Consider the following 72,089-nt stretch of genomic DNA (forward strand, 5'->3'; position numbering starts at 1 on the left):
GAAAAATAACTAATTCCTAGATATTATTATTATTATTTTGGTTCCCATTGTTTTTCCTTTTGGAATATGTAACATTTTTACTGTTTTCTTTTTCTTCCTAATGTACTGAAAATTACATTGCATATTGCAAACCTACATGATTATTTTTTTTTTGAAAGAGTGAGAAAGAGAGGGAGAGAGAGAGAATTTTTTAATTTTTTTTTTTTTTAGTACTTGGTGGACACAACATCTTTGTTTGTATGTGGTGCTGAGGATCGAACCCGGGCTGCACGCACGCCAGGCGAGCGCGCTACCACTTGAGCCACATCCCCAGCCCCTACATGATTATTTAGTAGGGGTCATGGTTGTAGGGCACTTCTGTATAAAGAATCAAATATAATGTGGTATCATCATTTGCAAATAACTGTAGAATGTTTTATTATTATTTATTCAGCTTGACCCTGGGGGATTCTACTTTCTGATTTATCATACTTGTTTTAACAGCACTAGAGATAATACCAAGCAACAAATAATTTTTATTTATAAGTCTTATTGATATAGTCATGTCAATGCTAAATGAACTTTCAATATTTTCCTGTGCTATTTCAAAAGTTCGGTAATTTCCTTTCTTAAAGACATTTAAAAACACTAAATCAATTATCTTAAATATGTAACTACTAAAGCCCAAGATCCAACTAGTGTCTGAATTTGCAGAACTTGTCTACTGGAGAGAATTTTCTCATTTACTGGTTTCAGGGAGCTGTCATCCACTGAGTCAAGGACTAAATAGTTGTTCATCTTTGTGGTCTAGTTTTAGCTCAACCTGCCATACATTTAGTGAACACCTACAACATGCAAAGCCCTGAGCCAGGTGCTGAAGAAACAGTGATGAGCCCTCTATGTGTCCTTCCTTGTTTCTTTAGCTAGTGAATCACTTTCTTTAGAGTGTGTGATTTTGCACTTAAATTTTCTAGAGTCAATAGGTGGTGAGTATGGTGTGTGAAAAGAATAGTACAATATTGTTTTGAATAGAAAGTATACTTTAGACAGAACCCAGTGATTGAAACCAATGGATAAATATAATTTTGGTATGTGGTTGACAGAATCACTATAATGCAATGTGAATTAAACCTTGGACATCAATAGTTATTTTGGTACTTTAAATATAACTGATGTTTAATTCCTTATGACTGTATCATTTAGATTTACATTTTGAAAATGGATTACAAAGATACTTTTCTGTGTATATATGTAAATATATATTTTACTATTGGAGTTAGTAATTCTTTTCCCTTTGTAGAATTTCCTTTGGAGCACTTCATTCTTCTTCCTCTACCACAATAGTACCATGACATTGTATTATTAACTGAGCTGTGGCAGGTCATAATGATCATTTAAAAGTATTATTAAATAAACAAGGTAAAGATGTGGTTTTCTTCTCTCATTATTTGGGGTTTGAATAACATTGTAAGAGAAATACAAACACTTCCAACTTAATGCTCTGTCTGATTCCAGTGATTCACGCATGGTTGTCTACATTGCAGTTTTTGCATGGATACATTTCACTTTTGGCTTTTTTTGGACTTTCTTATCTAGTCAGCTTTTTAAAGTAGCTTGAATTTGACATTACTATCTCTGCTTACTTTAAATATTACATATATGCTAAATCCTGGCAGGGCCTGAAAGAGATGGAGTTTTGAATCTAAGCTCTTGAATTTTCTCTAGCTTTCCTAGAGAAGAGCAGGTTCAAAGAAGAAGGAGGAGAGAAGAATGTACACTTTTCCATATGTTGGTATTGGACATGAAAGTGTGGTTGGTCTCCACATGCAGTAGAAAATTGGAAGTACTTGAGAAGGGAGCACTTTCTTTGTAGAAAAGAAGACAAATGCCCCATTTTCTGGATTGTTAAGGGTATGGTATTTTATGAGTGGTGGAATGAAATTGTTGATCATGTGTGGTCATTTCCAATTATGACAGTGTAAGTAATAATTTTTATAATAAAATTATTTTTAAAACAGCAACAACAACAAAAATTGGGAGAACTCATATGGGAAATAGGAGAGGGAAATAAACATAATTTTCATGTTTTAATTTTGTAGCTTTTTTTTTCACTTTTTAGCAAAAATGTTCCCAAAACAATAAAACAAATTATAAGAAGTAGAGAAACACATTGTAAAGCTAAACAGATTTTTTTTTTTTTAAATCATTTATTATTTGGAATTCATTAGCATTACTCTTGTTCCCTCCAAGCACTTTTAGGCTAGATAACCAAAATGGATAGTACATGTGTATGGGCCTGTGTGTCTCCTTTTTTATTAACTGACTTTGTTAAACACCAAGAAAGGGGTTCGATGCTTTAAGAAGAATGTATACATCATTGCACTCACTACATTTTCTTGAGTTTGGAGTTCTGTTTACTGAGCTCTACCTAACTAATAACCAAGTAACTTCAAGTTGTGAAGAGATGAAGGGACGTAATACGTAATACATTGGCAGATAACATCCAAGTAAGTGATATGAGCATGTCTAATTTTTAGCATTATAATCAAAAGCTGAAGTTATGTGGAAATATGTAGATATTATATATAATAATTATTATATTAATGTTATATATTATATAATACATATATATTTCCGTGTGTGTGTGTGTATATATATATATTCTACATTAACAATATTGTGTTGTTGCTTCTTAGTAACAAATGGTGAGTAGTTATATATTTTACACAATTAATTCAGAAAAATGACTCAGACTGCCATGAGGATCCCTAAATCCATAGAGGGGGTAAGATCTCTTCTGTCTGATTCAGAGATCTGTTATTCATGTATGAGTTAACTGCTGGGTGACAGATGACTCTGAGAAAGTTATTTGGAACCAGGACTAAGGCCCCAAATTCCACTGGAGAAGGAGGAGTTTTTCTCTCCCACACTGAATATTGCTACCTTTTACTGAAAAACAAATATTAAGCAAAATAAAGCTCAGGCTAATTTCATTTCCTCTGGGTCTGTTCCCAGGAGTGAGATTGCTGGATCATAGGGTAGTTATGTTTCTAATTTTTTGAGGAACCTCGATAATTTGAAGAGGGATGTACATTTGCATATTTATTGCGGCTCTATTCACAATACCCAAGATAAAGAACCAACCTAAGTGTTCATCAGTGGATAAATGAATGAGAAAATGTGCTATATAGATACAAGGTAATACTATTCAGCCACAAAAAGATAAAAGTCTGTCCTGTGTGACAACTTGGTAGGACATGGATGATATATGTTAAATGAAATAGCCAGCTGTAGAGCTGAAATCATACACCATGATTTCACTCATGTGCATAATATGTGCAAGTCAATCTCATAGAAATAGAGAATAGAATAATAGTTCTTAGAGGCTGGAGCGGGGAGGTTGGGGGGAAGTTGGTCAACGCGTAGTGCAGAGTTACAGTTAGGAGGAATAAGTTCTGGTGTACTCTTGCACAGTAGGGTGACTACAGTCAGTGTGTTAGTCAGCTTTTGGTAGCCATGACAAATGCCTGAGAAGAATAATTTAGAGAAAGGATTTATTTTGGCTCATGGTTTCAGAGGTTTCAGTCTACAGTCTGTGGGCTCCATTGCCTTGGGCCTGAAGTGAAGCAGAACATGATGGTGGAAGGGCATGATAGAGCAAAGCTGCTTAGCTCATGGCAGTCAGGGAGCAGAAAGAGAATGCAAGGGGCTGAAGACAAGAAATACCTTTCCTGGGCATGCCCCAGTGACCCAATTCCTCCAACCATGGATGGATGCTATGAATGGATTAATCCATTGATGATCCACTTGTGAAAGCCCACCTCTGAACCCTACTCCACTGGGGATCAAGGCCTCAACACATGAGTTTTTGGAGGAAACTTCATATTCAAACCATAATAGTCAATAATAATACATCATATATTTAAAAAACACTAGGAAGAGAGGATTTTTAATGTTTTACTATCAAAAAATTATGTTTGCGGTGATATGCTAATTACCTTGGGTCATCATTTAGTATATACATGTATTGAAACATTGCATTGAACCTCTACAAGTGTGTACAATTATTGCCTGTTAATACAAAATGAAATTTAAGAAAAGGTAAAAAAAAAAAAAAATTTATACCAGGCTGCCAGAAAAGAGCTGGGTGGCCTGGAGGAGAACTGCCCAGCAGGTGAGGCTCATTCTTGATTGGCTCTTCTGGGAGAGAGCTTTAGGGGGTGAGGTAAAGGAAGGCTCCCTGCCCAAGCATCTCTGCGGGTACTCCATACATTAGAAATGTGATCTCTGAACCAGAAAATATCCTTAAAGGAGTAGAGAAGGAGAAATATCAATTATTTACATCTAAGTGTGAACAAATCAATTTATGTGAGTTTCGGGACTCCTACCTACCTGAAGTAGAGAATGAGTACTTGTAGAAGATGTGATAGAGTCTGCTTTGAAGGGTTTTGGGCAACCAGCTGGACAATGAGAGTCTTGGCCTCCAGAAGATGGCAAGGAGGAACCAGCGGGATCAGAAAGATGGGAGAAGGTAGTAAAGGAAGGTCGGTGGTAGAAAGACAAGAGGAAGGGTGGACATGTACTTTGGGGCCTTGATTTATGGACTTCCAGTCAAAGTGTGTGCAGGGCATTTATGATGGGCGTGGCCTGCAGACAGGTGCACTGTTTGGTGGGGGTTTCGAATCATTGGCAAAGGAACTCACATCAGTCAGACTTACAGGAGACAGATTAGTGTTTCAGATATTGTTTCTTCATTTTTACACAGTGAGAGCTATACATCTCTGACCGGTAAGCCACCAGCAAGGCACAGTTAGGGGACATTGTGTGTGGTGCCACTGACTCACCTGACAATATGTTCTTCTTCCAAGCCACTTTGCTTTTTGGCATTAGGTGGTCTGTTTTTTGTCAATAGCTTATTCCTATTTTCTTTAAAATGCAAGGATTCTGACTTGATCACCAACTGTCCATTTTACTCATCTATTCTGATAACCCTAGACTTATTTCTCAGAGAGACCATGTCTACCTTAATTTAGACAGTCACTGATCAAATAAAATTTTTGGCTTTTTGCAGGGGAGGGGACTGGATTAATTTTCTGACATCCTGGGCTTTAAAACAGAGTTGAAACTATGTATTTAAAAAAAAAAAACCACACACGTAATCTATGGACCTCATCCTCTTTTATTGACAGTAACACATTTACACTCAGTGCCATATCTTTTTACAGTGCCTTTACATGCCCTTGTAATAAAGGAAATGAATATAACACTTCACTCTTTAATGTCATATGGTATAAAATGAATTTTGTTTTATGTGCCCCAACCTATATTATACCCTAGCTATCTCTCTTATTAAATAATACACATGGTTTATAACTAAGAAAAATTACACAGAAAAACCATTATGTTTTATGATCTACATAATTTAAGGAAAAAAAATCAGTGCCAAAAATTATATTTCAAAGATAACAGAAGATTCAGAATGGAATTGGCTACTAAATTTCCAAAATGACCTCACTGTAAAGTTGCCTCACTAGAATATGGTTCATGGTATACTTAATTGACACTGTATTGTATTTCAACTGGGTTATGGTGGTAAAGATTACAAATAAATGCCATCATCCATTAACAAAGGATGGCATTATGGCTTTTCCTGAAAATCTAGTTCCGAATGAGCCAGCACAACTAAAGCAATCCCTGGAATACAGAACCCAACTTAAAGAAAAGCACAGAAGTCCTTTGGTCCACACCCTCAGTAAGCTCTGCGGCATTCATATGACCCCCAGGCCACACTCCCGTCTTCTTTGGTCCAAGTTGAATGGTCATGAAGGGAAGAGGGGTCTGTCCCCTCATCTGGGGAGAGAGGTACCACCTTTGGTGGTAGGTCATTTGACATTGTCATGAAAGGGGTAAAAGGGTAAGGAGGTGGGGTGGGGTACCCAGATGTGTTGTGCAGATCCTCCAGCGTGTGCAGAGAATAGGACTGAGTGCCAGCAAGGGAGGTCCCCCAGGTGGAGCTCCTGTGCTGTGTGGCACTTCCTGACTCGAGCTGGGAGAGGCAGCTGGTGCTGGGCGGCAAGGTCTGTAGAGTATCGGTGGGCATGGGGTCCGTCTGGCTGAGGCCATCAGGCACTGTCTGCTCCCAAGAGTCCCTCTGAAGAGAATGGGGTTATGTATTAGTTGATGCTTTTCTGCTGCAAGGGTTGCTACTGGAGCGAGCTTCCAGAGCAGCCTCAGGACCCTCCCTCTGCTGTTAAAGCCCACCCAGGCAGCTTTATCCTGACACCAGGAGGGAATGTTTTGGTTCTTTTTTACTCTTGAATGAGATTTCCTATATGTAGTGAGGTTACTTTTCCCAGAAAACAACATTAAATGAATGAAATGTGAGAAGAATAAAATGGCCATGTACCCAGAATTCTATTGTTTACAATAAAGCACTGCTTGCATTCTTTTTGAGGCTCAGGTTTCTCTGGGTCCCAGAATACCCTTTACAGTAGTGGGTAAGTCAGCCCTTGGCCGGCTTTTTGAAGCAGTAGACTTCCAGCTACACAGTGAGCTCTGGAGTGGGTGGAGGAGGCTGCTCTGACCTCAGTGAGAGAGGAAGTAGGTTTGATGCTACCTCCTCAAGCCTACCTCTCTTGGAGTGGGCTGAACTCTTTCATAGCTGTGCTACCTACTCCCTTCCTAACTCTGGGCACCTCACTTTGTTCATCTGTGAAATGGTACTTTTATAAATATTCCCTCAGTTAGTGCATATTAAATGAACAAAAGCCCATAAAGATTCCTGGTATAGAATAGGACTCAATAATGTTAATTCCCTCTCCCACCTTTGGAGATTCACCTTTATGGCAAGAAGCCTTTACAGTTTTAGTTTTCATGAAGAGTTTTAGCCTCCTTCAGATCTCTATGAACTCATCTAGTTGGCAGGATCCAGAGAACAATGTTTTATGGTAGAAATATTCTTGGGAAAGTGGGAGGCAGAGCACTGGGTGGGAAGAAGCCACCTGGACTTGCACGGAAAGATAACTAGCCATGTCTAGATGTCACTACATGCTTCTCTCTTATGAGCAGGAGGAATGATAATGACTTGTGCTACTGGCATTGGGGAACATGTGGCAAAATCTGTAGGCTATTAGCAAAATGAACGTAAATTTTACCTTATAGTTTTTTGTTTGTTTGTTTGTTTTGTTTTGTTTTTTTAAGTTCAAATCCCTAGATGAACGCTTGCTGTCAAGGTTAACATTCATCTTTGAGCAAGTCTCCCTCAGGTGTCCTGGCTCAGCCCGCCTGACCTGGCCCCTTTGGGCAACAGCAGAGCAGCCTCAGGGGTCTCGGAGTCAGACCTCCTTCAATCTGGTTGCCCAGTGCGTGGCGGGGCTGATGCAAGAGAGCCCTTACTCCTCCTGTTGCTCCCTGTTCCTGAAATAACGCGTACTCACAAATACGAAGTGCGCCGGGTCGCTGGGAAAGGGCGGCGGCAGGAGCGGCGGCAGCGGGGAGGCGCTGAGCAGGGAGCCCGGGCTTGGGGTCAGGGCAGGCGGGCGGTAGTCCCCGTAGGGCTCGGCCAGGTAGGACTCGAGCAGCGCCGCGTGGCTCTGCCCTGCCGACGACTCGCAGGGAAAGGGCTTCGCCACGCCGGAGGTGTAGACGTCGTTTGAAAACGGTTTACTGTTGTGGAAGTCTGAGTCAGACAAAAAAGATCTTCTGACTCCATAGTAACCTGACATGACCGGCGAACCTGTTGCCAAACGAAAGACAAGTGGGCAAAAATGCCCACCCCAGCCATGGCAGGGCATCTCGGTTGCCGCTGAGTGGCTCTAGGGTGAAAGGACGTTCCCGACACCTGCCTGACCCCAGTGTTAACGCAGAACTAGAACAGTGTCTTGCAAAGCTCCAGATATGCCTGCATTACTTTTAGAAACTGTGCTGGCCCGTGTAACCATGTTTAACGTCCACTCTGTTTTCAAGGATGAGTTCATTTTAGACGATACTGTAACTGCTCAACCATTCACCTAGGCATCATACTTACCTTCTATCTTCCAGAGCTTGGCACTATGCTAGGAAGGGCTGGGCTTAAAAATCTAAGTCAAAGAATCTCTTGGCATTTACATTTGATTGAATGGAGTGTCTGAGCTCTGTCCCTGTAATACAAGAGGCTGCTTCTGGACTTATTACTTGAGATCCTGGATCTCCGGATAAGATAACCCCACCGCAGATCAGATGAACGTGGTACTCTGTATTCTAATTCTTTTGTGTACTGACCTTTAACACTGGGAAGGCATCAATAAAGGGCTTGCTTTGGGATAATATGGTTGCACAGAAGCCAATTTCAGAGGAACTCAGGACCTTTCTGCTTTGGTGAGTTTGATGTTATTTGCTGCCCTCTTGTGGCCATCACTCAGTTCTCCGGGGCACTACCTTTAGGAAGAGTGCCTGGTACCGAAGCTTGGGTGGAAATCGGAAAAGCTGAAACTGAGGAGTCTTTTAGTGCCAGAGAGATGTTCCAGAAGAGAAGAAATGTGTTTTAAAACTACTTTCTGACCCCGTATCTTAGTTGTAGCGGGAAATACACGATCTTCATGTTTGGGGGTAGAGATGAGTGTGTAAAACCGATAGTTTAAGTATTCTAGCTGGAGGTGAGGTCAGCGTGGTCTAATTGGCTAAGACCAACCCCTGAGTCACAGAGGGGTAGAAGTAGGGAAAAGACACAAGTGATGTTTCCCTTTACTTCCCTCAACCAGAGCAGAGGACTTTTGAACTGTGTCCCACCCACTCTTGAGGGAAAGAAGACCATCTCATGGAAACCCTTCCTCTTTGTTATCATGACTCAGTCCTTCATGATGACACATACAGAACTTAGGCCACCTGCACACGATGTTATGTATACTATGCTTATTACTCTTTCATCTCTCACAATGTCTCTCCAGCCAATCTGCAAGCTCTATGGAGGCAGAGCTGAGGGCTTATACATTTTCCATAAAATGAATAACATAATATTGTGTTCAACAATTGCATGTAAATTTATTCATTCAGAATAAGGAATCAAAATTCCCCCATCAAAACCTTTAGCATGATACTACTCACTTCACTTTCATCTTAAATTCTATAACCCCAAACTTCAAATATACTCATGCATTTTTTCTACTACTCATGCATTTTGAAGGCTGCAGTTAGAGTTTTAATTATAAGCAAACTTCTTTGGGGAAAAAACTGTGTAAATTCAAATTAGTATCCATAAATAGATTTCTGTTTCATGCCATAAATTTATAACCATAGGAATGAGTGGTTAAATCTGAGAACAGAATGAAGAATATGTAAATAAAGCTTCCAGGTTGTCATATCTTTATTTCCAACTTCTAAATAAAAACAACCATGAAAGAAAAACCTCTGCTCTCTTAAAGCCTTCCTTTTTTCTCCTTAAAGGGAGGAAGAAGAATTCTAGATGAAAAGAGAAGCTGCAGAAATTTCTCTGTGTAGAAGAGAGCAGATGAAAGCACAGTGCAATGGCATAAAATATGATTAGAAAACTTGACACAGAGACATTTGTTTATTTGAAATCCTCTAAGGCCCTTATTTATTTTTCTTATCCAGTACTGTGGGCTCTAAAACTATTGAGAAGGCCTATGGCACTTCTGAGTTTGAACGCTCGGAGCGCATGTGTGGATGAGAATGTCCCAGACTACTACTAAGAATTCCCCTTGTTTGGTGCTGTATATCTGTAACCCCAGCTACTCTGGAGGTTGAGCAGGAGGACTGTGACAGGCTGGGCAACTTAGACTCTATTAAAAAAAAAAAAAAAAGAAAAAGAAAAAGAAAAAAGAAAAGGAATGCTCCTTTTCCATCCTCACAGGAATATTTAATGAGATGTGTGTTGAAATGAATACATCATGCTCAACTGAGGGGTTGATGTGCAGAGAGCACCCAGTGAATGGTAGTTCCACATCTCTGCCCTTAGGTATCTGTCTCTTTCTGTTTGAAGTAGGTACCTCGTCTATAATATCATGTCAGAACTTTGTTTTAAAAACTGTCAGGGGCTTAATTCCTCTTGCCTTTGTGCAAAAAGTTTCTTCTAGGCTGGGGATCAAAAGGCTGACTTCAAGGCACAGTAGATTCTAAGTATAGGAATGACTGAATGAGGTCTGTCTTCACTGATTTTACATTTTGAAAATAGTTTAAGAAACAAATTTGTTAAAGTCATGTATGAAAAAAAAAACAAAACCAACCACCACCACCAACAAAAAACAAACAAACAAAACAAAACAGGAGCCCAAATGCTCAGTTTCATTTTGAAAGGGAATTAATTGCCCATTTTGAAGTACTCACCTGGCATTTGGACGAAGGGAGACTGGGAGGAGCTGACGCTGCCCTGGAAGGCAAAGAGAGAACAAGTGTGTTCTTTAGGGGAGAGCTCAAATTTAACTAAAAAACCAGGTTCTACAAGCTTTATTTTCTGGTAGTCAGAATACATTACTTGAGGAATTGGATTGTGGGTGTCAACTGAGATTAAGAATTCAAGTACTGAAGAACAAAGTTTTACAAGGGACAGAGAGAAACCAAACTCTCAGATTCTGGTAAACATGTTGATGACCACTGGCTGGGTGAAGTACAATGATTTATCCTTTGTGTTTCATTGTTAGTACTTATTCATCAAATATGTATCAAGTGTTTGTATATTTTGCAATATGTACTTATATACACTTGGCATTTGGCTTCAATCACCAAAGGGCACATTTTATTTTCAATCTCCATGTAGAATTTTTTTAGAAGCTTCATCAAGTCTAGTGACCTTGACTGTGGCTTGTCCTTGTTGCCCAGAACAGAATATAGTTCATGATAGACACAATAAAAATATGTAAAATGAAGAGCCCGTAATCTATTGAGTGTGGGGGGTTGGGTGATGTGGTTGGTTGAATTGTGTCCTCTAAATGATAGATTGAATTTTTTTTTCTTTTTACCATTACAAAAATTTATTAAACAAAAAAGTTTAATATGAAAATTATATGACCCAGTTTTATATCATAGTAAAACAAGCCCTTTGGAGAGGGGACATGGATCTCTGTGCTGAACAGCCATTATTTATACTTGTTCTAAGGCTTTTAACATGGTGGTTCTATTTCTTCCTATTACCACCATTCCAATATTGTTCTGTTGCCCACAGTTGCCATCTCCACACATTCATCTATCTTAAGATTTATAAAGAGATCAAATCCCTTAAATATTCCTTGGACATATCTTCCACCATGATAATATCTTGCCCATAATTTTTTTTTTTTTAAGCTTGGGAGGGTGAGCTTTGCTCCTGTTGTCTCCTTGCAGGCTCAGAGCTGCTTTAAAACAGAATTGGTAGCCTCCATCCTAGACCTGAGTCTTAATCCCTGGTCCTTGTGAATAAAACCTTATTTGGAAATAGGGCCTTTGAAGACATAATTACTTACATTAAGATGAGGTCATACTAAAATAAAGTGGGCCCTGAATTGCACAAAACTGATGTTCCTATAAAAAAGAGAAGGACACACCAAGATACAGACTGAGGGGAGAAGGTTATGTGAAGATGGAGGCAGAAAATCGAGGGATATAACCTTAAGCTACCAAAGGCCAAGAATTGCTGGCAATCATCAGAAGTTCAGAAGAAGAGAGGATAGATTCTTTTCTAGCAGCTTCTGAGGGAACATTACTCTGACATCTTAATTTCAGACTTCTAACCTTCAGAATGGTGAGAAAATAAATTTTATTGCTTTAAACCATCTGTTTGTGGTAATTTATTACTATAGCCCTGGGAAACGAACTTGGGGGAGGCTGATGATCAAACAGACAACACTCTCTGTAGTGTGAGAAGTGGCATGATCAGGGAAAGGTGGGGTGATGGGGGCACCTGCGACGGTGTTAGCGGTGGTTGGGGAACATTCTGGAGGAGGTGATGTCTATACCTACCTCTGAAGGACATATAAAGTTTGAGGAGGACACAATCACTCAAGCTATCTGGGCATGTAGAGTCTTAAAACATTCAAACGCAAATTCTAACTCCAGAATGATCCCTAGCAAAGTAGTGGATTATATAGTTGCTATGGAAGTTAAGAAGCCTTGGCATCCAGTTCTTTGGTACTGAATTTTAGTCCTGACCCTCAAGAATCTATATACTCTCAGGAATTGCAAGAGATTTTATAGTCTCACCTAACCACCCACTCAGTGCTTAAATTCCCTGCATGTTACCAACACTAAGAGCATCTGATAGCCAGTGACAGAACTCAGCACCTTCTGGGGAGGCCCATTTCTTCTTCGGGGAACTTTGACTATATACAGAAGGATGGAAAGAAAACACTCTCCTAGTTCTAATCTTTTTGGTTCATATAAACAAAGTTTAACCCTTGTTCCATGTACAGACGATCAAATATTTGAAGACAATCCATTATTCCCCAACAGTCTTAGCTCCAGATTCTATAACAAATACCATAGATTGGGTGGCTGGCTTAAATGATAATTCATTTCTCATAGTTCAGGGGACTGGAAGTCTGAAGTCATGACTAGGGCCCTCTTTCTCGTGTCTTTCTGAATCTTTACATGGCAAAGAGAGAAATCATCTCACTTATGTCTCTTCCTGTAAGGGCTCTACTCTTGGGACCTAATTATCTGTCTAAGGCCCCACCTCCAAATACCATCACAATGAGAATTAGGGATTTAACATATGAATTTTGAGAAGGACATAAACATTCAGTCCATAGCTCAAACCATGAATTTTGCCTTTTGCAGGCAAAATATCCTCCACCCCTCAGAGTCAGCATAATATTAAAAATAAATATTCTGGAACCAGTGTTTGAGTTCCATTACTGCCTCTTGTTTGTTGTTGGATCTTGGGTACATGAAGATTGACATGAAGATTAACTGAGATCATAGATGTCAAGTACTTATAATGGTGTCTGGTACAGAATAGGAAGTGTATACTCATTAGCTATTATTATACTAGTCCCCCCTTATCTGTGGAGGATATGTTCCAAGATACCCAGTGGATGCCTGAATCTGTGAATAGTACCAAACCCCCAATATACTTTTTTTTCCTACTTACACATATGATGATAGAGTTAATTTATAAATTAGGCATAGTAAGAGATTAATAATAACTAAGGATAAAACAATTATAATGGTATACTGTGTAATAAAATTACCAGCATCATTACTCTTGCACTTTGGAGGTTGTTATTAAGTAAAATGAGGGTTACTTGAATGTACACACTGTGACACCATGACAGTGACATGATAACTGAGAGGGCTGCTGAGTGACTCACTTGTGGGCAGTATACACAGTGTTGTCATACTAGACAGAGCTATGATTCACATTCTGAGCAGGACAGAGTGGGATGGCATGAGATTTTATCTTGCTACTCCGAGCGGTGCACAATCAAAAAAAATCACCAATTGTTTATTTCTGGAATTTTCCATTTAACATTTTCAGACAGGAGTTGGCTGTGGGTAACTGAAACTGTGGAAAATGAAACTGAGGATAATGGTGGGGGTGAGGGGAAAGTGCTGTAACCTGCTGTATTTTTAAGTACCTTTAAATCTGTGCTATATTCCTCTAAGTATGCTTTAATTTATGTGTTTTTCCTGTTCAATAAGTCCACATTTGAGTGGAAGGAGGAAACTCTTGTGCATGTAGTGGCCAGGAGTGGGTAAAGATCAGGGCCCCCTAACATTTGCATGATTTAACCATAGATGTGCCTGTGTCTGGGCACATTATCCCACGCTGCTAGGATCCATGTTGTCCAGTGTTACCCTCTAGTTTCTGGCTCTTGTCTGGCTGTTTTTTTCCTTCAAGGATTGTGTCAATCCTTATACCTTCTGGCTTCTGCCTCCTTTCCAGTATGATTGGGGAGTGGCAGGGTGGTAGCTGTCCTGGGTGCTGTCTGGGGAGATGTCCCATAGTTCTTCTTCCACCTTCTGTCTACTTCCTTGATCTCTGTGGCCAAGCTAGGGCCAGGATGAAGCCTTCTTTAAGTCAAAGTACACATCCCAATTTGATGTGTGGACCTTTCCAGAACCAGAGCTGCCCATAACTACCACAACAGCACCCTGTTCTCCCCTCAGCCTCTGTCATCAGCAGGCATGGCCCTGCCTCCTACTTCTGCCCCAAGCCCGGAGAGAGACCAGGATATGCCACTGTCCCTTTACCCTTGATGACTCAGTCATAAAAGTTCTCCTAGCTTCCTCTTCTATCACCAGTAGTCCTTGCATCTTCTTTCCTCCCCCTCCTCCTTCTGCCTTGGTTTAATTGCTACCATGGAGCTATCAGCACTCTCTCCCCAAATCATTTTTAAATCTGAAGGATTCACAGAAACTTTACAAGTCTGGTTGATTTTTTAAAAAAATATTTGATGAAAAGAAGCCTCTTCTGTTCCTTTCCCTTATTTAATTTTCCTTCTACCTGCTGTGGAAATGACACCCTCTATTTTCATTCCTTATGGTTACCCATCAAATTTTACCATGAAGATTTAACAAAAGCTTCAAATAACAGCTGAACCCTGTCACTGAAAGACAGGAAGCTGGGGACATTCACTCTTACCACTCCTCTGCTAATTCTCAGGTATATGCTATTTTTTAATATTTTACTTTCTTTCTTTATATTAAACCTTCACAAATGATCATTATCACTTTATTAAGTAAACATGTATTAGGTTTACCTTACATGTTTACCATTTTCTTTGCTGATTTTCTTCCAGATTTTCTAGATCCATTTCTTTCTCCTAAATGAATTCTCTAGAAAATTCCTTAAGTGTAGGTGGTTTTTGGTATTAAACTGTTTCAGATTTTATTTATTTAAAAAATATAATTTCTTTTGACATTGTACTCAAAAGATAGTTTCTGGATTTATAATTATAACTTCATAGGATGTTTTCTCCTCAGCACTTAAGATATCATTCCACTGTCTTTTGGTTTCCATGATTATTATTAAAAAGTCTGCTATTAATCTTCCAGTTATTCTTTGTTGTGATCTTTTCTTCCTGATGGCTTTTAACACTCCCATTGTCATGGTGGTTCTTCAAATTCAGTTCACTTTATCATAGATTTCATTTTATTTATCATGCTTGATGTAGCACATACTTCATTTGTCAAGGGATTCATTTCTTTTATAAATTCTGGAGAATTTTCAACCACATCTTATCAAATTTTGCCTTATTCTGTCCTTCTGAAACTGTTTATATATATTTTATTTTTTATTTATTTTTTAAATTAATTTTTATTGTTGGTTGTTCAAAACATTACATAGTTCTTGATATATCATATTTCACACTTTGATTCAAGTGGGATATGAACTCCCATTTTTACCCCGTATACAGATTGCAGAATCACATCAGTTGCACATCCATTGATTTACATATTGCCATACTAGTAATGTTTATATATATTTTAGACTTTTTCTTTTATCCTCTAAATTTCATAATCTTTCTTTGTATCCATAATTTTCTGTTTACTTTACTTTTGGATAGATTGATATGGATTTCTTCAGATCCATGTCTAGTTCACTAATTCTTTCCTTAGATTTTGTTAATTTTCCATTTCACTCATATTAAACATTTTATATTGATTTTATAGTTTTTTATTTCTATATATTCCTTTTTTAAAAAAGTCTGCTTGGTAATTTTTTATGAACTCATGTTGACTGTTCATTATTTAAGTTACTTTTCTTTTGGTAATTATAATATTTAAAAGTCCTGTGAATTTAAATTTATTGCTTTTGATGACTCTTTCAGAGTGATTTGGTTCTTTTTTTTTTTTTTTTTTTGGTACCTGGGATTGAACTCAGAAGCACTCACTCAACCACTGAGCCACATCCCTAGATCTTTTTGTATTTTATTCAGAGACGGGGTCTCCTCTGTTGATTAGGGCCTTGCTAAGTTGCTGAGGCTGGCTTTGAACTCCAAATCCTTCTGCCTCATCATCCCGAGCCTCTAAGATTACAGGTGTGCACCACCATGTATTGGTGATCTTTTATTGAGACTCATTTGGTTGTGTGAAAAACTGGGGTCCTAAACTGAGGTTGCTTTCCTCCAGAAGATTTATATTTATAATTCTCTGGAGCCAGGTTCCCTTTCAGATTCCCCAGATTAATCCTGAAGTCCCCAGGATAAACTCAACATCCCAGCCTTGGCTATAGCTCAAGGACCCATCTTTACAAGTGAAGCCAATTTGGATACTTATCCTCAGGGAACCTTCTTTTCGACATGATCATCTTTTTATCATTCAATGCCTTCATTTCTGCCAAACCTTTCCCCAACCTCCCATTCAAACCCTGTTATACTACCTCCAGATTTAAAGATTTTCATTACCATTTCATTAGCTCAAAAACTCATTAAAATTTGTTGTGTACAGAACCTGGCTTTTTTTTTGGAGGTGGGGAGGAGGGCTCTCCCCAACCAAGACTATCTAGCCTCCCTGGAGCAGAACTGAATCCCTAAATATTGAACCTTGATGTAGATGCCTTCTTGGTGTTTACACAGCACAAAAGTTTTTATTTTTCTATGATTCTTATAGCAGGGATTTAAATTGTAATAGAAGTAATGCATAAACAATAAGTAGTAGTAGCTTCATAACACAGTTAGGCATTGTTATGCCCTATGATATTATGTGTATTATCTTATTTAATTTTCACAACAAACTCAGAAGATAAGTAATACTATTCTCATTTTATTGATGAGGAAGCTGAAATAATAAGAGTATAACACAAGTTCCCTTCAGTTACAGGTGAGGCTGCTTGTGGTGGTGGCAGTGGGTAGGATCAAACAAGGACCTCCATGATTTCAGTAACTATTATCTTGACCATTAGTTTCCCAAGCATTTTAATAACTCAAAAATAAAAAAAGGAAATCATCATTGTTTACAAATACCAGTATAAAGTAGACTTAGGGACATCTAGAGAGATCATATGATTACATAAAAAAACACAAAGATCAAGTGGGATTGGATACCCTCTTGTCTGAATTATATAATTCAAATGTAAAGATTATCTACATACTCCTTCATCTTTCAAGTGATATTCTATTTGAGAGAGGAACCTTATTGAGGTATAATTTACATGTAATAAAATTCACAATTTTTAAGCATACAATTTGGTGAGTTTTGACCCACCACCATGAATATAATAGGGAACATTTTCATCAAATTAATTATTTTGTAGTTATAATTAGTACTGTCCCTTCTGTGGTAGCCTCGAAAATATTTTGATGGATCAATATAAAAATAAATGATAATGTGTCTCTTCAGTTCATCTCATAGAACATAAAGGAATTCTAAAGGGTCTACATGGGACTGAGAAGGATTTCATGGACAGATTTCAGAGCGCATGCTCACTTCTCCATCCATTCACAGATTTTGTAGTTCGGGAGAGAAGAACCTAAACCCGGAGCCTTCAGCATGCACCCTCTCTGTCATTCTCCATGCGAAGGGAAAACTCACATTCCTGTCTTCCTTGTTCAATATATCACATTCCCACTGTTGCCTCTTGGCCTACTAGTCCTCCAGAAATCATATTAAAATGAATATTGAAGAGCCCATAGCTTTTGACCAAGTGAGATGGTATATAATTTTTATTTTGCATACTGCAAACAACAGGATCCTGCAATGCCAGGTAGCCAAATTTAGAGGTTTATATTTGAATGAAATTTGCCAGTTTGAAACTTCCTGTAGCTAACACAGCAGTCTCACAGCTGCCCCAAAAGCCCCTCCATGAAAATGAGTTAATTTGAACTAATAGGTCACCAAGGTAATAAAGTGATAAGATTAGGAGTCTCCCTTGAATACATTTATTATCATTTTTTATGACCCTATAATATTTTTAGGTGCCAACTGAGTTGAAATAATGTGTTCAAAGGTACTAGGAAGAGATCGCTTACCGGCCTGACATTTTCACACTGCTGCATAATTTTATCTTTAAATTTGAATTATATCATTTAGAAAGTATCCCTTTAAATCTAAAGATATTGTTACTAATTCTTACATACTAGTAATTGTAGCCACTTGTGAATAGGAGGTTACTCTCTTCAAGGAATTCATAGCATTTTATACATTTAATTTCTCATCATTTTATATCTGGTTGGGAGGAAGTAGAACTGATGATATTATCTTGAACATTCTAATAACACATCTTAATGTCTGAATGTAGACCCATCAAGACATCATGTGATTTTCCTCCAACTTTAAAATGAATGTAAAGATATGCCATAGGCTAACACAGCCTTTAAATGAGTACCTTGTTGGAATGGAACACTTTCTTCACAAGACAAAAATGAGAATAGAGAATTTGATGCTTTAGTTAATGTGATAAATATGTGGTAGAACCAGGGGCATTCTGATTGGTGTCGAATCTTATATGGTGATTATACTTTCTCAAACAATTATAATACATTTTATTACTTTTGCAATCTTCAAAACAGGTTATCACTTGTGGGCCACTTCTTTAAGATACTTTGTTTTTTTAGTACTGCGGATTGAACCCAGAGGTGCTTAACCACTGAGCCACATCTCCAGCCCTTTTTATGTTTTATTTTGAGAAAGTTCTTGCTAAGCTGCTTAGGGCCTTGCTAAATTGCTGAAGCTGGCTCTGAATTCATGATCTTCCTGCCTCAGCTTCTTAAATCACTGGGATTACAGGCATGTACCACCACACCCAGCTTGAGTTACATTTTAAATCAAAAATAAGAAAAATACTCCATAATGGATAAAAACCACACTTATAAGCATCTACTATGTTCCAGGTGCTCTATATGATATTATCATAGTAGAAAGTAGATATTGTCTGTTTTACAAAAGGAGAAATAAAACATCAGAAAAGGCAAATAATATACCCAAGGTCACACATCTTGTGAATTAAAAAACTAGTATTGAAACCCAAGACTGAGCTTTCAAGACATAAGAAGTACACTAGTCCCTCAATCGAACCACAGGGATTTTATTGGCCAACTGTATGTGGAAGGCAAGTGCTGGATTTTGCAGGTGCTAGGAAAAAAATTCAATCAACTGCTTAGATTAGGACCTATTTAAGGAGACAAGTTATCTGTGACAAATTAAATATAGACTTTTTTTCGGTAGCTCCTTGCATCAGGAAGTGAAGCCTATATCTCTACCTTAAATTTAGGATGACTTTGTGACTTGCTTAGACCAATAGAATATGGCTGAAGTAATACAAAAGTTTCAGAGTCTAGGCCTTAAAGGGATTTGCAGGTTTCACCTTCATCTGCTTGAAATGCCCTTTAACCTCCTCAAAAGGAAGCTGATCCAGTCTCCTAGGTGGAAGTGAATCCAGGTGCTCCTGCTGATAACCAGCAGCACCAACTAGAGATCATGGAGAAAGGTCATTCTAGACTTTTCAGCTAAATTCAACTGCCTGAGGAATCCCTGGGGAAACAATAAAGGAACTGGAACACACAAACTGTGTGTCAACTGTAAGAAATAATAATAGTTATTGTTTTAAACTGCTAAGATTAAGGTGGTTTACTATACAGAAATACTCAGGAAACAGTTGCTTGTGATACTTAACAGTATGCATCTAGGTGTGTGGTCTATGATCTACCAACTGGAAGTTAAAAAAAGCAGGAAATTGGTGTGCTGAGGATTAGGGTTGGGTGCTGAAGCTGAGGGGATGCAAAAAGAGAAAAGGAAGCTCCCAGGTGTGAGGAATTTTGTAAACTAAACTCCTGGGAGGGAAATCACAGCTTTTCTTCAAGAAATAATCAGAGAGTTGATTTGTTGGGAGTTGAAGTTTCACTTTGCTGATAAAATAAAAATATATTCTTTGCCTACTGTGCTCCAGGATTGTAGTGATTGCCAGAGATATGAAGAAGGATGAGATATGAATTCTATTTTTAGCATATGGTTTCATAGGGAAAATAGTTACATAAATATTTATGTGTGTGTATGTGGATATATCTGTAGTTAGTGCAATAATTAACATAGTTGAGAGGACTAGCTTTTCCTATTACCTACTTCCTATCAGACTCTGTGCCAAATGCTTTATGAGTATGTCTCATGATCTTGAGTGACAATGAATATTTGAGAGCTTTATGTACTCTGCAGTGTGCTTAATGATTTACATGCATTTTCTCATCAACTCCATACCATTAATCAATGAGATAGATTGTTGTTAACCCTAGTTTATAGATTGAAAAACTCATAGATGTTGTGAAGGACTTATCCAAGGTCATAGAGCTAGTGATGACATAGTTTAGATTTTAACCTCAATCTACTCTAACCACAGTTTTGTGCAGGTAGAGGATTGGGGATGATTTACTGTCCTGGGAGAATATGATCGAACACATCATAATGTAGGTGATGTCTGAGTCAAGTTTTGAAGTATGAAAGGAAATCAGTAAGCAGATTAGCATAGAGGTGTTGACATCAAGGAGAAAACCAAAGCCTGGAATGTGTGGGACAGCATGTCAGCAGCAGGGAAATGCAAGCAGGAAGTGTGAAGAAAGGAGGGTTGAAGAGAAGCTGGAGAAAGATGCAGAAGCCAGATTGTACAGTGCTTTTTCAGTGATGCTAAGGATTTCAGATTTGTCTACTAGCAGACTATGATTTCTTAGCAGTGTAGACATGGCAAAAGTGATGTCCTAGGCAAATTGAATCTGAGGTTGAAATGACAGATCTGAAATGGTTGTTGATGTGGATATTGTACTTGATCAGAGATCCACTGGCAAGTGTCTGATGGTATTTCAGGAGGTCATCAGGTGACATTTCTATCCACATCTATTTGGCATCCTTTAGAGGATGTATTAGCAAAGTCTAATATGCGCCTGTAGGTGCTGAGGATTGCTAGCCAACTGTCCTGGGTGCTGTGCAATCTCAGTGCTGTCTCCTTCTTTTCTTCATTACAACCTTCTGGCTGATGCATGTGTGTACAGAGTGGGTTGGTCCTACTTACAAGAGGGAAAAAACCATTTTTCAATAATTCAATTTAATGGTACACTGTATAGGTCCAATCTGAAGGCCAATAAGGATTTTTAATTGAGGAAGCAATGTTGAAACAGATATCCTCAAAAACACCTTGCATCTACAAAGCCTGGGCTCTAGGGGACTTAACTCTTAAGAAAAAAGCTTGCCTGGTTTTGTGCCACTTTTATCTCCACCATCACTAGTGTGGGCAACAGTAGGGACTATGTTATTGATATAGAAGTATTAATGATTTGTTTAATGCCTTCAAATGTATAAAGGTATAATGAAGGCACAAAACCATCTTCAGCCCGGTGTGGTGGTACATACTTGTAATCCCAGCAGGTTGTGAGGCTGAGGCAGGAGGAGCCCAAGTTCAAAGCCAGCCTCAGCTATTTAGTGAGGCCCTTAGCAACTTAGCAAGACCCTGTTTCTAAATAAAATATAAAAAAGGGCTGGGGATGTGGCTCAGTGGTTAAATGTCCCTGTGGTTAAACAGCCCTGGTACAACAAACAAACAAACAAACATGTCAAATTCTGAGAGAAAGGAATTTACCACGAACATATTAATTTATGCATTTTTGTAATAGAACATGTGATTATATAACATATTTGATATTCATTAACTTGTTGATGCAACAACTTAATTTCTCTAAAATAAAATGTTAGCAAAATCTGGAAGAATGCACATGAAACTAAAGGTGGGTATCCTTAAGATGTAACAGAGTGGGTAGGGGACTGGGAGACTTCAGTAGACTCCTATTCTCCATCTTATACTCTTTGTTTCTGTTTGAAAATTTTACAAGGTATTTCTTGTGTAACTAAAGCAACTAGGTAATGAAAATAAATAGCCATTAGGTCTTCTATCTTTATTGCAAATCTCAGATTTTTAAAAACTATGATTCCAAGTGTCTTAAATTTCTGGGTTATGAATTATTTTATGTCCTTTGGAAGGCTCACACAGTTACAGAATTCCAACTTTCTGACAGTTTCTTACAATTTTTTTTTTTTTTTACTGTTAAAACTCTCCTGCTTGGCATAAAATTATACCCAGGCTGTCTCTGTGAGAAAATGATTGCTGTTGCCTAAGTTACAAAATGAAACATATTTTTTTTTTTACCCCTGGATCTTGGTGTGCCTTTGGAATGCTATTTGTATTTATGTAGCTAAGTTAGAACAACAGGAGTCACTGGGATGTACTTTGGCCAGAACAGAATCTGCAGAGCTTCAACCCTGCCAGATGGACTTGCGATGGCTGTTTTGCTGCAAAACCTGATTATTTTTGCAAGCTGCATGAAAGAATTTACCAGCAGGAATTATTTTAAATTTCATGACATTTAAAAAAAAAGACAGAACTAGTAGAACAGCTGAAAAAATAAGTTGCTTGCAAAAGGTTCGCTTTTATTATTAATAAAAAAATTTTCTGCAATTGTGAAGGAGCAGGTGGTTGGGTGGGGAACACAGAAAGCCCTGGAAATGTGGTTTGGTTCTCTAAACAGGTCAGGACAGTGGGCTAATTAAATTCAGACAATGGGCCCTTTAGAAAGCCTTAGAAAATAAAGCATTCATTCAAATGAATGCCAAGAGTATAGTGTGTAGCTGTATTCAAACGATGGCATTTTGAGTTTACAAGGCATTGCCTGCTCAGAAAAATGTTTTTTTTTTCTTTTTTTGATTTTTTTCTGGGTTCATGAAGAACTTGGTTAGCAATGTTAACAGGCAATATGCAAACTACTGTGCTGTGAGAAAGAGCAAGAGGTGTCGGGGAGACACTCCCAGGATGGATATGGATTCCCTTTGTCAATAATCTTGTAAAAATTACAAATAATAAGAAATAAATTCTTCTGGAATTCAGAAAAAAATAACAAGGGCAGATGAGATGCATTAATTAAAGAAAAACTGCAGTTTTCCTAAGAGTGTTAGTAATCAAACACAAAGAACAAAACGTACTTCTAAAAATAGAAGAAAAATAAAGATAATATAGAAAAAACAAAAATCTCAGAAAACATAAGAAAAATAAAACAATAGCAAAGCAGGAAGATATACATTAGGCCATCTGATGGTCATTTATTTTATTTTTTGTGCCCAGACAAGCATGCAATCTCACTAAAGCTAGAACACATTGTAGGGTGAGTTCAGTTTGCAAAAGCTGAAGAGATGCGAAATAATTTTTATGGTGAATTCTAGGAAATCAGAGAAGAGCATGAATATTTCCTGAAATAGCCATGGGGCTGACTTTTTCAGTCATATGTCTTCAGGGGTTGGGGTGCCTTAGTCCAAAGCTGACCTTTTTTCCAGCTATCAATTCAATATCCCATCCATCTGTGTTCTTAGATCTGAAAATACAGTCATGACTGTAATTCTCCCTTGAATTTATGTGTGGCCAACCCTCTTGTTTTGAGGTCTGAATGTTTTTTTTGTTGTTTCTTCTGGTCTTTTCCTTATTGTTTACCACAACTAGAATACCAAAAATAAGTAGTGCAGTGCACAAATTGTTCAAGTTTTAGTGCTTTTCGGGTGTAGATCTTAATGAAAATTAGATTTACATATTAGGAAAGAGTTCTGTCTCTCTTCAGCATGGAACATGAAGAAATGAGAGCATTGATGGTCTTCTTCCCTCCATCTTTCCAAACCATGTTCCATAAGGAAAGAAGTGCATTAGGAAACTCCCTTCCCTTTCCTTAGTAGCTTTTGTATTTATTAAGAACAATTGATCAACAAATATTTGAAAAAAATGTTCAACATCTCTGGCATTTAGAGAAATGCAAATCAAAAGTACTCTAAGGTTTCATCTCACTCCAGTCAGAATGGCAGCTATCACGAATGCAAACAATAAGTGTTGTTGAGGATGTGGGGAAGAAGGCACACTCATACATTGCTGGTGGGTCTGCAAATTGATGCAACCATTATGGAAAGTAGTATGGAGATTCCTTAGAAAACTTGAAATGGAACCACCATTTGGCCCAGCTATCCCACTCCTTGGTTTAAACCCAAAGGATTTAAAAACTGTATACTATAGTGACACAACCACATAAATGTTTATAACAGTTCAATTCTCAATAGCTAAATTGTGGAGCCAACATAGGTGCCCTTCGATAGATGAATGATAAAGAAATTGTGGTATATATACATAATGAAATATTACTCAGCATTAAAAGAGAATAAAATCATGGCATTTTCAGGTAAATGGATGGAGTTGGAGAATATCATGCTAAGTGAAGTAAGCCAATCCTAAAAATCCAAAGGCTGAATGTTTTCTCTGATAAGTGGATGCTGATCCATAATGGGGGTGGGGTGGGGAGCATGGGAGAAATGGAGGAACTTTGGATAAGGCAAAAGGGAGGGAGTGGAAGGGAGGCGGAATGGGGGCAGGAAAGATAGTGGAATGATATGGACATCATTACTCTAGATACATGTATGAAGACATGAATGATGTGACTCTACTTTGTGTACAACCAAAGAAATGAAAAATTGTGCTCCATTTGTGTACTATCAATTGAAATGCATTCTGCTGTTTTATATAAGAAATTATAACAAATAAATAAATTTTAAAAAGAAAAAAAAGAATATGAGTAAGGTGCTTTTATGTATATACAAAAGTATAGACACCATGGGGGTTGGAAGAACATCAGAAGGCTGGGGTCATCAGAGACACTGGGTAAACTGAGGTAGGAAATGCTGTGTTTCCTGGGCTTAGGAGTCTTTCTGGGTCTCAAAAGGGGGAGCTGATATGCTGCCTGCTCAAGTGAGTGAAGGGGCAGCCTATCTCAAGTCCCAGAAGTGAGTCACAGGATACCAACCTCAATCAGAGTGGTAGTCACACTTCATCACAAGACACAGCAGGGAAGGAAGTAAGCTTCAGACAAGAAGAGGCCAGAGAGAAATGGGTTGTGTGAGGTTGGCCCTAGAGATCACCAGGAGAGCAGAAAAGCGACTTCTGCAAGGTCAGTGGTATACCTGGACTCTGAATCAGGAGGTGCTCTTCAGAGAGGGTGAAACCATGGAGGGCTGCAGGAGACTAGAGATCCAGGAGAGGTAGAAATGATGGAGGGGCAGGAATGATGGAGGCAGGTTCTGGGACTCTGGGACAGAGCCAGAGTAAGTTCTAGAAGGAAATAAAAATCTTCTTGGGTCTCATTTCTTCTCAGATGTCTGTAAATCATAGGAAAGGAAGGTCCTATTCTGTTCAGGCTGGGTGTGGCATCCCTGGACCATTTCAGACACATTGCAATGACAGGAGAGAGACCCGTGTGGCCTGCAGGGAGCCGAACATGTAACTGGAGTCAAACACCGTGTATGAAGTCTAAGGGGTGAGATGGGTGAGCAGGAGAACCTGAAGGAAAGTGGTTACTCCAAAACCTGTCCTTCTTTGGTGTGGCTATTTAAACTTAAGAACATAATACTTTGGGTGTAAGAAAGACTTACAAACCTGTGTCAAAAATCCAAGCTCCACTGCTTTCTACCTAATTTTTATTTTCCTTATCTGAAAAATAGTTATCAGGGCCACCCTCTTGAGGCTGTTGTGCTCTTGTTGATAAATGAAATATATTTTAAATAGAGAAATGAAAATATTTTCAAGTCCCTATTTCAGAGCTCAGCAGTAAATGACAGTTGTTATTATTGTGGTTTCTTATTTATCCTAGAGAGAGATGATGAAAGGGGACTCATGCCTGAAAGTCACCTCAGCCATCCCACCCATGTTAGTCTTTGACCAGATGTGTAAGGACATTTATAGGCCACATAATAATTTTTGTGCTTTATGTGATTTTCTGTTTTCGGTTTTCCTTGCAAACAAGGAATTTACAAACTTCTAGTTGAACTAGAGGAAAGAGGATTTAAATCTTTCTCAGAATAAAGAAGGGGTTCAGCTTGGTGTTGGAAATTGGAGATTTGGGGTTGGGGTGCCTGTGGGTAGAATATTTTGAGCTCTGAGAAAATAACTATTGAGTCAGGAAGAAAAACAGCTGTACCCAGTAGTGAGGAGGGACACATTGAGATACTGTGAACACTAATCTCCTCCCATCTGCACCACTTTTAAAATTTTTTTACATTGAGGAAATGTAGGCTTGAGAAAGTAAAATTACTTGTTAGATCAGTATGTTGGTAGTAAATCTTGATCAAAGCTTTTATTTCTTTCTTCCTGTAATTTGGAGCTAGATTTCTCATAAAATAGTAGTTTATGATGGACAAGTATATAATTCCTGGTTCATTATCCAACACTTGTCAAGGCTTTGGATATTTAGCACTGTGGAATGGGAGCAGCTGAAATTATCTTAATGAAATGTACCAAGTGAGAACTTCAATTCAAACCATCTTAACCTGCAAAATGGAGGAGGGTAGTATTGCTGGGTCAGTATAAAATTAAGATCGTTGCTACCATGTTTATTACAGCATCATTTACAATAGCCAAGATATGGAATCAACTGAGGTATCCATTGATGGATGAATGGATAAAGATGGTAAGGTGTACACCCTCAATGGAATATTATTCAGTTATACAAAGAAGAAATACTATCATTTGTGGCAACATGAATGGAATTGGATGACATTATATTAAGCAAAATAAGTCAGGCACAGAAAGACAAAATACCATATGCTCTCTCACTCATGTTTGGAAACTAAAAACATCAATCTCATAGAAGTTTAGAGTAGAATAGTGGTTAACAAAGGTTGTCAAGGTCAGTAAGGGAATAGATGGGCTGGAGAGAGGATGGCTAACAGGAGCAGGTGTGTGGCTAGATAGGAGGATTAACTTTCAATGTTCCATAGTATAACTATGGAATGACAAAAGAATAACTATGGTTGAGAACATTTAGTCATATATTTCAAAAGAATTTTGAATGTTCCAACACAAAGAAATGATAAATGTTTCAAGTGATGGATACACCAATCACCCTGATCATTATGCATTGATATGTGTATTGAAATGTCACACTGTACCCCATAAATATGTATAATTACTACATGTCAATAAAAATAAAAAAGTTAAAAACCCAATCAATGAAAAAATAAGATTGCTAGCTCTTGCTTCTAGTAATTTATTGTTTCATTCACTCATGGTGAATAAATTTTTCAGATCTACAAAGTTGTCAAGTGGCCTTTTCTAATGGTTTGACGTATTTATGTTAGAATTTGTAGTAATGAGGGCAGGGATATTTGACTCCCAAGGCTAATATTCAGAGCTCGCCATAATCTGGTGTCTACCTTAGTGCTGCACACCTTGCTGTAATATTTATCAAATGCTGCCATGTGTCGGGTACTATAAAAAAAAACCATAAAAGCTGCCATTTGTTGAACACTTACAACATGCCATGTGTTGTGCCAGGTGCTTTGCCAACATTACCTAATTTTTCTCTCATGGAGCTTTCTGTGTTGGATATCACTGTCCCCATTTACATCAGAAGAAATGGACTTCCAGAGAAATTGGGTCCCTTTCATATGCTAGAGTCATTACCAAGGTCTGTCTTGTTCTGACATGCAAGTCCTAACCATCCTACCACACTGCCATTCATCCTGGGCCAGAGGCTCCAGAAGGACAATCAGAGATAGCAGGATATTAGTCACTGGAAGGGGTTTAACACAACAAGCAATTACAGTGTAATATAATAAACAATTTAGCAGAAAAATATGCTGGAGGCTTTGGGAGCAGAAGGAACTGTCTGAGACCTTCCCAGGTGGGCCCGAAGCTGAATTTTGAAGGATTCTGCACTAGACAGGCCTCTCAACAGTCTCTTCTATTTCTCCACTCTGCAGACAAAGTAGGTTCCCTCACTGCACAATGGCAGGTAGAGTGCCCCCTATACCCTACCTAGCCTCTGCTGGCTCTCTGTGTTCTGCTGGGACTCTCCACCCCTGCTCACTGCTCACTTGTCATCTTTTTCCTTCAAATCTTAGCTCAAGGAACACCCTCCTTCATGGATACTCCCTCCACCTACACTGTGACTTACCCCTTCTGAACTATAGTGTTCACTGATGCTCACTGTCATGATTTTGGCACTCAGGGCAAAGCCACCTTGGTATTTTAATCACATATTTCATATATAATTTCTTCCTCTTCAACTGAACTGTTTATTTCTTCAAGGCAGTGAATTTCTTATTGCTTTGCATACTAACCAGCATCACTACTTGAATGTAAGAGTTTTTAACAGCAATCACATTAATAAAGCACCTATTATGTGGCATGCCCTTGGCAAATATTAAATACAATCTGTATGATAAGCTGGCAAGGTAGAATTATTGTCTTCCTTTAATAGCGAGGTTGGGTAACTTTACCATCAGCACATAGTTGGAAAATGGCAGAGCTGGGAATTGAATTTAGGTCATCTGGATCCAGAGCCAAAACTCTTCACCATGCTATGCCCCCTGGGTCTTACAGGATGAACTTCAGTAAACTCAGGTGACAGAGCTATCTGAAACATCAGCTTAAGGATATTTCAAACTGGGTACAAGGTAGTTGCCAGTTCTTGCACATTCAGGTTTATTTTAAATCCTAAACAGCAATATAAATGTGAATGAAATGTGAATAGCAAGAATAAAGAACATAAAAGAACAGGATAAATGTTTTAAAGCTGAAGTCTTAAAAATGGACTCTGAGTTGTCATTTAAAGGATACAAAGTATCAGCATTTGATGTCTCACATAAACATGGAAACTATAGTTGATAATATTGTATTATGTTAGAGATTTTAGAGATTTTAAGTAGATTTTAGCTGCTGTTGTCACAAGAAAGTAATTATGTGAAATGATATATATGTTAATTTGTTTCACTGTAGTAATAATCATTTTACTTTCAATATGTGTTCTGTAACATCACCTAAACCTCAAATAAACATAATCAAATTTATTTAGAACATGAACACTGAGATGAGAGAAATTTTAGAGACATGGCCCAACCCTGTTTCTATTGACAAGGATACTGAGGCTCAGAGAGGAGAAGGGAACTTTCCAAGATGACTTATTGCCACAACACTGGCATTCCAAGAGACTGAGGAAGGGAAACTTTCTCTTTGGGGTAGGAGAAATGTCTTATATGTTTTCCAAAGTTGCAGGGAAGTCAAAGAAACTTTGAGATGTCATAATATACAGTTTCCCATTGTGTATTTTTTTCCCCTACTACTTCACAAGAAATCCAAATGCAAATTACAGATCTGGACATCACATGTTTGTAGTCAGTGATAACTTACCTGTGCCCATGACTGGTATAGCAAAACAGCAGCTGGATATGCAACTAAACAAACCTCCATCTAGAAGTTCTGATGCAAAGACAGTTATTGGGACCCAAGCTAGCCAGTGTACATCTGGTCTACAGTTCGAGCTTGCCTACATCTCACCAAGATCAAACACTCTCAATGACTTTGTATCATAAACACACTATATGACACCCATTTACCTTATGTTCCTTCAATTTTTTACTCCAGATATGTGCTATTGTCATAATTCTTTCCATTACTTACAGGGTTGTCACTCCAAAAACAATTAGGACAAATTATTAACTAAGAACTCCAGCTGACAATATGGCTTCATCCAAGGTGTTCTTAACATAGATATTTAAACTGTTAATTTAAACATCAGGACTTGAAAAAATGTAGAAAGAGAAAATAATTGTAAGTAATTATAAATGAAGGACAAACACTTCAGGTGGGTATGAATGAATCCTGCCAAATAGAAGCAGTTAAAATTTGCTCTGTTATCTACACAATATGTATAATTGAAGGCCACAAAGTCTATATGTATTTCCTACTTGGGATATTCCTCCTCAAACTTTTCCTCCAAAAACAGAACCAGAAATCTTATTTTTCTTCCTGTGACTTAAAGAACATTCATACTGATTTCACTGTTTTTACTGACTGTGGAATTTTGATGAATGAGCAGAGCAGGAGACCTATTAACTGTGTCCATAAATCACAAATCAACAGAACAGATTGATCATCAGAACCCGCTTCCAGCTCTCTTCTTAATCTTCTGCATACCACACAGTGTTCCTCCATTCTCCCATGCAATTTTAATTTTAAACCAATTTCCATTTCCTACTCAGCAAGTTTTTACAAATTTTCCCTCCTGCCAGCTGTTGTATATTCAATGATTTTAAATGAATCTTTATGATAGCTTCAGAAAAACTTGATTAGAAAGCTAAATAGCCTGCAAATTGTTCACTGAATTTTGAAACAAAACTGAAAAATTGCAGCTATTAGACTTACTGCTTCTGTTTTTATAGATAACAGAGTTTATTGAATTTTGTGATGTTATTTTAAAAAAATTCAATGAATAGCTTTTATGGAACTCCATTGAAATAGTGTAATTGAAAAAAATGTGGCAATCAGAAATCTAATTATATACTTTTTGGTACTGGATGTTAGTGAATGACTCATATTTATTTATTCTGGCAGACGATCTATTAATGTAGTAAATAATAACAGAACAATTTTGAGAAAGAAAAAAGAAAAGCCATGATTTTTAAATAGATGCACACACAATAATAGTTGTGAAGCCACAGAATTATGGCTAAAATGTATAGAAGTGTTTTTAATTTCCAGTTTTTGGTGAAAACGTCTTGATTTAAGCTTTTTGTTTTTAAAATGGTGTTTTTCTTTTATGCCCACTGCAAAGATGTGAAAATGGTATCAAAAACAGATGTCATTGAGGGAGACTGGTAAAGATGGATCAGCATGGTTTGTGTAAACTTGTCAGAGTGTTGTCACAGAGAGAAGAGCAATGATTTGGGCATTGGCTAATTCCTTCCTGGAGCCTACTTGTCCCCATGGACAGGATATTTTTCATAATATGTGTGCACTGGTCTTCCAAACTGCTGTAACCATCAGAATCTATCTTCTATTTCTGGGGACCATGGTCTAAAATCTGGGTGTCACCACAGGGGATCCAGGGGAATCTGTTCCTTGCCTCTCCAGGCTTTTGGTGGCTGCTGTGATTCCTTGACTTGTAGCCTCATCACAATCTCTGCTGAAGTAGTCACTTTACCTTCTTTCATGTCTTCTCTGCATGTGTTTCTCTCTCTCAAAACTCCCCCTTACAGGGGAAAGGCCTCCGCGCAAGTCTTAACTTAATCACAAATTTTCCCCTATGAGGCAATAGTCACAGGTCCCAGAGGTTTGACATGGGATTTTGATTTTTTTCCCCATTTTTTTCTTTTCTTTTCTTTCTTTTTTGCCTAACACAATACAGTAAAGTTGCTTCATAGGGCCTTGGCTCACTAGTTCTTCTGTCAGCCAAAAGTTTTGAGCTGGCCTCATGGATGGCTTCCCTATGTGAACTGAGATATTAGACTCATTGTCTCCTAGTGCAATGGTATGAAAAATAGGAGGTAGTCTCAGTGTTACCCATGTGATCAGAAACCCATCAGTGTCTACCCACAACATGGTGCTCTGTGATTCCTGCACACTTCACAGCAAAATAATGAACCGTTCATCATCTAGTACCAACAATATATAATCAGATTTCTTATTGCCAACATTTTTTAATGACACTATTTCAATGGAGTTCCATAAAAGCTAATCATTGAATTTTTAAAAATTACATCTCAGGATCAACATGAGTCTGAAGAGTAGATGATAACTGAATGTGGTATCCTCCTTGAGATTTTCAGATATTCTAGAAGAGGACTAGACATGAGCAGGTAGACAACACAGTCACCTCCATGAGATGCCATAAGTGCAAATCACCCAACATTTGGATGTTCTGTATTTAGTGACCCAAATTTAAAAGATTATTGAATTAATGGTAAGATACTAGCACTGAGATATTGGGTAACACAATAGAAAACACAGTAAAGGGTATCTTGTAACACCTATGTGCTGGGTACCTGAGAGTCAGTTGCTACTGTGGTCAGAGCTGGTTTGCACTTTCTAGTCTCACTTCTTTCTGCATCATATTTTTTCATCCATTTTATTATTATTTTTGAAGGTAGCAGATTCTTCTGTGCTAGTCCACATGATCTTTTCTTTTAAATATGAAATTAGGAGTCAGAAAATGTGGTGCTTGCTAACCGGGCATCTTGGAAACAGTCACTGCTCTTCTTTTGATGGCAGTTTACTTATCTATAAATGGGACTGTAAACATCAACCTCACAGGCTACTGTGTCTGTGAAGTGAGATGATGCATGAAGAGGGGCACCGTCTCTGTCCTTACATAAGAATTATTGCAGATTTTGTGTCACATGGCTTTATAGCCTGGTCTTTTGTCTTAAGCATTCAGTCTAGTGCTTGGTTATATGATTTTTTATTTTTTAAATACAAATATTTTTATGTTTCCTTTCCACCAGGTTATTTATGGTTTAATGGCAGGGACTATGTTGGTACTCCATGTTCCTTGAAACGACTCTCTCAATAACTCAGTGTCACTGGGTCAGTACCAATAGCTCACCCAGTTTTTTTTTTTTTTAAAGAGAGTGGAGAGAGAGAGAGAGAGAGAGAGAGAGAGAGAGAGAGAGAGAGAGAGAGAATTTTTTAATATTTATTTATTTTTTTTAGTTTTTCGGCAGGCACAACATCTTTGTTTGTATGTGGTGCTGAGGATCGAACCCGGGCAGCACGCATGCCAGGTGGGCGCACTACCGCTTGAGCCACATCCCTAGCCCCTCACCCAGTTCTTATCTGAGAGAAGCCTTGGATGTGGTATGAGGCTTGGACATTTGCTCTTTGGTCTGTGGTAAAGTTTGTAAATGGTGATGTGAAAGCCTATAAAAATGACAAAAAGACTACTCCCTGGCCCCCGCCTAATGACTCTGTTAGTAGACGTGGGATAAGCCCAGGAATCTGTATTTTAAAATACAATAATATGACTTATTTTTATGCTTATATCATTTTATTTTTTAAAAAGTAAAAACTTAAAAAACTAAAGAGAAAACATAAAATCCGTGACATGACTGTCACTGATCGTGGACAAAAATCACATTAGGTAAAATTTTAGAGGGGAAAAGTTTTATCCACCATTTGGCTATGCAGTGTATCTTTGTGACTCTTATATCACATGTCTTTCTATAGACCTCTGGAGTGGTGCTTTGTCATTTGCATCACGGTATTGATGACGGCAGCAAGATGTGGGTCACCTCTTCCCTCACACTAGGTAGACAGAATGTCCGCTTCTTAACAGTGGGTCTTATCCTAAGGCATGATTCCCACCCTTATAACTGACAATTTGCCTGGGATTTGTATCAGGTTTCACAATCCAGTTACTCCCTTGTCTGTTGTGCCTGTATCCATGGCCAAGCCCTCACGTTACTTCCACTTGAAGTTGGGTAGACGGAGTTTCCTCCTGCCCCTCCCCACCAGGAAACTAAGCTGGAAGGATATTTTTAGCATACACTCCAGAGGCTTTTGAGCAGGCATAGGAGAAACACCAAACAAGAATCAGACAAGAACCGATTGTTCAGATTTCTCTGTATCAGCTAAGTTCCATTTGTGGAGCTAGGAGAGGTGGTTTAAAAGAGGACAGCAGAAAATGAGCAATACAGGATGTTCTTGGATGAGGAAATTGGAGCTGGAGATGATTCACTTGAAGTGTGTTCCAGGAGTTTGCTTTTGGAGCTGTGTTGAACACTGTGCCCACTCTCAGCAGACATGCAGTGCCAGTGTGCATCAGACCCTGCACTAGATCCTGTACACAGCGGCCTCATTTATTTCTGGTTATCTGGAGATGCCCAACAGATGCCCAATGTTCTTGTTATTGTATGGCACTTAGCAGAATAGGTAGCTATTTACAGACCTTGATAGCCAAATACTATTGCCATTCTTGAATCAGTCTTGGAGATTTGGATGAAGCCACTGAACTATTTTAGACACAGAGCTCAGACATTTATGAAGATATAGATGACAGAGGTTTAGAGTGAAGTGATAAATGCAATACAAGTACCTTCTACTAATATTTTAAAATCTGATTTTTTTATGGTACTGAGATAAATTTTTCTAAGTTATCTCTGTTGGATTTAGAATGCCATATGAATGAAGGTCAGTGTTATTTCCACAAACTGAGTCTTTGTTAATTCATGACTAGGAGAGATGAAAAAGTGAGGACACATCATCTTTTCATTGCCACCAGCTAAAGTGACCAGCCAGTAAGATCACAAAACTCTTGGAACACTGCTGGTAGCTAACAAATGTGCTGTGATGTTAATAATTGTTTAGAGGTTGTTACATTATAATGAACCCTAGAGTTTAATTCATTTCATGTTGGGTCCAGAGAAGTCAAGTGACTTTCCCAGGGTCATACAGCTTATCCCTAGAAGGACCATTATTCCCTCTATGTTCATATTCCTTGTACTCCACTATGATTTACAAAACATACAGCTCTGAGGGAATGTGCATTCTATTTCTAAGGGCATATAATCAATACAGATAAATGGAGATATAAAAATTCTTTCCCCAAACCAGTGTACAATAGGATGAACAGGGCAACAGGGGGAGGGAATGCTAAAGTGGAGATGTTGGCACGTCTGGGTGAGTCAGGAGACTGTCAAGGGGGTGTGCTCTGCAGGCCAAGTTCATTCATCTCAGGAGAAATAAAAAAGAAAAAACCCTCAACAATAACATCATTGTATAGTGTGTTCCAGGTAAATAAGAGCTTTGCTCTTGAGAATATCAGACCCAGGAGGAGGAGATTGGTGTGTGGAGGAAGGGAGAGGGGAGATGGCCACCCTCAATCATGGGCCGGGACCCTAAGGCTTCAGTGTGTGTCACGCTGGGACTCACGTTAAGTCTGGAGTCACTCTGTCTGGATCGCTTTTCTGCCAGGAGATCTTTGACCGTGTGCTTCACTCTCACGCCTTGGTATACTCGTTTGCTGTAATCTCCTGGGACTTAAGCAAAGGGGATAGTCACAGTCAGATCTAGATGGGGTAGTAAGGTCAACCTCCCAGGGATGTACTCAGGGTTAATAATGTTGATGCCATTTTCCCATTCAAATGGTAGAGGTCTGGAATATGAAGTGGCTTCAGTAGAGTCCAAACTCTGGTCCTTGATGGAAACTCACCGAGGCTCTGTGTAAGTAAAACAAGAAACGCTCTGCGTCTTCTGCACAAGAGCTCTTTAAAATGTCTTCTTTTTTCTACTTTGATTTGTCAAGATTTACTCCAGCAAGATTGATAACTTATGTTTTAATCACCAGATAAGGGATTGGATAGAAATTGAAATAATGACTCTTGTTACATGTAGAAGAAGTTAGATTTGCATGACTCAGGTCACAGACTGTTTGGCTGTCCCACATCTTGGTACCTGATGAAGAAGCAGGTCAACTGGATGATCATTCCTAAGAGGAAAATCATTTATTTACTACATATAGAGTCTGTAAACAAGTCAGGATGGCGCCTGGCATTTTGCCAGAGAAATGTTACAGTCTGTAAACAAGTCTGGATGGCGCCTGGCAAAATGCCAGAGGGAGTGGTTTGTGAAGTAACGCCAGGGAGCCATTAAGTGTGGAGATTCCTTATTGGTTGACTGCTGTATCTAGTTTATGTTAATTAAGATAAGCTGTGTGGAATGTATATATACCCCTCCTGTCCTACAATAAAGGGCTTCCACTCCTGCTGTATCAACGTACACAAGTTGTTCACCCCCCCCACCCCCCACCCCCCCCCACCCCCCGTTATTTTGCTGCAGCCGGACTGCAGCAACTACACTAAAAGAGTGTGCTTTGTTTTTAAAAATATGGTGACATGAGGAATTACTGCTTTAAAACTAGCTAAGGATTAGGGAAGAGTTATTTTTTCACTTAACAAATAATTTTTGAGTACTTGCTACATGCACTTACTAAAGATATCATAGTGATTTGCAATTCACATTGACTATTTCACTTTTAGCAAGAGGAAATTGCATGAAGATATAGAGAAAACCTATTTCATGGTTCTAAAATTTGTCAACGTCGCTTCTAGGGATTGTGAGCTTCTGTCACTGGGGATAATCAAGCAATGGCGGGAGAATTGTTTGAACTGTTTTAGAAAGCATTTAAACACCAAGTTAGTGATTGAACTAGACACATTTCAAGATACATTTTGCCTATTAAATTGGTATTCTGTAGTAGGTTGGATGGCTTCAATCCCTTTTAATTGAAGTGGGGCTGGCTTTCCAGCCAAGTCAGCTGGGACAGAATTTAGCATCAACACATATGGCAGGAGTTATTAGTATATAAATGTATGAAGCACATAACCAAAAATATTCTCTAATCTGAATTTACAGATAGTTACTTGACATACAAATAAAATTGTATCACAAAAAGAACGAGAGGAGGAAAGAAAGGAAAAAAAAAAACAAACAAAATAAACAACAACAAAATAACTGAAGTTATAACCAGAGGCAGGGTGGTGCAATGGGTGGGGGAAGTTGCTGGCCTGAGTCAGGGTTTACACAGCTACATGTTAGTCACCGACTTGAGGAAAAAACAAAATCACAATTTTTTCAGTTTCATTTTTCCCCCTGTTAAAATGGATATGATCTCTTTTTTGCTGTATCCAGAGGTTTGTAAGTAAAAAATAATATATGCATATGAAAATGCTTTGGAAACTACTAAGTTTCTGTGCCTGTAAACCCAGGCAGTCCTGGTTGAGCAAGAAGGAGAATATCCAAATGATTGATGGTAGGTATGGACTTGGGGCTGTGGAGGAATGGGGAGGAGGGCAGTAGTTGAAAAAATCTACGTTCCAAAACATAATTCAAAGAAAACCACATACAACCTGATTTAAACAAAACAAAATTATTTGAAGGGTCCTTTGGCCTAATTTTGGTATGTCTGTCTTGTGTGTGTGTGTGTGTGTGTGTGTGTGTGTGTGTGGTGCTGGGGTTGAACCCAGGGCCTTAGGCATGAAAAGCAAGTACTCTATCACTGGATATATCCCCAGCCCCTGTCTGTGTTTTAATTGAAGAGGCTTGAAGTACTCCTTTCAAATAAGTCTCAAACATAAAACACAAAGACCAGAGGTTTGTTCCAAAGGAATCTAAATGTTGCTTCTAGAATTGAGAGTATCTTATTTATTTATTTTTTTGAACAGCCTAAGGCTACATTTATTTATCAGTTATTTATTGACTATTTTCTATGTGTTGACAGAATACAAAAGAACATGGTATCTATTGGAAGAGAAATATATTATAGATAATTGTGATGCTACAATAGAAATAAGGCTAAGATAGTTGAGAAACAGACTGCGCCGCTTCCTGGGGGAGCGGGGAGAGGACTGGGACAGCCTCTGAGCTGAGGCTTAACAGAGAAGGCCTGGGGGAGGTGAAACCCTAGGAATGGGGCCTGACCTTCTAGGTGACTCTAGAAGGCAAGAATGTTCCAGATGTACAGGCAGCCTGGGTAAAGGTCTGGGCTCCAGAACAGAAAGAGGTGTGAGGGAGGAAGTGAGTCTGGGGAACAAGTAAGGTTTAACTAACCATGGTGTTTCTGGTATTCAGGAGCCTGGACTTCATCCTGTCGGCAATGAGCCACTGGAGGCTCTTAAGCAAGGGAGTGGTGTAGTTAGATTTGCATTTTGGATAGACTCTTCTGGCAGCTGTGTGGAAGGTGGATTTGAGAATCATAAAGACTCATAGAGATGAGTCAGGAGGATTCTGGAATAATTCAGGCAAGAGATGCTGGGGTCTGAGATAAGCAGGCAAGGATCAGATAGGTGTAAGATTATGTAGGTATGGGAAAGAAAGGAGAGGGAAGACTCCAGGTGATTCTCAAGCTTCCACTATGGCTCTAGGACATAAATTTCAGAATCATCATGACATTGATGACAATGAAACCAGGGAGGGGGATGGAATCCCCGAGGGAGCCTGTGACAGTCACATGATGACACACAGAGAAAATAATAATGTGTCTGGCACTCTGGAATAACAGGCTGGGGTACTCACAAGGGCCGAGAGGATCAGCATCTAGGGAAGGCCCTGAGCACTGATTTCTGACAGGTTGGTTGGGAAGCTCGGCACTGAATGATTCAAGATGGAAATCTGGGGAGCACTTCTATTTGAAGGGCTGTCAGAGGAGGAGAAGAAAGCCTTAGGAAGAGGACACGTGAAGACTGTTGGAAAAGATCCAGTAAAAGCCAGGGGGAATAAGGCATGTGGAACTTGGGCAGAGATTTCCAGGGGATGGGAGGAAGGAGGAAAAGTATTGGATACCAGTACAAGTGGTCTAGGAAGATAAAGATGGAAAAGCATCCATTGTTTTCAATCCAGTGGATGGTATTGACCTCAGCAAGAGTGATTTTAGAAGAGTGCGTGGCTAGAACCCAGGCAATAATTCAGGGGAGGAAGTGGAAACAGGAGAGAGAGAGACGACTACTTCTTGAAGTTTGAATGAGAAGGGGAAGCAAGAGATTGGGTGATGGTTGGAAGGAATTACATTGTCACAAAGAGGTTTGCTTATGCTTTATAACTGTGTATTTATCAGTAGTGGGAATTGAGGATATTTGAATGGAATGGAAGGAAAGACTTAAGATTTTGGAAAGGGGGAAAAATGAGAGGAGACTTCAAAGAGGAAGACCATATAGTGGAATCAAGGGCACAAATTGGTCCTCAGCCTCTGACACTAAAATAAGGAAGGGTGGGTGGTGAGTGAGGAAGAATGGTATTGCCAGGGACTAAGACAGCCCCAATATACATGCAGCAGCCTGGAGGAAGAGAGTGACTCAGACACTCAAGGTTGGAAGAAGGCAAGGGTCAGAACTAGAACGATGAGTCAAATCAAGAATAAGCACAGGTGATTCTCAAAGTTTGATTCCTAGACCTTCAGTGTCAACATTGGCTAGAAACCTGGTAGGAATGTAGATTCTCAGGTCCTACCCCAAAGCACCCTAGAAACCTTAGGAATGGGGCCTGACTTCTAGATGACTCTGATATTCTCTGAAGTTCCTGTGTGTGGCAGAGTGTGTTGGGCGGGGGGCAACTCTAAATTCAGGCAGTTCTGGTTGAGCAAGAAGGGGAACATCTGAGTGATTGATGGTATGTGTGGACTTGGACCTGTGGAGGAAGAGGGAGCGGGAGTTGAAGAAGAGGTCCAGGCTGGATCATTTGTGTGTTCCCAGACAGTCTTGGCTTCCCTTTATTCTGAAAGGCTTTTTAAGTGATGACTTCAATATGAATTAGTGATTCATACTTTCTGTGTATGCCAAAGAGCTTAGGGGAAATATGCCTCTTCTAAATAAGTTTAAAAATAACTACATAGTAATTAATAGAGGAATGAAATTTACAAGATGGCAAATAACCAGATCAGAACTTCTTGTAGACATAGATGAACTTCAAATGGATAGCCCAGCTCTGACCTGGACTTGAGACTTGGATATCCACCTGTATTTGCATGTCCAGTAGACATCTCAAATTCCACATGTCCAAATCTGAACTTTCATTCTTCCCTTTCATTTTGGTTTTACCTGAAGTCCTCTCCACCTCGGTTGATGGCAACTTCATCCTTTTAGTTTCTCAATTTCAAAGCTGGAGTCCTTTACAACTTCACAACCATTTTTGGGGAATACACATTAGGACCACCTACACAATAGATCCAGAGTCTGCTGACTTATAGTCACCCCCATCTCTAATATCCAGGTTCCCTTTATTGTTATTTCATGGAGATTATTGCAGGAGCCTTCTAATGGTCCTCCTGTACTACCCTTCATCCCTGGTTCAGTCTGCTTTCAACAGAGCAGCCATAGTGATCCTTTCAAAAAAGAAGGTCCAGTTTGGTCACTTCTCTTTTCAAAATCCTACAGTGGTTCTTCATTTCACTCAGAGTAAAAGCCACAGTCCTTAAAATAGTCCCATGTGACCCTATGCTTATACCTCTGTTCTCCTTTCCCAAGATTCTACTCTTTGCCCATTGTACTATAGCCAGTTTTCTGAAATGTACCAAGCACTTTTGCCTTGAGACTTTGCACTGGCCACGTCTACCAGCTAGAATATTCTTCCCCCTTTTATCCACATGGCTAACTGTTCTTTCCTCCTTCAAGTCTTGGCTCAAATGTCAGCTTCTCAATGAGAACATATTTAAGGTTGCACCTTCCTCATAAAATTTGCCTGATCCCCCTTTCCTGCACTACTTATTCCCATGTAGCACTTGCCACTTTATAAAGTTCTGTAAAATTTTTGTATTTAGAGATTTATTGTTTGCTCCTTGCAAGACTCTTAAGTTCCACGCAGCTTTCCAGTAAACACCTGTTGAAAGCATTTTGTTGTTGCTGTTGATAATGAGGTGCTGAAGATCTTAAAAACCTGACTATATAAATATATGTAGTCATACATTGCTTAGAGACTGGAACATGTTCTGAGAAATGCATCGTTAGGTGATTTCATCATTGTGCAAACACCAGAGAGTGTACTTATGCAATTTAAAATGGCTATGATGTCACTAGGTGACATAATATCATGGGACTGCTGTCCTTCATGCAGTTAGGGCATGATTATGCTTTATGTCATAGGTGATGGAAACAATTAGATTTTTTTCAACATAAGAATATTGTGTATCATATTTTTTGGAAGAGTTGAAAAAGTTTTTGAAAGATGGATCTGAGTGTAGATCCTAGAATGGCTAAAGATGAGGAAGTGGAGAGGGTAAGAAATTACAAACAGAGGCTAGCCTCAAACCTGGATATGACAGGGAAAGGGCAGATTTAAGAGAAAAGCAACAACAATAACACACACACACACACACAATGAAACAACACCATGATTAAGAGGAGAAATCTAAGAAGGCAGAGTAGAGTGTTGATTCTGATAGGGAAAGAAGAATTCAATTTTGACTATGTTGACTTTGAGGTTGTGGTAACATAATCAAATTAAATTTAAAATATCCTGTACCTAAAACTAGAACCTGGGCTAGAACTCTATATCCAAGAAACATCTTAAAAACTATGAGAATTAAAGCAATGAAAATAAAGTTTTCCAAGGAGGACTTTGCAATACAAGAGTACAGTTCAAGTACAGAGCATTGGGAAATGGCCAGGGGAAGGAAGGGACGGAGACGGGCCACTGTGGGAGGGGTGCAGGGCAGGGGCAGGGGCAAGGCCCAAAAGGTCACTGTGTACCAGAGCAGAAACATCAAGGGAATGAAGGAAGAAGGATCAGAGAGCAAGAGGGTAACCAGTTCTGTTACGCATCTGACACCCAGGTTCTCAATAAGTGCTTGTAGTATATACAAAATGCCTTAGAGAAATTGAGGAAAGTGAAGGGAAGAAAGGCCATGGGCTTAGAACTTGGGAAAGAATACTTTCATAAGACAAAGGTGGAGATGTCCTTTCTTTGGAGTTTCATGGGAACATGGCTAAAACGATGCTCCCATGCTGTGGTCCAGGAAGGCCAACACCTACACTTTACAACAGCTCAGAAGGGAAATTGACTTTGACAAAGCATGGAGCCTGAACAAATTATTTAAAATCCCATCTGAAGTATTTTTCATGATTTTTGAGTTTGGGGAAATTTCTGAATCTCCTTTTCTATTTTTTTTTTAAAGACAGACATGATATATAGAGTTCAAAAAATATTGCCAGTATTCCTAGTCTCAAACATTTTTTTCTGTGCATGTGTCTATTTAAAGAATCCACACCTGCATAAACCAGGAGAGCTTAAGAGTTTTTATTCAAATACTCTAGATACAAACTTGCATTCAGATTAGTTGTTGAGAAAACAAAGACAAGTGTTTCCGGAGAGAAAGCACAAGCAAATTTATCAATAGGAATCAATTTTTCCTTTAGAATTTGGAATAAAAATTTGGCACTTATGATTGCAATTATGTTAATACAGCAGAATGTTTTTTATTTTTATTAGAAAAAATATTTTATTTTTTGCAATGCTGGGAATCAAACCTAGGTCTTGAGCCTGCTAGGCAAGTTCTCTACTACTGAGCTATGCCCCCAGCCCAGCAAATTGTTTTAGCCATATGACATCCTTATTCTTCCCCTTTTTTTGATGGAGAGGTTAGTCCATAATAGATTTAATGGAGCTATCACTTTAATATTATTTTGAAAATTAAACATTATCTGCACCAAATTGCACTGGTATATTCTAAAATTGATTTCATAATTAAAATGCAGGTGATTCTTAAATTGTTCTTAGTGATTAAAAGGTATATTCAAATATTTCCATATTTGAAATTCATTCTAATTCTACATTTCTGCTGACATTTTTGTGGAGGGCATTTTTTTACTTTGAAATTAATTAGAGAGTCTAAGCTTGTGACAGAAGGTAAGGGAATAAAGAGAGCACATGAAACAAACACAAAGAAAAAAGAAAGTTACTTTAGAAAAGAAGCATTTCTATTTTGGGTTCTGCAACTGGACAATGAAGATAATAGATGATGTCTCTGAACTATATCATCCCTCGTGACTTTGGGATGGAGGCACATTGTCAATCAAGACAGAACAGAGTAAAAATCCGGAATGATGGGTTATTGTTGGACATTCTGCATCTTTGTTCCATTCTCTGCCTGTCAGGAAAGGGCCAACAATGAGGTTCCAGAAAATACAGTGGCAATATGTTAGTTGGGTCACTGTCTGGCTCAGCTGCCCCTCTTGTCCTTTGGGGACCTCTCTTCCCACCCCAACAGGCTTGCCTTGCTGAGGATCGAGCCCTCTCACTGAGGGGAAGGCAGTTGTCTGCCCTGGAGTAAATAGTACTAGTGCCCGGCATGCTAGAAGCTATTGTTTGTATTCTACTTCTGATCTAGGAAGAGAATATATTAGTTTTACTGTGGGAAACCTCCAAGGGGATACAAGGAGAGGCAACACAGAGTCTCCAAATTTGTCCACTAATTAAAGGTTCAAATTATTAAATAGAAAATAATGCATACTGCTTATGAAATCAGAAAGACTGAAAGTTTTAAGGATGGAAGGCCAAATTAGGATTTAGGTGAAGTTTGGTTTGCCCACACTATTGCTATCCACAGTCTCTCCGGACCTCCCCTCCATTCCCACCTTGTAAGGCTCATAGTTGGATCCCAAAAAAGTACTACTGCCAGTAACCAATTCCATGGTGCAGAAGATAGGTGATTTTCTAACTTTATCTCCTTATCTTTTCGATAAGAAGATCTGCAATTTTTAAAAATATTTTTTCAAGATAGCTTACAAAGCATTTTTGAAATATTTTATCTGTCATTATTTATTAACATTTTAAATGCTAAAGTTTATATCTCAAATTTATTCCTGAACAGGTGGGGTTTTATTCTCTATATTGACACTAATACTTGTGTCTTCAGGTTGAAGATCTGTATGTAGTTTGAATCCAGAAAATGAGAATCTCTTACTTATCATGTGTTAGTGTATTGCTTTTCATCCTAGCCTTAAAGCAAGATGCCTGAATAAAGGTATTTCTGGACTTTATAATTGAGGACTTAACAGAAGTTGTTTCATTTAACATAAAATTTCACAATTGTAGAGAATAATGCATTAATATTCAGATAATAATTTTATAAAAATAATGTTAATTAAATTGATCTTTCAGAGTACATACCTAAATTCAATACAACAAAATTACATCTAACAATTAATAATTAAATGTGTCTAGAATTGTTAACATGTTACCAAGAGTTCTAAATAGTTGGTTTCTGGTCCATATTTTTATATGTTCTAGTCAAAATTAGTGATATTTCTTCTTTACCTTTGCTTTGTGTTATAATTTTGTGATGTCAAAAATAAAAATTAGAATTACTAAATTGTTTAAAAATTGTAACAATTGACATTGACTTACCACTCTCCATTCTGGATGGTTCTGGTGAATTTCCTTCCTAGAAGCAGCAGTACAGGGCCTCTGCAAATGGTGTCCACTCCTTGGTAAGGGATCCTGATTCCCTGGAGAGCTCAGCCTGATCCTAGTGGAAAAGCCTTCTGTATTCAGTGGAGATGCTTCTGAAATGACTTGCTTTGGATTTGATTAAATGCAAATCATTTGGTGTATGTTTCTGTACAATTTGCATCCCCAATGGAGATTGTATATGAAGGTACTTTTTTCCTCCCCAAGAAGATTTTTAATCAGTAACAATAGTTTCCATTAGGAACAAGCTCTCTTAAATGTTTATTATGAAAACAAGGCATCCATTATTTGTTTCATGAAAGCAGTGGCATTTTTTTACCCCTTTAATTTAGGGTTATATTTTTTAAAACAGGATGCTTGTATGAAAAAGTAGATGTTTCTCAGTAGGGACTATCCTCAAGACTTAGATTATGGGTACATGATTTTTAAAAGCTGGGTGGTTTTCACTTGTAGATAAAATCCTAGGAGGTTGTCTTCATTTAGAAACAGAAGTCTGGTGGAATGAGATGAACATAGTTACGCTAGGTACATGTTTGACTGCACATATAGTATGACTTTACATCATGTATAACAGAGAAATGAAAAGTTGTGTTCCATTTGTGTACAATGAATCGAAATGCATTCTGCTGTCATGTATAACTAATGAGAACAAATGAAAAAAAGAAACAGAAGTCAATAGAAGAATGATCAGTGGGGTAGACAAAGGGGAATGAAAGGGAGAGAGGAGAGATGGGATAGGGAAAGACAGTGGAATGAATCTGACCTAATATTCCTGTGTACATATATGAATATGCCACAGTGAATCTCACCATCATGTTCATCCACAAATGCTAATTAAAAAATACGACTATGAGTAAATAGCAGAAAGACCAATAGAATAGAGGGAAGGAAACAGGGGGAGGGAGGAAGGAAGGAGAAGTGGACATACATATAATTATGTCAAAATGAATTCTATTGTCATGTATAATTAAAAAGAACCAATGAAAACAGAAGTCAAAATTAATGTTACAAATACAATTACATTGCCTTTTTATGATTTATGAAACAAATATAGGAGCTAGAGGTTCCTGTACTCTTCAGAAAAGCAGAATCATTTGTGTAGCTGGTCAAAAATATCTTTGTCCTGTCCCTCCTGGCAGAGTACCAAATCTTTTGAAGTAAGATTTGGATAATTACCTTTTAAAGCAAACTTTCTCACTTTTAAAAAAAGAGTCATTATGATGCATAGTTAGTGCCATGAATTCCTTTAGAGCAAAATTTAAAGAAAACAAATTTGGGGTGCTTTCTGACATTTCCCTTCATTCATCTTTACCTAGAGTTACTGCTTAACATCATTTTGGCTTCTCCTGATTCTAAACAGAGCTAGAACCAGGTGCCTTCCTGGTTCCTCTGGATTTGTATAGCACTTGTATTTCAGAGCCTACATGGGCATCATCTAGTGATCGTTAAGTTGACTGTATCATTTGAGACAGTGAATGTAGAGCATTCAGAGTATGTCCTAGATATCCCGGGGTCCTGCAGACTGATATCCAGGGGTTCTGCAAAGTCCAAACTATTTTCATGATAAAGTCAATAAATGATTTGTCCCATTTAATAATAAAATTAATGAATGATTTGCCCTTTATCCTCCCATTTTTTCATGGATGCATGTGATATCTCAACAAATTGAAAGGAGAGGCAGATGTGAGAATCCAGCTGTTATACATGAAGCTGGACATTAAATATGCAAAACAAAACCCACTTTTTTCTAATTAATTTTACTTTTGGAGTTTGGACAATAGAGTTGTTTTTTTCTTAAAAAAACAATGGTTATTTATGCTAACAGGCCATGCTTTATTATTCTATATTAAATGAACAAATACTATTAAACAAATATTAATTTATAATATAATAAATATATGGAGGAACAAAGTTTTTGGGGTCTATAATTCATAGAAGAGTAAAGGGGTCCTGGAACCTGAAAGTTTAACGGCTTCTCAAGACTCTTCTTTATAGAATATACCCCTTGTGTTTCTACATTTCAAAGCAAAGTTCCAAAAGAAAAAAAAAAAACCAACAAAAATAACACTCCCAAACAAAATTATCCCAATTTCTCAGTTTCTAACACCCGTTTCTATTGGGAAAGGCATGTCCATGTTGATCCTGTGACCACAGTGGTTTTTATCCTTTTCCAAGCATGTGTGCCCTAGCAGCTACCCCATCTCGTTCCTACTTACACTTCTAGCCAACACATCTATATTCAACTAATGAAATCATTATGTAAACTACTGATCTTCTACAGTAAATTCCCCAAGCTTATAAGATTCCTTTTGGCATTTTACTTTTTAAAAAGGATGGAACATTTTAAACTTTTCAAGCAGATTAGAACCATTTTAAAGCACAGATACAACACCCCATCACCAATCAAATGAAGACCAACCTCTGTAGCGTGGCGTTCAAGACTCTCTATGACCTGGCCCCATCCTGCCTTTCTACCTTGTCTGTCACTGCTTTCCTCCAAGTAGCCTGTGCCTCGGATTTCTCAAAGTGGATCTTGATCCACCTGCCTCATAGTCACTTTTGAAGCTGATAAAATTCAGTCCATCCTGGACTTACTGAATTAGAATGCTGGCAATCATGCCAGATAACCTGCACTTTGAACCAGTCCCTCCCTTGTGTGATTCTTAAATACTAAAGGTCGAGAGCTCTGCTACAACTACAATGAATTAATCAGTGTTTTACAAGTAAGTTGCAGGCTTTTTCCCTCTCTGTCTCTGTTCATAGTATTCTCTCAAACTAAAGCACTCCGTCTCACTTTGTCTTGATTAAATTCTATGTTATCTTTCAAGATTCATCCCAAATGCCACATTTTCCTCATAGTTTGCTTGTATATTCATCAAGATTGATTTAACAGCCCATTTTCTAGTTGTCCTTGTTTGAATTTCTGTAATGGTACTGATTTCATGCTATTTTCCATTTTTAAAAATGTCATTTACTCATTTATTTTATTGACATATAATAGCTGTACTTAGGCTTTCCGTTCTTGTCAGTGATTTGCATACCTATCCCTCATACCAACTAAGACTGTCTCTCATTTTTTTCTTCTCTGTGCATAGAGTCCATAAGAGATGATGATTTCTGGGTATAAGCAGCAATATATAAAAGATGAAGCTTAGCAAAGGATAGTCCATTATTTTTCATGGTTAAAAAAATGTTACCATGAATATGACCCTTTTTTTGCTACAAACCAAACACAACACTGAAGAGCTTGTAACCTTCTCCCAGTAAGTTGGTCCAGAATCTGAAGCTCAAAGACATTGTGATTTTTCTAGAGGAAGTTCAATGCAGAAATGTCAATTCACTGCAGAAGCATTTCAGATATTCAGTATCATCAGAAGAGGTGAAATACATTAAAGCTGAGAAATTGATTTGCAATAATTACTGGTTTGTTCTTGAAAGTATCCTCTGGTACATAAGTCACATTTATTTAGAGCTCCTTGCATAGGATTAAATACATTTAAAAATAAAGCCAAAGGAAGTTGTTTTCTTATTTCAAGGAAACAATTCTCTCACAGAGTTGAGTGGATGTTGTTGCTGGAAGGATGTGGGTTGGTGATAGATTTGGATGTTTGCTTCAGTTGCTGGTGGGCTCAGGCAGGGGTTGCCGGGCCCCAGTAAGGCTGATGATGATCTGGGGCTGCCAACTATGAAGGAGGGAAAACAAATGTGGGTTTTGGTGAATAAACTATAATCCACAGAGTACAGACATGGTTAGTATGTGTCTTCGTCTGATACTCCCGACCACAGTGCCTCTGTGTCTACCTCCTTATTAATTCCAGGGCTGGGACCCTGCTGTGGAGGTTAAGGTATCTCCTGACAACTTGGTGGTGGCATCATTAACAAACTATCAGTGAGGCAGATGTGGTGGAGGTGAAGGTGTGGAGCACAGGCCCTGGAACAGACACACCAAGGTGGTAACCAAAATCCCCTCATTTCCCCCACCCTGCCTTTGTTCTAAGGCCATCCTATTCCCCAGGATCTAGAGGGGATGGGAAGGAGCAGTTAGGGATGCTCATTGGTTGGACCATTGGAATGTTTCATTTGAAAAAGTGTCAAAGGGCTCAGGCTAGAGAATATAGCCAATAGATTATATTGCTGAACTGTAGGGAAGATGCCAGAATGGTGACTCCAAATCAGTGAGTTATTGAATTATTATTTAGAGAGACCTCCTTTGGATTTGTATTGGAGTGTCCTGGTTATTTAGCCATCTGGATCCTTCTACATGTGGCCAGTTTCATGACCACAGACTTTCCCTTGAATCTGGAAACAGCTGTTTTGCAAATACCATGACATTTGGGCATGTTTATGGAAGCTCAGTTGGAGAATAAAATGCAGATGAGAGATGGCCTTCACACTGGAGATCAGATAGCTGATATCCCTTAGTGTGGCTGGGAGAAAATTTAGTTTTAGATCTGCTGGATCAGAATAAATCACCACCAAGGGACAAATGATTACATTGATCTTAACATTTTGTTTAATAGCATTGAGGCTACCAATATTTGGGGTAATGCTTTGATGAAGGACATAATTTAGGGTATATTGATCCATTGCCGTGGGAGAGGAAAAATATATAATCATGAGCTAGTGAAACTTTGAGGTATGCAGTTATTTTATTTCCTGGGCGACATCATTCTGTGATACCCACTGTCCCCTTCAGGAGGACTTGAGTACCTCTTTGGGCCTGAGGAGAGGATGAGCTTATTTTCTGAGCAGTATATAGGGCCTGAGGCAGGTTTTAGATCCTCACACTTCTTATTGGAGTCAGTCAATTCTCTAAGATCTCCCCCAGAATCTAGGCATGAAAGTGGTTGTTAGGGACTAGGGAAAGGCCAGGTAGCTGGAATGGTGATCCTGCAGGTAAAGGCTGGACCATTCCCTCCCCCACCCCGACTCTAGCACATTTCCCTTTGGTGAAGAGCCTGCTGCTACACCTTAACTCTGGTGTAGTGAGGGAAAGTAGCAGTGATGGCAGGAGGATAAAAAGAAGCCCCCCCCCTTTTTTTTTTCTAACCAAGAAGTTAGATTAACAAAAATGCCAGGAGATAAGAATCATAAGCTTCCCATATATTTAGAAATCTCAATTGTGACAAAGTGGGGATCTTGACTATGTAAGCCAAGAAGTGGGCCCAGTGAGATCTGTTGAAATAAGGATTTTACTTCACACTATTTGGTGTAAGCTGGTTGTGGAGTATGAGGCCAACCATGTTGTGCTTCTCCCTTCTGTGGCATTGTGACATTGTAAATGATGGACAGCTTAGGTCCAGACTGGTCACCATGGCACAATTGCAAAGCCAGTGGCTGGTGGTGCTATTATTATGTAACCTGTGGGCAATGGCCCTCATGGTATAATATGAAATAGAACCGAGGCCCAGATATTAGAATCAAATGTTGTGGCCTATTATAGACAGTATGTACAAGTGTACATAGTAATTCTTCTGGAATTTGCTCATATCTGAGTAAAAGAGGTAGACAATCCTAGTGAAGAGTCTTGTATTCTGGCCAGAGCTTGGCCTGAAGGATGGCCTGAGTCTACCACCAGGGAGAACTGAGGGCTCTTGATATATCACCTTCAGAAACATCCCTGATCCAGATTTAGCCAGGTATGTCAATGAGAAGTTCGCTTCTCATGTGTGGATAAAGTACTGCATCTCATGAAGACAAGGTGCTGTCCATTGTCAGACGCATCATGACTCTGTGCACCACTGAGAAGGAAGCAGCTGCCTTAGACTGTGTATTAGTGCCTAGCAATAATCATGACACTGTATTGGTCACAGAGCCTTCTCCTTCTGTTGGAGTTTTTTTTTTTTTTAATGAATTTTTGGGGATTTAGCACTATCTCCTGCCTTCAGTTGCATTATGTGACATTTAAAAGGCAATTCTTTTGTATGTTTCCCACCAACATAATGTAACACACTTACATATTTGTAGGCATTTTCTTTTCTTAGTTTTCATGAACTCCAGGGTTTTGCTTTATAAGAAAACATGGAATTGTGGTCATTCTTTCAGAAATGAATATCTTAATAATTTATGACCTTTTACTGCTTTTTGTGGGCATGATAATTTTAGTGTCAGTGCTTATTCTAGTGTGCACATTTGAAAGATACTTATTCAACCTACTTGGTGCTAATGACTTACATAACTAGGCCAGGTTTGCTTGAATAAGGTCCAAGTTAACTCTTGTCATGGCATCCCATCTGGTATTGTCCCCTTTACTCTCTAAAGAGCCTCAGTTTGGAAGATGAAATTATGTGGTCACCTTACACATACCTCAACCAAGGTGACAGCAGCAATGGCTATGACTTAAGTTGCAGTGATGTGGGCGACAACAGCTGTGCCATCAGGGCTGCTCAGATGACAGTGACTGTGGCACAACTCCATTTGGAAATGCTGGATTGTGAAAACATATGTATCTTAGAGTCCTGAACACAAGGAAGAACTTTTACAAAATTTATGTGTCTGAGAGTTCATTTCCCCAACCCTTTCCTCTAAAAAGAAATGCAGATGAGTTTTCATTCAGCCCTTCAAATGGGTCACCTATTGCATTTCTACAAGGAAAGTCACATTAAGGGGCTGGTGGTTTAGTGGGGGAGGCAGAAAAACCCTGACTGCTAGAATGGCATGTGAAAAGCACTCTTTGGAGATTATTATCCCTGCCCTCCAGGTGTTCATAGTTCTGTACAGTGTTTCTTAACCATTTTAAAATTCAAGCTTCTTTTTGATAAACATAAAACACTCCCTTCTTCTAAAGATTCAGAAGTAGGCATCTTTCCCCCCATCTTTTCTCCTCTTCCCTTTTTCTTCTTATCACTGGGTAAGTGGAGGAAAGGGTTTGGCACAAATTAAGATAATGCAAAAAAAAAAAAAAAAAAAAAGCAGCACGGATCCCCTAATATTAATACAAATGTTTAAAGAACTATGAGAGGCTACAAAGAGACTTAGAAAACAGGAAGGGAGATGGATGCATTTAAGGTGAGTTTTGGTGTGTCTGTGTGTGTGTGAGTGTGTGTGTGTGTGTGTGTGTGTGTGTATTAGTATATGTTTTCTATGTATCCATCCTTCTCCTCTAAAATAAGCATCATAGCATCATTAAGTTTTTTTTGTATTTTCCCCTAGTTTCTTTATGTATTTACTAGTAAATATAGATTCTTACCTTACTTTCAGCTTCTACCACACAGCACTTTATGTATACCATTCCCTTCTTTATTTTTCCTAATTACCTTAAGGACCATTCTTTTAAATTTCTTTTGCAGAGATGTGCTATTACTCTTTCAATTGGTTTTCTACAAATAAGCATTTAAATTGTTCCCAGTATTCTGCTATTACAAACATTGCTATCATAAATAATCTTAGACACCCAACATTTTATCTGTATGAACGTATATCTGTAGGATAGATTCTTAAGGTAGAATTTCTGGATCAAAGGTTATGTGCATTTTAAATCTTTAAATGTAGATGTTACCAAATTACCCTACACAGTCCTTGTACCAACCTACCCTCTGCCATAGTGATGAGAGCATTCTGAGGGAATGCTAGCTTCCCACAACTGCACAGGCAATGTTTGCAGTAGAGAGAATCATCCCTCATATACTTCCTACAAAGGTGTTCAAGTACCAATACCTGGGACCTGTGAATATGTTAGGGAACATAGCAAAGAGGAACTAAGGTTGCTAATTAGCCAATGTTAAGATAGGGAGATTTTTCTGGATTATCTAATGGGTTCCGTATAATTATAAGTGTCTTTAAAAGTGAAAGTGGGAGGCAGATGGGTGAGTCAGAGGAAGATGTGACTAAAGAAAGGATCAGAGTGATGCAACATTGCTGGCTTTGCAGATGGAGGAAGGAGGCCACAAGCAAAGGAGTGTGGGAAGCTTCTAGAAGCTGGAAGGGGAAATTCCCATCACAGATTCTCTCCTGGAGCCTCCAGAAGGAACATCATCTTGCTGACACTTTTATTTTAGCTCAGATTCACTGTTGTGGGGCTCTCACCCACAAAGCTGTAAGATAATAATTCTGTGTTGTTTAATCCTGTAAGTGTGTGTTTTGTTACAGCGGCAAAGAGGCAACTAATATCCTGGGTTATCAAATTTGAGGTTCTTTGCCAATCTAAAGTTATCTCAGTATAGTTTTAATTTGCATTTCTCTTATTATTAAGAGACTGAACATCTTTTCGCTTATCTCTTTCCTTTTCTGGGAACTATCTACTTTTATATTGGGTTGATTATGTTTTGTCTTGTCAAATTCTAGGAGTATTTGCATATTAAGATCAGTGCTTTATGTAATATAAGCTGCAAATAATTCTTCCCTGTTTGTCATTCATCTTTTGACTTTGCTTATGGCTTTAGTATTTGTATTTTTTTAAAGCATATGTTTTTATTTATCTATCTTTTTTCTATGGTTTCTTTTTTTTAATTTAGAATGAGAAACATTTTTTTTCAAGCCAGGTTTATAAAGGAATTCATCCATGTCCTTTCCTTCCTGTCTCTCTCTGGCTTTCTTATTTAGTTCTCATATCCAACTGGAACTCAGATGACAAAACTATTTTGTGAATACTTTATTTTTTCCCCACACAGATTTTCAATGCCACATTAATCATAATCTAAATAAGCATGTATATATTTCATACATTTCTTGGCTTTCTAAATCCTTGGCTTTCTATACTCTTTTGGGTTCGTTTATTAATTTGGTTCATTTTACTTTTACAAATAAGCGTATTTTACTTGATTGTGTTTTATTGCCAAAGTCAAATTTTATTTATATGTTTTTCCCATTTTTATTAAGTTTATTCCAGTTATTTTATATATTTTGTTGATATTGGAAAAGGACTATTTTTTTTCCAATATATTTCAACTCATTGCTTTTGTACATGAAAGCTATTGATTTCTACATATTATTCTGAACATCCCTTCAATTTACTGATTATTTTATTATTTACAGTAGTTTTAAGGTCACTTATATTGTTTTCAAATATATAATTATATCATTAGTGGATAATTGAAATAAATCACATGTCCACAGAAAATTATCCATTTAATTTTGATTTTCAGATTTTTTTTTTTTGTGCAGAGGTGAGCAAAGTCGACTATTGTAACTCTTTTAAATTCTTCTTTACGTGTGGTGGTTTCCCACATTTCTTTCTATGTCTGTTGGCACTTTATTTTTTTAAACTAGGTTCACTAGTGATTTTTAAAAGGATATAGTAAGACCTGTATTTTATACAGTAAGAAATGTTTTTATTCGTTAGTTTTTTTAAAATTCATTATTTTGTGCTTTATTAATTCTTTTGGTCTATTTTGTTGTTCCTTTTATAACTTTCTATGTTCTTTTTCTTACTTCCCTAACTCACTGCCTCATGCATTTGTTTTCCTCCTTCCCAGTTGACTCAAACTATAATCCTAAAAATTAAAATTTACAGACTGATCGTAAATCTCAATGTCTTCACCCATCTGTGTCACCTGGAGTTTTCTTTGCCTGACATAGTTGACCCTTGTTGAAAATTTCTTCTTTTCTCTCCTAGGGCACTGCACACTTATGGTCTTTCAGATTTTCAGATGAGGCTGCTGCTTCTTTTTTATCTCTAAATTTCTTCCCTCTACAGTTAAGTACGTGATTTTTCTAAGGGCTGCCCAGCCTTGCTTCAAGTCCTTGTCCTTGGCAGTCTTGTGTTCTCTTATCCCTCTAGGTGTAATTCCCTGCAGGCTACTTTTGCATCCATGTCTTTCACTAGAAACAGCTTTTGAACTGTTACATTTTGAACTGCTTCTAGAATTACATTTTGAACTGCTTCTAGAAAGCTCCATGTAGGTCCTCTAGGAATTTAACTTAACATTTGAAACTGAACTCTTCTCTCCCTCCTCCCCCCACCTCATCTCAACTCTGATTTCCATCCCATATCAGCAGCACCATATTTGGACTAGCTAAACCTTGAAAGTTCTGCATTGTTTTATTTCTCCTTTTCACTTTCAACTTTTCAGTTGTAAAGTCTCATCAGACTTGCCTCCAGTGGGGGTTTTCCTTAAAGCTCCTTATTTACACCCATTACCTGACTCCAGTCTATGTTTTCTCCTCCCCGTTTGTGGTTTTCTCTTCATTTTCCGTGAATATCTCCATTTCAGTCCATCTCCATCAATCTCAGTGGTCAGACATTCACTGTCCAACTGGAAATCACAATGATTCCCCAATGCCCACCAGTGAGGGAGGCTCTGAACTTCCTCAGAGCCTTCTAGTATTGTCAAGAGCCATTGTAACATGGGTTGCATGTGGGTCACCGTGCATGGAAGTCTAGTGGACAGAAACATCTGGTGTCTGGGAATGACCAGTGGACATTTTCTCGACTCAATTGCCCAGGGACAATGTGAATTTCTATCTTGCTCTGCCGTGGCCCACATAGCACATGGGATGGGTGTGACCTAAGAAGATGCCAATCAACCTGTTGACTACTAGACATCACAAAGCAAGACTCTGCCCTTGAAACCTCATCCCTGCCTTTGATGTATCCCCTTAAATAAGCCACTGGAGCCATCTTTTCTTTGTCCAGTCAGCACCCATGTGGACTAGATCCATCAGGGGCTTCGCTTTTGTAAATATATTTCTGAATATTTGTGTTTTGTTATTTATTAATCATTTGAGACTTTAAGTTTTAAGGTGGCTACATTCTCCTGGGCAGGAAGAAGAACCCCACAATGAGATGCTGGCTGATGCCCTCGTTATTGTATAATATCCTATACTGTTGTTCCCATTTGCCTCCTGGATTTCCTGTATTTTTAATCTTTAGGCTTTGGTTCATGGTCCAATGGTAACATTTTTTTTCTCTTCCTTACCTACTGAAATTTTATTTATCCTTCAAATTCTATCTTATTTGGCATTTCTTTTTCTGTGAAGACTTACCTGTTCTCTCATTTAATCCCTAAAGATCTCACTGCTGTGCTTGTTTCCCTCCTTTGAACTACACATGTTAATTTGCTCTGTCTTCTCATTAAATCATGAGTTCTGAGAAGGACCAGCGTATGTATCTCCTGTGAAATAAGACTCAGAACCCTTTAAACAATAGTGCTCAAGTATTTATTAAATACAGAATTCTTTAATAGGTATTGAAAAAAAAATGGAAGTGTACATGAAGGACTGTGCCCAGTACAATAGCTGGCAACTTTTGAAACTTTAACATGAGAGAAAATAAGCTTTATTTTTAAGGCACTGTAATTCAGGGCCTCTTTGTTATAGCAGCTTAGCCTTTCAAATACAAAATGAATATAAATAGGAAGGTGATCCATTAACCTACACACAGGAAGGTCCAATCATTCATTGTTCTTCAGGGCATGCTAATTATCTCTATATAACAAATGAATAAAGACCTAGGGTTGACACTGTTATCCTGAACAAGTTTAAATAGTTCTTCAATGACCTGAGTATTTGCAATAGAGAGAGAGGGGACAGGGATCTGACATGGAATAAAGAGTGACCTGACATGACTCTGACTAGTAAAGCTGTATGGCCACTGGCGAGACTAAGCTTTGAGCTCACCTTAGAACAACAGGCAAAGAAGCCACATTCTCCCTAAGGATAGAACCAACTCTGGAAATTGAATGTAAAGGTGAACCACAATGGACAATAAAGAACATGGGTAGACATGAGACTTTAGGGACTCTACGGTGCTGACTAATAGGAGGTGAAAGAGTAAACTGTCATTCCAGATGTACCTGAAGGGCAAGAATTCCTGAAGGTCAAGTGGGAGAAATAGCATTCTCTGTCTTAGCCTGAATATTGCAGCCTTGTAGGGACTGGGATGCCTGGAGTATAGATGTAGCAGAGCCCAGATACAGAAAGGAACATCTGGAGACTCATTCATAGAAAACATCCCAGAATAGATTCCTGATGGTCAAGGGTTCTTTATCCCCCAGCACAATGCTATCATGAGCAGACTTGGGACCAAGTTAGTACAGACTGGCCAACATCCAACCTGGCACACCTGGTTGATACTAGATTTGGCTGCTTTCTGAATCGATTCTTGTCCCTTTAGTTCTTTCCAGTCTGATCCTTTGAATTATTGAGATATCTCTACATCCCCAGTGTTCTAGAGGTGAGGTGGGGCTGAGTAGTTAGCTGCCTGATTTCCTGGGACTAGGTCCTAGTAGAATTAGCTACCCTGAATCATCATGAATTGGCTTCATCAGTTAATGGTCTCATCTGCACCTCAAGCCAAAGGCTGACCTTTGTTGCCGAGAGTCCTAGAAATTGTTTTTAATCCTGTCCCCTCAGACCACACCTCCTGGCTAAATTTCTTTCCCACAGCTCTCTCCCTCCACATGCCTGATCTAGACTAGAACTAGAGTTCTCTGGGGTGTCGAAGATACATGGACCTGACCCGCCAACCTCTCTCTCATGGAAGTGCTCTGGTAAACTTGCTTTGTCTGGTCCCTTTGGGCTGCTCCTTAAAACCTGACAAGTAAGGGTAGACACCCACGAACAACAACTCCTGCGATGGCAAGGAAGAGGGGCACAGGCCTGCAAAGGTGCCACTGCTTCCTTCCATTTCTCTGATTTTTTTGCATAAAATCAGCAGCAACTGTTTTTTGGGAGAACAAATACTTTCCCCATGTCTTTCTTCTTTCTCTGCTCCTTCTTTGCCACCAACCTCTACATTAAGTTGCCTCCAGATGTTAAGTAGGGTCTATATATCCAGGATGGTTCTAAATCCTGAGGAGAGACTTCAGAGAACATCCTACTGCAGAGTAAGTGACTGGAGCGTGGGACTTAGGTCTCCTGGATTCTAGCTCTTGTTTTGTGACTTCCACACTGGGTAAAACTTAGTGTCCTTGAACAGGCTGGCAAAAAAAAAAGACATGTTTTGATGCTGTATACAACAGGGAATGCACAAAGAAGGCCTCCAGCATGAGTAAATTTTGCTTTCAGTTCCCTTTTCTTGCCTCAGATCACTGTTTTCTCTGCCTGGGATTCACCAGTGACATTCCTTTGGGAGTATTTTTAATTTCAGCCACTAGGTGGTGCCTCAACCCTTTGCATAACACCAAAGGGGTTGCACTGACATCTGGGTTAAGAGCAAGGAATTTTGGGGAACTGCAGTGATATAGAAGCAACATTCTCTCTTCTTTCTGAAAATCGTGGAAGCCAACCCGAATTTTCCCTCTGTGAAAGGCTGCAGAAGAGGCCATTTCCCTAACTTCCCTGCCAATTCCTCCTACTCTTTCCCTTTTTGCTGCAAATCAGTACAGGAAACTTAGAGTGGTAATAGTGAGCACACAGAGGAAGCCCTCTATCTTGGGAGTTGAGGAGGGGTGGGGCACTTTTCTCATGTTCAACAGAGACTGAAGACAGATGATTAAGGGTATAGGCTCAGGATCTATAGGGTCTATACCCTGTCTTCACTTACAAACTGTGTAAACATGGACGAGTCATTTAATTTCTCTATGCCTCACTTTCCTTATCTGCAAAATGGGGAGAAGGATGGGGAGCTATTTCAGAATTGCTACATTGTGGTAGTGTTGTTATCACTTATTAGCACTATCCAGGTTAGATATCAGATCAAGCCAAGCAAACTTTGATCTTTGGTAGGCGCAGTTTGCCATCTTGCTGGCCCTCATCAGATAATGCAAGTCTGCATCTTTTCCGGCTTTTTTAAAAGAAGGAAACTTGATGTGCCACCTGCCTTCAGGAGTGAGAGAGCTTTATTTCTGACCATAAAGCTGGTGCAAAATTGTTAGCGTGCTCCTCTCATCTTGAGCTCCTCGTTGGCTATATCCTTGGAGGTGGAACCTCTGCAAGATACCACTAGTGTTCCATCTCAAGGGTGGCGTCTCCAGCCCCTCCCCAGCCCCACCAGCCTGCTCTTGGCACCTCCTCTTTTGTAACCATTGTTCATCCAACCTGCCCACCTGCCTTCTTTCCTAACATAGCTGAATACTCTGTTAAATAGGAAACCTTTGAAATTAATTTGGTTTACAAAGGTTTATTCTATGGCTGTGACATCAGTAAACGCGCTGATGGGGATTGTTGGTGGAGTGTGCATCTTCACTTGCAGCAGCCTGGGAGTAGGAACCAGCTCTCTTCTCTGCATCTCTGCATAGCAGACAGTAGGGACTACAAACAAGTCAGTCCACGGAGTGACTGTTGGGGCTGCAGAGCTGTGAAGGGAGAGAACAGAGTGCCCTGGATACAATAGTCCTCTATTCTGTATCACCTTGTCAAATGGAGCTCACATCTCCTTAGGGGTCTACTGTGAACACCTATCCTCTGCTGATAGCAACTCTCTTTCCTTCTTAGATCTGCACTTTATGGACTTCAGACTGTCCTCCAGTTAGTGCCTCACTGACTGACTATTGGGGTTAAGTGGAGACTGGAGGAGGAGGGAAAATGGAGTCTTCCACAGGCTCAGGAATTTCTAGCACAATTGGCTGCAGGTGTCAGAGGAGGGCACCAAGGTCCTGAAGATCTGGGGGTCTGTTTCCCCCCACCAACAGCTGTTAAGTTTCCTCAGCTTATGAAACAGTTTTTCCTTCCTGATCTGTTCACAGGATAAATGAGCTTTTAGGACAGGAGAGAATTTCTGTCTATAAAACAAACATGTCTTATTCATTCCTGAAAAAGAGATTTGTGCTCTGGATTCTGTAGACAAAAAAGACAAAAAAATATTTCTTGTCTTTTTTTTTTTTAAGTTTGTGCGTTTCTTTTGAAATCTGCTAAAGTAGCCTTTTCCTAAAACCCCCAATGGGCCTTAGGGCCAATAGTAAAAAATAACAGGTGCAAACTTCCTTTCATTGTGAAGAGAGCCCTAAGCCTTGGAGGATCTGGGAAGCCACCCTTTCAGACCTATTAGGAAGCAAGGAAGAGTTCCTTCTACCACCTACTACTTGCATCCCACCCCCACGTCTGTATACAACCAGGGAGGGGGTTCTAAAAATTCTAATGTTGAAAACTAAGACCCAATGTGTTGATATTAAAGGCCGGCCTGTAGAAATGATTAGGACATGAGGACTCCATCCTCAGGAATGGAATTAGTACCTGTGGCTCAAGGGAACTAGTGAGTCCTTTCTGGCTTTCCATCTTCTGCCAGTCATGTGAGGACACAGTGTCTGTTCCTCTTGCCATTTGAGAATGTAGTGAGAAGTCCCTCACCAAACACTGAAAAAACAACATTTATTTTTTAGGTGTATATGGACACAACACAATGCCTTTATTTGTATGTGGTGCTGAGGATGGAACCCAGGTCCCGCCCCTGCTAGGCGAGCGCTCTACTGCTGAGCCACAATCAATGCTGGGGCCTTGATCTTGGATTTCTCTACCTTCAGACCTATAAGAAATATATTTCTGTTCTTAATAAATTGCCTGGAGTACTTGATTCAGCAGCACATACACTAAAATTGGAACTATACAGAGAAGATTAGCGTGGTCCTTGTGCAAGGATGACATGCAAATTCATGAAGTGTTCCATATTTTTGGATCCAACCTAGATGCCCTTCAGTAGATGAATAGATAAAGAAACTGTGGTGTACATGCACAATGGAATATTACTCAGCATTAAAAGAGAATAAAATCATGGCATTTGCAGGTAAATGAATGGAGTTGGAGAATATAATGCTAAGTAAAGTTAGCCAATCCCCCAAAACCAAATGCTGAATGTTTTCTCTGATATAAGGATGCTGATTCATAATGGATATGAGTTGGGGGAGCATGGGAGGAATAGACAAACTTTAGATAAGGCAAAGGGGAGGGAGGGGAAGGGAGGGGGAATAAGGGTAGGAAAGACGGTGAAATGAGACAGACTTAAATACATGAATGAAAACATGAATGGTGTGATTCTATGTACAACCAGAGATATGAAAAATTATGCTTTATTTGTGTAATATGAATTGAATTGCATTCCACTGTCATATATAACAAATTAGAATAAATAAAATTTAAAAAAAAATTTAAAAATGCCTGGAGTAAGGTATTTTGTCATAGCAACACAAATAAGACTATGACTGGATCAAGATGGAGGAGGGGGGAGAGGAGACATTGGCATGTTGGGCTTGTATTGAGAAGTTATTTCTTCTGTTTCTCTTGACCGAGGAGTAAGATATACATCCTCTTCCCCAAGCCACATGAGAGAAGACACTAAGAAAATTTCTGTAGAAATTAGAGGTGACTTTCATAAAAGGAGATTGGCATCTTGGTCCCCAGTAGGATGATTTGCTGATTTTCCATGTACCTCCCTGAGCAGAGGAAGGAGAACTGGGAGACAGCGTAAGCAAGATAAAGGATGCAGGCATCTCCTGTGGGCTTATAGGCCACAGTGGAAGGTTGAGTCACTTAAAAGAGTGCCTAAGGGAGCTGGAGGCCCTGGTGGTGAGTTGTCATGGTGCTGTGGGAAGCGCCCCTAGAGGTAGAAGCTGTGGGAAATGGAGAGGCAGAATGGGAACTAGATGTCCTGAGTTAGGGACAGGTACCCAGCTGAGGCCTGGGAGCCCTGAGGAGAACTCTCATGTGGACTCCTTGAAAAATGCAGGTATTTGAACATTAACTGCAGGGAGTGCATTTGTAGCTAGTCAGTGTTACCCTAAGAAGCAGAGCAACCAGCTGGGAAAGGGGTGGGTTAAATAAGAGACACCTGGAACTCTGCCTCCTTCCTGCCAAGACACTGGAGAAACATGGCCTTGAAGAGAAGGTGGAGGAAGCAACTCAGAGCCTCTGTGTCCCTTCCTCTCTCAACTCCCCAGGTCTCAGCACAAAACTCTGCTAAAGGGAGGAGAGGATGTGGTATCAAATTTTAGATTAAAGTTTCAATTGGACTGAGTTTTAATAATGGAAAATAAATGTCAAAGTTCTGAAATTTGCCTAGGATATCATTAAGGGATGCAGAGGGCAGATTGGTTTGAACTTGGGTGAAGGCAGTAATTAAAGAAAAATGAAACTGCTTTATGTTCATATGCCACTGAGCTGAGACAGAGCAATATGCTGGTTACAAGCCTTTTGAACATGCTTTGTCCCCAAAGGGACACCTGGCATCATTAAAAGAAAAATTGTAATATTAATTGGAGATATTTTATAAGCAAGAAATTATAAAACTTTCTGGATGGAAACACAATTTTTAACATCAATATCTTAATCCAAAGCAATTTAATGTCACTTGTGTAGGTCTGAAAAGATTTTCATGCTCTTTGAGGTGAGAGTTGTGGATGAAGATTTAGGATTACTGCCCTAACCTTCCTTTGCTTACCTTCTTAAAGCAGATTCAAAATTCCCCATGGAGTCTAAAAATCAGATCAATTAAAAATTTCTCAAAGAAGAACTGGGTATTGGATCATCTTTAGAATTATTCTAGAATCCACATCTGTCTCTACTGATTCAATTCAAATATTCGGTTTCTAGAAGCTCCAGTTATTCTTTTAGGACTAGTGGATCCACACAGAGCTATAGTGCCCATTCTCCTCAACCAGTAACAATGTGCCTCCTTGGTGTGGATTACCACCAGGCATGGTTCTCTTGGCTGATGATTGCTTCCCTTGCCTGGTCACTGACCACTAATGGTGACATTACTCTACCTGAGATATCCTCCTCTGTTGCCCCTGACCATGACATCATCTTTGTCTAACTTGCTAATGTCTCTTGTTTGACCACAATTTTGATTATGCCTATTAATCTTTCTTGGTTGAACATTTTCAAATTGTACCTTTTTTCCCCCCAAACTATTTTGCTTTTAAACAACATGACATGGGAGGTAAATAAGGGTAATGGTTTTTGCAAAGGTCATAGGGTATTGGTTGGAAAGCATTTATGGTGGGACTGTAGCTTGAAGGATTAATTGGTATATTTTCTGTGTTTAGTATATCTTTCTCCTTTTGAGGCCTCATGGGTACCCTGGGCTGTTTTCCCTTTCCTGTTCCACACAGAAGCAGACACAAAGACTCAAAGCTGATGGACTCAATGGAGAAGAAAAGATCCTGATGCATGCTTATATTTAGCTAGAGTTTTCCATTCCCAAAGGTGAGATAAGCCTAGAGTCAGGGTGAAGGAAAGAGGATGTGTGTGTGTCAGGGGCCAGGGGTGGGGAAGTGCCAATTGGAATATTCAAAGTGTGGAAGGGAAGATACCAGCCATGGTGAGGACTTGGGGTGGAATGAGCAGTTGGTCTGTTATACCCATCAATCAATTTTCTGTACACAATGGGTTGCCCACAGTCCTGGATCCCTGTCAGTCTTTGAATAGAGGGTGAACAATTTGGGCCATCTTGTATGAGAAAAACTGCATCCCTGGTCAAGGAAGAAGCGTTCAGAACTGAAATATTTTCATTATTACCGATTTAGGTATGAATGGAGTTGGTTTGCTAGCTTGTGGGTCTAAATAATGCATTTCACTTGAATTTTAAGTTCTTGTGCCTGCCAATTCTAGGGGGACCAATCTTCCAACTAAAAATGTTTTTCTTACAGAACCGAATAAATTAGGAGGTACAAAATAATATTTTACCTGGATGATGTGTTATGATAGTATATTTGGATGTCAGTTTGCTTTGAAGGCAACATTTTTCATTCCATTGATCTTCAGCATTGACTGTCTGATCTGGATCTTTCTGTGGTCTGTGATGCCAGCTTTGCAGATGGCTATTAGTCACCTAGCTGGAAACCCACAGTCTCAAATTCTGGCTCCAAATTTTATGCCCTAACCTCAGATTCATGCTTGATCGCTTTTGTAGAATTTAGTATATATGGATACATCTCCAGGTTAGCTACCAGTATTTCTTGTCAATTTTAAGATAAAGTTTGTATGTGTGTGTGTGTGTGTGTGTGTGTGTGTTTGTGTGTGTGTGTGTGTATTACAAAGATGTAGAAGCTATTATAGCCCTTGAGAAATTTATAATCTAGTTAGAGTGTAACATATAAAGTTAGTAGATTTCTATTTATTATTGTCCATGGCTAAGCTATCTCACAAATATTTATTGATATCTCTATCTATCTATCTATCTATCTATCTATCTATCTATCTATCTCAGTGCCTTAAAATTGAAGTTCCAAGTGAAGCAACAGATGATGTTTACCAAAATGAGATGTGAGGAAAAAATACAGAAATTTTAAAAGCAATGGTTAAGAATGGTTTCCTGACTCCTGAATCACCTAGTCAGATCAATTGGGATCAAAGTATAGGAGTTAGATTTTGTGAACAGAATTCATTAGAGAAAGCTGAGCTTTGCTCTCAGGATGTGTGTGTGTGTGTGTGTGTGTGTGTGTATGTGTGTGTGTGTGTGTGTGTGTGTGTGTGTGTGTGTGTCTGCACATGCCTGCTTCTTCACTTCCAACCTAACGGGGAGTGAATCCAAGGGGGAGTACAGAGGCTTCAAATGATCCTTCAGAATGTCCACTGTGTTCCTTATAGGTAGGGATACCTCAGAAAAGGAAAGGCAGCTATAGCAGGAAAGACAGTGGGAAGTCCTGGATTTCTGTGGACCAGCTATTGGCTCTGACAGAGAGTGAGCATAGTCCTTTATGTGCTGCCCAGGAGGGACTGCCTGGCTGGTGAGAGGAACCAACAGGACAGCTAAGAGCCAGAGATGAGGGGAGATGAAGAGGCATGTGTGGCCTGGGCACCTGAAGTGACAGAGGCCCTGCAGGTCCCTCTAAAGACTCCAGGTAAATACCGTTGAACTTGAAGCAAGTCAGCTGTAGAGCCTGAAATGAATTTGTAGTAGTTTTATAGATAAACAAGAACTTTTGGTTGTGGCTATGCAGACTTCTGCCCACCACCTGCTTCAACCCCCTTTGTCCAAAGCAGATAGGTGGGGTGAAGGTCAGCAGAGAGTGAGGAAGAGCTCATTTTCTCTGCAGTCATGACAGCCCTTACTAAGGATGGGGGAAGCACAGTGGTAGAGGGCAGTGATGAGAACACACATTCAAGTCACCCTGGTTCAAACTGCAGCTTTGACCGCTGGAAGGGAGGAATTTCTCTGCGATATTGTTTACTCTCTCACAGAGTAGGAGTGCTGATGGTATGCACACCATCAGGGCCTTGTTTTTGTTCTTTTTATTAAAATTTATTTTTGTAAATTTTAGATACACAGAAAAAAATGAGAAGATAGTACAGATATTTCCAAATATCCCACACCATTTTCCTTATTTTAATATATAATATTAATATTGTGTACTTGTTACAATTGATGAACCAATATAGACATATTATTCTTCACTAAGGTCCACACATAATTCAAATTTCCTGCACATTTACTAACGTCCCTTTTGAAGTCCAGGATCCCAACCAAGACACCATTTTACCTTTATTTGCTGCATCTCCTTAGGTTCTTCTTGGCTAATGTAGTTTCTCAGACTTTCCTTGTTTTTGATGACCATGACAATCTTGAGAAGTACTGGTTAGGTATTTTATAGGATACTTCTTAATTGGTATTTATTTGATATTTTTGTCATGATGAGACTGGGTTGTATTTTTTTTTCTTGGAAGAAAGACAACAGAGTGCCAATTGTCATCACATCACATCAAGGGTACATATTATCAATGTGACTTATTACTAATACCAATTTTGTCACCCTATAGCTAAAGGTATTGTTTGTCAGATCTCTCCACTATCACAAGTTATTTCTTTTTCCTTCTTTCCATAGTGTACTCTTTGGAAGAATTCATTTTGTGCAATCTACCCTTAAATGGGAGGACAGTTATGTTCCATCTCCTTGAGGGTGGAGTATTTGTATTAATTATTTGGAATTTTGCACTGGAAAATTGTCTTTTCTCTGCCATTTACTTATCCATTCATTTCTTTTTATCAGTATAGATTCTTGGATATCTATTTATACTTTGCATTATAATCCCAAACTACCCTATTTTAAAATTCAAATTATTCTAGCTTTGACTTCAGGAGGATCCTTTGTTGACTGCTCTTTTTCTTTGACATACCGTTGTCATTGTGTGTGTGTTTCTTTTTCTGTTTTCTTGAGCATTTCTTTGTTTTCTGGTACAGGATGCTTCATGCTCATCTTGTATATTTCCTGCTTCAATCCTATAATTTCTATAAAAATCCTTTTATTGAAAGGTTCCTTTTATTGAGGTATAGTGTTAGAACTTAAGTTCTCAGAGCTAAGTGTGGTACTTGTGACTAGTGTAGCTGCTTCTAAACCCTCCCAACTGACAGAACAAGAAAATATGTGTATCCTAATAGTATGTGTAGTTTGTGTGTGCATAACCTTTTATATCTACATTAAGCTAAACATGAATAATATCAATATCTCCAACTCTAATCCATTACCATGTGGATCACTCTAGCCTCTTGCTCTTGCTTATTCATAAACTCCCATACCAACAGTGAGAAAACTAGCTTCTACTATCTGCCATCCATTTACTTAATTGTTCATTTATAGCATACATATAGTTCTTCAGAATTGTTAATTATAGCTCTATGGGAAACATCTTTTTCTTATTTTTTGTTACCGGGGATTGACCTCAGGGGCACTTGACCACTGAGCCAAATCTCCAGCCCTATTTTGTATTTTATTTAGAGACAGGATCTCACTAAGTTGCTTAGTGCCTTGCTGTTGCTGAGACTGGCTTTGAACTCACCATCTTCCTGTCTCAGCCTCCCGTGCTGCTGGGATTATAGGCATGCACCACTGTGCCTGGCTTGGGAAACATCTTTATCAATTAGAGTACAGTGCTTATGTACAGTTCCATTTGCATTAAGTCTTACAGACTCCACTCATTTCCAAAGTAGGGCAGCACTGTTTTATCTAATCCTCTTCAGTGAGGTCATTTCATGAAATTGTTTTGTTACATTTTACATCTGAGTTTCCCTTGACCTCCTTAATGATTTTTAACATGTACATACATTTAAGTTTACTGTTTGTGCTATAAAGTTCTGTGTATTTTGAGAAATGCATAACATCGTGTATTCACAGTTATAGTATCAGTAGTTTCACTGCCCTACACAATTCTTCTGTGACTACCCAAACCCTTGGAAACTGGTGACATTTTAATCATTGACATCATTTTCCCTTATCTAGAATGTGTATAAAAGGAATCACACAATAGGTAGCTTTTTCATACTAGCTTCTCTCATTTAACAAAGTACATTTTTAAAGAGTCACCCATGGCTTTTGGTTTCTTAATAGTTCACTTCTTTCTAAATGAATATTTCATTGTCTGCAATTTGTTCACTTAATCATCTATTAAAAGAGACCTTGGTTACTTCCAGTTTTTGATAGTCTAAGTAGAGCTGTTATAAAGATTTATGTTTAATTTTTGTGTAGACATATTTTAAACTCAGTTGGACAAATACCTAGGATCATATAAGACTCTATTTGCCTTTGTAAGAAATTGTCAAACTATCTTGCACTGTGGTATTCCCACCAACAGTATGTGACAGTTCTTATTATTCCACATTCTTATCAGCAATTGGTATTGTCAATTTTGGGAAATAAGCCATTCTAATACTTATATAGTGGTATTTGTAATTCTCTGATGACAAATAATGTTGATCATCTTTTCATATGCTTGTTTGCCATTTACAAATCTTTTTTTGGGAAGTCTCTGTTTAGATTTTCTGTTCATTTTAAAATTGTTTATGTTCTTATTGAATTTTAAAAGCTCTTTGTGTATTTTAGATACAAATTCCTCATTAAATATGTTATTTAGAAAAGATTTTCACCCAATTTGTGGTTATTTTTCATTCTCTAAGTTTCTTTTTCACAAAGCAGAAGTTTTTAATTTTAATGAATTCCAACTTATCTGTTTTTTTCTTTCATGTATTTTGCTTTTGATGTTGTATCTAAAAGCAAGATCAACTAGATTTTTACCCTGTTTTCTTCTAGAAATTCTATGGATTTGCCTTTTACACATGTCTGTGATCTCTTCTGAGTTAATTTTTGTAGAAGGCATAAAGTCTCTGTCTAGGTTTCTGTTTTTATATAGATTTTAATTATTCTGGGACTATTTGTTGAAAAGACTATCCCTCCTTTGAATTGCCTTTTCTTCTATTTCAAAGATCATTTGACTCTATTTGTGTGGAGTCTAGATCTGAACTCTATACTATTCTGTTGGAATCTGTTCTGACTCATGTTTTTAGGCTTTCAGCAACACCATGCTGTCTTGATTATTGTAACATTTCAGGTTGTTTTTAGGTAAAATATGCAGAGTAGTACCTGTCCTTTGTAAGAAATACACGAATATGAGGTGTTATTAGTTGAGTGGAGCATGAAATGCTGATTAATGTCTTAGGCTGACTGGACTCTTAATCTACAAAGCAATATCTTCAATGTTCTGAAATGGCCGGGGCAGTGTTTATCACCTTAAAATGAGTAGAAAACTTATGAGACCTGCTGAGTTTTCATCGGTGCAGGGGCAAAGCTTTATTCACTGAAGAGTTTCAAAGAGCATTGAGAGGCAGAAATAAGGTTGAATTTTAATGAAATCCCACCCAATGGGCTTGTTAAATATATGTGCTACATATAAAACATGTTTGAACTCATATAACATTTAAACAGTTATTTCATGTGGATTTGGGTTAACATGGGTCAAATCATGTCCCCCCAAACATTATAAATATATTCATCAAGAAAGTCTTTGACATGCCTCATAAAATATAATAGTTGAATTATAGGGATCTATTTTCTGGTACCAAATTTAGAAAGGAATTATGTTGTATTTCCTTTTCTTAATATTGTAGTGATTAACCCGGATAAAATGTAAGTAGCTCCAAATAACATTTATTTTATTTTCTTAAATAGTATAAACTTTAGCTTGCCTGAGTAACATTACAGTCTATTAATTACCAGCCACTTCTCAGTATTTGTAGTTTTTCCAAACTGTGGATCTAACACTATATTAATTATGCTTTGCATTGCAGAACACAGTAATTATTTAAGAAATTTTCTATCTCGTGTCTAATTTTGTATCTGGTAAAGGATTATGATGTGCATTCTCCTTTGTGCTTCCGCTGCAGTTAGAGGATGTCAGCACTGGTATTCTTGGGAGATACTTATGTAAATTCCAGTGTTGCCTATAAATTTTCTTGTCCAGTGGGACAAATGTCAGTCATTAAGAATTCACCCTCAACATTGACATAGCTCAGAAACAGTTAAGCATTTGCTCAGTAGTTAGTCTGATTGTTTTGCATCTTTCCTGTTTGTTAGAATTTGCCTCGTAAACCTACTTAGGCCAGGGTGATTAGTTAGCATGGATCAGGGGTTGGCTAACTTTTTTCTAAAAATATCTTAGGTTTTTTTGGGCCATACAATCTCTGTCTCACCCACTCCGCTCTACCACTATACCATGGAAGCAATCATAGATAATATGTAAACTAATGAGTTGAGTCCTGATAAAACTATATTTGCAAAAGCTGCCAGCATTTGGCTTGCAAGCTGTAGTTTGCTGATGTCTGGCATACAGAATAAAATGTCTACTTCAAATTTTTTGATTTGGAAGTTAAGTGGAATTACATATAATCTAGTAGGCAGTTTATAACATACAGGCATAGATTTATATTGCATGCTTTCACTATCAGTCTGTCAGTCAGAAATCCTTTAATAAAATTTCCAAAATATAATATTTTGTTCTAAAAATTTAGGGGATATTTGAAATTCTAAAGTTATTCCAGGTTTTAAGAGTAAGGATGCCATTTGTGTGTCCAGAAGGAGAATCAAAAGAAGGGTAAATTCTGTCATGGTGCACATGAGCTCTGGAATCAATTCACCCCTAAGTTGAAGTGGGTCCACATTTGGTAATGGCTCACCCTCTCAAGGGAGCTTCTAGGAACTGGATTATTCTGGAACATTACAGAAGAGCCAGAACTAGACACACATGCAGCACTTAAAAAGGGATGAACAGACCCAAGTTTACATATTTTCCTCATAGGCAATAATGTAGCCTGTCAGTCACAATGTATTTATCCTTACTTTTGAATAAATTACCTTACGTCCTAGCCAGGGATGGATCAGAACCAGCCAATTAGAAAAAGGTAACAGGAAAGCAAGCAGCTTCTAGGGGCTGACATCTTGATATTAAAGGAGTACACGAGCTTAAAACATGGCAATTTCAACCCCCCCTAGCCCTGTGCTAGTTTACTGCTGGGATAAGCATTCCTTATGTACAAATGACTATTAATATGGGTAAAGATAATTATGAAGTATGGACTAGATCAATCAGACCTTCCGTGGAAATGAAAGGATATTGGCACACGTGTGTTTGTGAATAGATGTTACTTAAGGCCAGTGAAGCCAACTAAAGTGATGGCTTGGGATGGTTATGAAAAAGAACAGCTTTCCGGAGAAACATCCACCAATTGTTTAACAGCCCAAAGTGTATAAGGAACTCTAACAACATATATTTCCTGGAGAGAAAGGTGGACAAGGATCCTCAGGAATTACAAGGCAAAATGAGATTAGGAGCCTAACTGATCTTGACCCCAGGTTAGCACAAAAACTTTAATCATATTCTGTCTACTGCCTTAAGAGAGGGAGAAAAACATCTAAATGTGTAATAGCTTTCCAAAAATGACTCCAATCCAAGTGGTTAAAATTATAAAAAGAAAAGTCTTGGCACTTCAAGGCGTAAAATTATTTGAAACACTTCATTTCACAATGATGTTGAATAAATAAAGCATTACTCTCCTTAAGTAAGGCCAGGTGTAGAAACAAATTACTTTTTTTTTTCACTGAACAGTTTAGAGATTTGTACTTGCATAAGATTGTTTCCACATAGTGCAAAGCATAGTGGGGATTTGACTATTATTTGGTACTCATGGTCAATATTAAATACTCAAAAATAATTTATTTTTCACATGAATTAATTTCATGCAATTTTTAATCTTAGATATCTAATACCAGTGAAATTGATTGAATAACTGCCAAACATCTTTCCCTTTTCCTATGTACGCAACATTTATATTGCTAGGGGATATTTGGAATTCTAAAGTTATTCCAGGTTTCAATTTTGTTGCCAAGAATAATTGGCTGAACATTTTTTTTCCTTTTTAAAAAATGTACCTGTTACTAAGGTTTAACACTTTTAGCTTATTTGTTTCATGTCCCTTCTCTTCTTTTTGAGTGTAATTAATAAAATGTAATAGACATAGATGAATCCATCTGTGCCCATCTCAAATCCCACTACCCTCTTTGTTCCTCTAGATAATCATTATCCAATTTCAGTTTTTGTTTGCCTATGTATTTTAATTGCTATATACTGTTATATTCTGTGAATAAGCCATAATTAATTTACCAGTTACCCATTGATAGACATTTAGATTGTTATGTGTATATGAATACTACTGAAATCAACTTTGCAATGTTTTTCTTCTTGTATGTGTGGGTATGTATCTAGAGATAGCATTTCTAGGTATGTTTATCTTTGGCCTGGCTATTATTATAATCTTCCTCTCCATTGTGGCTGTACCAAGGTACTATTCATCAGTGCCTGAGAATTCTATTTTTTTAAGTTTGTTCTAATTAGTTATACATGACAGTAGAATGCAATTTGACACATCATACATAAATGGAGTATAAATTTTCATTCTTCTTATACATGATGTAGAATCATACCAGTCATATAGTCATATATGCGCATAGGATAATAATGTCAGATTTATTCTTTCTACTCCCATACCCCCTCCCCTCCTTTCACTCCCCTCTGCCTAATCCAAAGCACCTCTGTTCTTCCCTAACCCCTCCCCCTCATTGTGAGTTAACATCCACATATCAGAGAGAACATTAAGCCTTTGGTTCTTTAGGATTGGTTTATTTCACTTAGCATGATATTCTCCAGCTCCATCCATCTACTAGCAAATGCCATAATTTCATTCTTCTTTAAGGCTAAGTAACATTCCATTGTGTACATATACCACATTTTCTTTATCCATTCATCTGTTGAAGGATACTTAGGTTGGTTCCATACTTTAGTTATTGTGAGTTGAGTTGATATAAACATTGATGTGGCTGTGTCACTATAGTGTGCTGATTTGGAGTCCTTTGGGTATAAAGCAAGGAGTGGGATAGCTGGATCCAATGGTGTTTCCATTCCCATCTCCATAGTGCTTTCCAGAGTGGTTGCACCAATTTGCAGTACTAATGTATGAGTGTACCTTTTCTCCCACATCCTGACCAACATTTATTGTTGCTTTTATTCTTGATAATTGTCATTCTGACTGGAGTGAGATAAAAATCTTAGAGTAGGTTTGATTTGCATTTCTCTAGAGATTTTGAACATTTTAAAAATATATTTATTAACCAATTATATTTCTTCTTTTGTGAAGTGTCCATTCAGTTTCTTTGTCCATTTGTTGACTGGGTTATTTGATTTTTTGGTGTTAAGTTTTTTTGAGTGCTTTGTATATCCTGGAGATTGATGCTCTGAGGTGCATGTGGTAAAGATTTTCTCCCATCCTGTAGGCTCTCTCTTTGCATTATTGATCATTTCTTTTGCTAAGAAGAAGCTTTTTAGTTTGAATCCATCCTATTTATTGATTCTTGATTTTACTTCTTGTGCTTTAGGAGTCTTGTAAATCCATATCATCAATGAACTAAATATTGTCAGGCTTATAATTTTGAAATGTTTGCTCGTTTGATAGGCATTGGAATGAATGGGTTCTGTTCTAGTTAGAATTTGCTCGATTACTAGTCACATTCAGCACCCTGCTACAATATTTTTGCTTCCTTCAGGTCGTTGTTGAGGTCCAGAGAATGAGGATGAGCTGAGGTACCCAACATTTCCATGGCAGGAGTTGAATTCTTAAAAAAAAAAAAATGAGGGAGGCAAGGAGACATTGAGAAGCTATTGGCAGTGAGTAGAGGGCAAAGATGGTGAGATCTTCTGAAAGAGAGCTTGGTTTTAATTTAAGGCACAAGGAAAAACAAAGCCTATAGGAGAGTTTGTTAGATGCACATTCAGAGAAAAAGGCAAATAGGGAGAAGTATGGACATGGGAGCTTGGGAAAAAGAGCTGTGAGGACTAATGGGATCCATGCTGGCATTCCTCACAGGAGGTGGGAAACCTGTTATGGTAGGTAGGTGCTCCCTGGAGGTCTGACAGCACCTACCTAGAGGGATTAAGCTTGGCGCTCTTACTCTTTTTAGGGTCCCCAGAACATAAGATAATCATAGTCAACCTTATTCTATGCATTCAGCCCTCTGTAAGACCCAGCTGTCTGCATCCCTAGAAACAGAGCCAGGATCACTTGATAATCCTGTTTCCAGAGTAGGGCTCACAACAGAAATTCAGAATTCAGAACTAAAATTCTCTAAAGAGTTTCTCTAAAACATATTTTTAAAATGTCTCTTGTTTAGCTACATAATGATGAAGTTGTATTTTTTTTGTTTGTTTTTTGGCTTTTCCTTTATCAAAAATCTCACTGGGAGATATTTTTATTATTTAAATGTCTTTCCATTGGGATTATATTCTATACAAACATCAGTTTTGAATAAATTGTGGATTGTTCTCCTTCATGTATTGCATAAAGTATGTT

General features: G+C 38.4%; 1 protein-coding gene and 1 non-coding gene across 2 annotated transcripts; one reads left to right on the top strand and one right to left on the bottom strand.

Annotated features, from left to right (window-relative positions):
- Window positions 1-5,728: 5,728 nt before the first annotated feature.
- On the bottom strand, window positions 5,729-43,562 carry Pou2af2 (POU class 2 homeobox associating factor 2). The gene is made up of 5 exons (XM_076843790.1): window positions 43,553-43,562; window positions 34,592-34,698; window positions 10,300-10,342; window positions 7,416-7,714; window positions 5,729-6,130 (listed from the first exon to the last, which is right to left on the bottom strand). Exons 1-5 carry the CDS (start codon window positions 43,560-43,562, stop codon window positions 5,729-5,731), a joined length of 861 nt encoding a protein of 286 aa, XP_076699905.1.
- A 15,433-nt stretch (window positions 43,563-58,995) lies between these two features.
- LOC143393147 (U6 spliceosomal RNA) lies at window positions 58,996-59,102 on the top strand. Its single transcript, XR_013090468.1, has one exon. It is a non-coding gene; the product is annotated as a U6 spliceosomal RNA (small nuclear RNA).
- Window positions 59,103-72,089: the final 12,987 nt, after the last annotated feature.

This window comes from Callospermophilus lateralis, chromosome 2 (genome assembly GCF_048772815.1).
Source record: "Callospermophilus lateralis isolate mCalLat2 chromosome 2, mCalLat2.hap1, whole genome shotgun sequence".
Lineage (NCBI taxonomy): Eukaryota > Metazoa > Chordata > Mammalia > Rodentia > Sciuridae > Callospermophilus > Callospermophilus lateralis.

Excerpts from the sequence above, each read along its gene's own strand:
- Pou2af2 (XM_076843790.1), bottom strand. Across the intron at positions 10,343-34,591 it reads AGAGTGACTCCAGACTTAAC|GGCAGCGTCAGCTCCTCCCA; the intron begins GTGAGTCCCAGC and ends TTTGCCTTCCAG. Across the intron at positions 7,715-10,299 it reads TCCCTTCGTCCAAATGCCAG|GTTCGCCGGTCATGTCAGGT; the intron begins GTGAGTACTTCA and ends GTTTGGCAACAG.